The following is a 71,249-nucleotide window of genomic DNA, read 5'->3' as shown; positions in this document are numbered from 1 at the left end:
TAACTTTAGCCCACTTCCCAGTGAACTAAATTCATCTCAGCCTGCAACTTTGTTTTCAAGGGGTAGATCTGGCCTTCAGTTTGTGCAATGCTTGCAAAATCCTTAACAGAATATAATAAAACAGGCCCAGCAAAAGCTCAGAACTGATGCTTTAAAATGTGCAGAGTCTGAATTATCATTTTGCTTTTTAATGCAGCTTTTGCGGAGTGAAACCTGTGTCAGCAAAATGGCCAATGCATGTTCTGCATGTCATAATTACTTATAATCTGCCTTGAAAGGAGAGTGGATGATACATTTGCATTCTATTTTTGAGTGATTAAAACCTCTGTGACTGTGTCTTTGATCCATTTGGGATCTGTTATATGTCTTGCAACCACACAGGAGGAAGTATGCATCTCCCCAGTAATGACATGGTAAAGAATTAATCTCCAAGATAATGCTGAGCTGAAAAGAAGTGCCAAAAAAAATCCTTTAACTCTTATTATTTGATCCACAATAAGATATGTTATAACCATGCACTCAGCTGTTTAATCTAAGGACAGGATCATTTTTTGCACTGTGTGCCTGCAGGTGGTGAAAGGTGGGCATGAAGTTTTGCCACCTCCCCCTGCATGGAGTAAGCACAGGACGCAATCATTGCAAGCAGGAACACAGGTAGGGGAAACCTTCTTATCTTCCCTAGCACAGAGCCCTGTTTGCAGGTGGTTGTCCCAGTGAGTCTAAGATTCAAGGATACCTGTGTAGCATCTGCTCAGCGACAGGATCAATGACCAGTTAGAGGAGCACACACTGTTCACAGCTGTGTGCATTGTGTTTGAGCAGGCCTGGATGTGCTGCAAGGTAGTTGCAGGTCTTTTCTCCCACGGAACTAGTTTTCCTGCTCCGCTTCTGCCATGTTATATGCATTACTCCAGGCTTTGAAACAAGCTAGTTAGTTTAACTGTTAGCTAAGCAGAAACTCAAAGCATTTGAAGGCTTCTTTGCAGCAGTTCTGCAGCGCTGAGTGGCAAGTGCACCAGCAAGTGATTAACTTAAGGCCCTGCTACCCTCTCTGAGCGTGTCTCCTGTTCCAGTGTGTCCGGCAGTCAACACTGATTGCTCCAGCATCACAGGGAAGTACTTCTGAGCAGCTGGATACTGTTGAACTGAGACTACCTCATGCCAGTATCAATAGGGGAACTAGTGCAGGACTGTTGCAGTCAGAAAGGCTTACTGATAGGACACTGGTACGTGCGGTGTGGTGTAAGAGTGGCAGTGGAGCTATTTGATGCTGTACCTCAGCAGTCTGTGCTCACAAGATGCAGTCTGGAGAGGGTGAGAGCAAAGGTGGCCTTTAGTTTCCAGGCTGCCTTTCTGCAGAAGCTTACTGGTGCAGGCTGTATGGTATGATAGATATTCTTATACACTTGTATTCAGTTTTAAGCTATTAAATCTCCCGTTACCATGCTAAGTTTTCTGATATCACGTTTCACTTATTTTTTATCTTTCTTTTGATAGCAATGCTCATTTTTCTGGTTAAATTTGTGCCCCATGAAAGTGATCTATACTGTTGCCTTTCCTTTGCACTGCTGAGCATGCTAAATACATCTTAGGCATTCGTGACAGATGCTATCTGCCCCATTTTCAAGAACTTGCAGAAACTCCACAACCTCCTCTGGCAACCTATTCCTGCATTGCTCAAAAAGATCCTAATGCCTTGTGGTTAGAAACTGCGCACAGTACAGTAATCCTGGTGAATCCTGAAGGATTATTTGAGATGCCTTACAAACTATACCTCTGTTTATTTAATAATATGACATTTGCCTTTCTCATGGTCTGATGCTGCTGACTGATCCTCTGGCAAGCCCTCTGTCCTCCAATCCTTGTTTGCAAAACTGTTTCCTAGTCCACTGTAACCTATCTTCTATTCATGTAATGGATTATTTCAGTCTACATGCAGAACTTCAGGCTTCTCTCTATCAAATAGCATCCTGATTTTTCATACCATGGCTTTAATTTGTTCACATCTATTTGAGTTCAGAGACTGTTTTCTAATGTACTTCACAGATCTACTGCTCCTTATGTCAGGTATAGATTTAATAAGCATAAATTTTCATCTAAGTGACTGGTGGAAATAATACCAGATTCTAAATATACTAAGGTCAAGTCCAGGTGTATGACAAATGCTTTCTTTTATCTGGCCCCCAGATTTTTCCCTTGTGATAAATCCATATAGGTTGTTAACCTTTCTTCTGTTTTCTTGTAGATGACCATGAATAGTTTGGTAATTTGTTCATATATATATATATATTTTTTTTTTTTTTTCTGGGAATTAAATTTAAACAGAAAACCTGTAATTCCATACTTTCTGTTTTCCCATGTGTGCAGACCAGCACCATGTTTCCCCTCGTATCCATCCATTCGCTTTGAGTTATTTAGAAATGACTGCTAGTGGGTTGTAAATTGTGTTCGCAGCAGTGTGAAAATGACAGATGAAATTTTGTAGTTTCAAGTAACTTGAAAATATTTAAGATCAAAATTTTAAGCTGAAAATTTTTTCTCTGTTGATGTCATTAATTGCAATAGTATTTTTTGTTAGTGAAAGCTGATGCAAAAGGCATTAAATGCTTTGGTCTTCTTAGTCAAACTGTCCGTGATGATTCTGACCCTCTGCTGAACAGCAGAATAGGCCTTTCCTTCCTGTCATCAGTGCCCTCATGGTTTCTTGTTTCACCTGATGGACCTTGCTTATTGCATATTAATTTGTTTCTTGACTCTAAATATTGCTCCTACATGCTTGAATTACATACTTATTCTTGTCCATATAATCTGCAGAGCGAGTTGTTAAATGTCACTGCTTGTGTTTACTCCTGCAAGTGGCAGCTGTGGACCTTACAGCCTCTGAGCCCTGTAGACATTGCTGGCTGCTGCTGTGGTGAGAGCTTCACCTGTCAATGTCACAGAATCTTAATCTTGACAGCTTTTCTGCTGATCCTAATTGTAACATAAGTTTGTTTGTGTGGTTTTCTTTTTCTTTTTTTTTTTTTTTTGGTCAATCTGTAAACTTTGGCTATGCTGGTGTTACCATGTAGTGGAATGGAATCGCTTACTGGTTTTACAGATATTACTGGTTTTATGTTTTAGACCATACCAATACCATTAGGTATTGGAAATACCACTGAAATCTGCAGCACGTCTAAGGTAAGTTAATTGCAACAAACTTAAAATGCCTCTGCTATACATCTGTGACATGATTCAAAACACAGCCCCTGTCTCTCAAAGTGAAAGTGGCATTTAGTCACCTAAATAATTTGGGGATCTGGACCCTGGATATATTGTGGAAGTGAATGGACACAGTATGCTAAAATGTTGATATGATTTCCCTTTGCTTTTTGCAGTAGCGCACTCACCAAACCTCATAGTACCAGCAATGTTTTTGGCAAACTGTACTATTAATGCAAATTAAATTAGGCTGCGTGACATTAAGCCACTTGGGATTTTTCCAGGGCATCAATTTAGCAACATGTGCTTTCAACCACTATATGTTCTGTTCCCTTGGAAACTAAAAAAATACAATAAATTAAACATAAACTGCAGCTTTTTGTGTGTGTGTGCAGAAGTCAGAGCTCATCTTCTTTTTGAAAATCAAGGGTTTGCCCGTAATTTCAAGCATTATGTTTGTATTTTTCTGATTGACAACGAGCAGCATCAGGAGTCTGCAAACTATTCCCCGTCTGCCTTTGTGGCCTTTCTTCAAGGATTGTCACAATTTGCTTGTCTCTCCCATTTCTGCTGTCTTGTACTGACTCTCTGTACTGCTCCGGGCTGAACAGGCTTTGTCCACCTTTCTGTCCCTCAAAGCCTTATGTAGTTCTGCTAAGGAGAAAAATGTGTTTAGAACTCAGTCTCAAGGGAAGCTAGGTTTTATCTATTAGAGATTTGAGCTCTGTGGCCACACAGCTCTGGCAAGCCTAAATTTCTGTAAAAACAGGCACTTGGATCCAGATGGAGCCCAGCTGTGTTAGTCTGGTAGTAAGTCATCCAAGGTAGTGAGCGCTTGGCCAAGCTCATCCGCTCAGGTGCAGCATTGGACTAATGCTGCCAGACTGCATTTGGACACAGTATAGCTACATGTTAGCTCATGTGGATGTCTCGAGTACTCGCAGTTTTGGCATCGATGGGAGAATATTTGTCCATGTTTTTCGGCCTAGTGCTAGTCCAGCATGTGGATGAGACAGAACTGGGTCATGGAAGTCCAAAATTGTGGCCCTTAACCCATCCATTCAGATGGTTACTCAACTTAGTTGGTGCCTTGGTTTTTGAAATTCTCTAGTCATCCTCTGATCACGTCTGTAGCTCTCTTCAACACCCTTTTCATCACAGAACAGCATGACACATACCTCTAGCCTGCTGCTATACAGGAATCCAGAAACTAGGAAATCTGAGTTTCCCCAGGGATTCAATAGATTCACTCGTATTAGAATGGACAAGGAAAATTAAAACGAAACACTAAAAGGCTTTTTCCCGTAAAAGTTGAGAAGAACTGAAATAAACAGGCAAAAAGAGAAAAGAAGCTGTTATAGGGACACTGTGAAAATTCATGTTTGGGTTTGGTGGCTAGCAGCAGCAGCACTTATGGCATGGCTGCACTTATGTGGTGTGAGTATCTCTGAGGTAAATACAAAGAAAAACAAGCTAATCAAAAAAGAAAAATATCCTGGAGAAAGGGAAGAGATCAAGGAGAAAGAACTGTTAAAGCCTGTGATTGTCTCATTATTCTTGTCATTTCTACGTCTTTTTTTTTCTTTTTTTTTTATTGTGCTTCAATTCTTCAAGCCTTCTGCAAGTCTTCAGTGAAATGTAAGTTTTAAATAGTTGCAAATAAATGGAACTCTGTTACCATTCTCCAACACAAAACAACTCAAAACCTACAAGATCATATAAAAACCATCCAAATTTAGATTTTTTAAAAATGCCATATTTTTTAAAATAATTTTATTACAGTGGGGGAGATGGTGGGCTGTCCCATGAGCTCTGACTCCTTTATTCATAAAAAAGGAGTGAAAAAAAATTGCCTCACAAATAGCAGCTCTCATGATAATGGAAACTTGTGCACACAAACATGCACACATATCTGCGGTTGTGAGAATGTGAAGCAGGGATAACAAAAGGGACTGAGAGGAGAAGAAATGGAGGAGTTTCTTTTAACAGGCTTTTATGGAAATCTTATTTAATCTCATGCTTAATTCTAAATTAGGGGTGATTTGGCTTCTTAAAGCAATGAAACCTCCAAAAATCTTTCCAGAACGTAGATGGCAAAAGCAAAACACATGGGTACCACCCCTCAACGTCCTGCTCTTTGTTTAGGGCCAGCTATTTTCTTTTGGGAAAACTGACAGGTAATTTGTAACAATAAGTGTGTGTTATCTTAGAAGGTGGCTTTGTTTCATATTTTGTTTTAGTAGTTAATACCACTGTAGCGCTTTTTAAGAGTCTCTGTAAATTTACTTTTAGGAACATATTCTTATTAATCAAAATCATCTGCTGGACCTAGAGACTGTTTTCTTTGCAGAATTGCTTTTGGAAGCCTAACCAGTGTAATTCCAGGGATGATTTTGGCCCCAGTGCTTTAGAACCTGGGCCTGCAGAGGGACTTTATATAGCTCTTTGGGAAGAAGAACTTATACTGCCAATACATAATCCTCTGCCAGAATTAAGACTCCAATTTTGCAAATCACCTCTATATTTAAGCTTCTACTTAACTTTCAGCATGTGCACACTGACACGAATGCTAAATTCTTTCTGTGTTAAGGTCCCCAGAACATTGTGTTTCCTCAGGACAGAGAAGGACAGAAAGTCTCTAACTATATGACCAACAGAAATGAGGTGGGAGTAGACAGCTACCTGGGGAGCACACCCTGTGTGCCATGTGGCCCCATCTTGTATGTATTTCTTCATCCCCAGGTAGAGAGAGAGTAATGAAAAGGGTGGTGCAACAAGAGGAGGATGTCATCTAGAGGACTAGAAGAGTTCTGTGAAGGTGCTGTGGTAGGCAAGGAATGGGCTAGTGCTGGTTGCAAAGTAGGTTCAAAGGCTCATTTTCCCACAGAAGAAAGTAAATACAAAGCCTTTGATGTTACAAATTTTAGTATACATTTTCTGCCGTTCCTCCACTTTCTCTGCAACAAGAAATGAGCACAGGTATTAGTGATTGCTGGTGTTTTGACACTATCTATTGACTTTGCACCGAGAAGCATTTCATTCTGTTAAGAACTCTATGTCCAAGGAAAAGTCCAGACCTGTTCATAATGCAGGGAAGATCTGGAGGGACAAAGTCCCTTTAGCTGGGTGACCATTGCACAGGGACATCGCAGAGTTAGGACAGAACCTCTCTTAGCACATCTGTTGTCTCTGTGCTTGAATGGGAAAATAATGACTTTAGACAGAAAGGAAGGTTGAGCTTTTCAAAACAACATATGGGACTGCCATTTTAAAAAGTTTTTCTGAAATCCCAGAAGAAACTACATCTTGGAGGACAGAATAGAAATTTTGTTAGGGAGTAGTAAAAAAAAAAAAATAAAAAAAAAAATGAGTAGAACTAAAGTAACCAGAAAAAAAAAATACTTTTAGGTTAAAACCCTAAACCAAACTGTTAATTTGAAATGGAGATATTTCAGTGTGGAAGAGCAAATATAAGAGCAATAAATTCTATAAATATTTTACCCTGTACACCATGCTGTCAAATAAAAACAGAAAAATGAAGGACATTTTCTGGTTCCAACTGCTGACTCCACTTCTTTTGGAATCAAACAAAAATATAATTTGTTGATACATAACAGGCCATGTGTGATATCAGTAGGATTTTAAAGGTTTTAAAGTTTTTTGTTGTTGTTTTTTTTTGAGAGAGAGAAAAGTGGAAGTAAAAGAAGCAAATCAAGTTCAGTGTTAAATCTTGTTAAAGATTTAACATTTAAAATGAAGAAAATGAGAAAATTGAAGGACTGTAAAAAGTGCAATTTCCTGGGCACAAAGAAAGGTATAATGTAGGCAGAAAGGAGGTAAATCAGAGAGATCATAGTTCAAATGTTGTTCTAGCAAAGGCTCTAAAATAAGAGGAAAAAAAGGCATGTCTGTCCAACAGGAAATTCTCATATGTTGAAACTTACTCCCATTCTGGACTCATATGGAAAGATGATTTTTTTTCTATTTTTATTTTTTTGTGGGAAAAAAAGTTTTTTTTCTGAAACAATGTGTTGTGAGTGACTCCAATGTCTCAAAATCCAGACAAAAAACAAAACAGTTTTTTAAACTCTATTGAGTTTCAGTATGTGAAACCTCATTTATCTGAATACTTGCTGTTTGCTAATAACTTAATAACAAATCTAGCCTTTTCAGGTACCTGAATGATGCATAAATTTACTTCAGGGTCTTTGGAATGAAAATGTAAACTTTGCATTACTTTCAGCAGTTTTTGGCTTTGCCTAAGCACTACATAGGCAACTGCCCAGAGTAGCACACTTGCAGGAACTGCACAATGGTCCATCTTCTTGCTTTGCATAAATAACAACCACAAGACAAGCCAGCTATTGCTGGGGTGAGTATGAGAGAGGCAGGTGTATAGATGGGGCTAGGGCATTCCGTCTGGAAAGCAAAAGCAATCTCATCTGCTTGGCAGGAAGAATAGCAAGTGTCTTCTTCATGCCACAGGGAAGTTCAAATTTGCCTACACTACTAGTTCAGATAATGTAGGTACTCTTCATGTAAGTGTCAGGGATGGATTCAACTTTGGTGTCTACCATGTGTGTCTGCTGTTGTGGCTGGATGCATAATTTCCCATTGTGGAGAACAGCTGGAGATCTTACTCTGCTGACTAAAAGTAGGAGTCTGAGAGAGGAATTGCCCCCTGATGGCCATTGACTGGGGTGACTAGATATCCAGTGACTGTAAGGGAAGCCTGGACAGTTTACCTAACCTAAACACCTTGTTGTGCTTTAGCCCCAGCAGGCAGCTCAGTGCCACATGGCTGCTCACTCACTGTACCCAGGTAGGATGGGTGAGAGAATGGGAAAGGTAAAAGTGTGAGAACTCAGGGGTTGAGACAAGGCCAGCTTACCAGGTAAAGCAAAGGCCGTGCGTTCAGGCAGAGCAAACCAAGGAACCCACTCGCTGCTTCCCATCAGCAGGAGGTGTTCAGCCCCTCCCAGGACAGCAGGGCTCATCGCCTGTAATGGTTTCTTGGGCAGACAAACGCCATCACTCCGAACGTCCCCCCTTCCTCCTTTGTTACCCCAGCTTTTATTGCTGAGCACGGCACCACACGGTGTGGGACACCCCTTTGGCCAGCCCGGGCCAGCTGTCCTGGCCCTGTCCCCTCCCAGCTCCTGGTGCACCCCCAGCCCCTCGCCAGCAGGGCAGCACGAGGAGCTGAAACATCCTGGGCTCTGTGCAACCATTGCTCAGCAACAACCAAAAACACTAATACGTTACCACCATTGGTTTAATTAAAAATCCAAACCACAGCATTGTGTAAGTCTCTATGAAAAATATTAACCCTATCCCAGCCAAAACCATCACACACCTGCTCAATATATACTAATGATTTGATGAGATAAATTTTAACCAGGATGCCCTTTGAATGATTACATCATATGTAAGCTTTAGAACTCCATAATGTAAAAATAGTAAACGTTTCTTTGGTTTTCCCTAGGGCTACCCATCAAACATTATAGACTATAGTTTCAAAAGTTTATGATTTCTTGAAAAAAACACACGCGCACACAAAAAAATAAAAAAAATAAAATAAAAAAATGTGAATTTGTACACTTCATCCTCATCTAAAACCTCATATACATGTGTTCATGAACGGATCTCATCTCAAGACAGTATGTAGGAATTTGAGAGTGACCTTCTGAGTCTGAGCAGAATGTAACAACAGTTTGATAATATTATATTTATCCTTGAAGCTTGCCCTAGTTGCCATCTGTTTGTTTTTCTTTATACCATTCTGAATGTACCTGTTGACAATGTGTCACTCTCCACAATATCGCTTGTTTAACAAGGGATGTCCCTCTGTGTTCTAATCCACAATGGATATAAATTATCATTTTTTTTTTATAGAATTACACGCATTTTGGAGAAACAAAATAACTCAGTTTTGCTTCTTTAGCAGTGAATTTTCTGTCTATGTTATAAGATATTCCCTGCATAACTGTCATGCTAAACTAATGCTAAGTCTGGAAGAGCTGCCATATCTACAGAGCTTTTGGTGGAAGCACAATTGTAATTTTCAATTGTCTCATTTAATGAACAAGTAGCAACATCTTGCTGCCCAGATTTAGATCTCCTGTGAGCAACATCTGGTGTTCTTTAGCAATCTATTGTAGAGGCCATTATTCAATCTTTTATATGTTAATGACTTTGAATGCCTTCATTTTTCTGAAACCACAAAGCTATACATTTTTGCCTGATGACATTGCTATTTGCAGTATTGCTACTAATCCTGCCATAGCTACTAGAGTAATGTGATATAACAGTGTTGAAATGAATTATCAGAAACCGAGTGCATGTAAAACCAACTGTACAGAAATCATCTTCTTTCCAATCCAACTTTAACACAGCAGCTTTCTCTGAGGGAAGATCCAGACCATTTGTTTTTTAACAAATGGCTCTGAAATAGGAGTTGAAAGCCATTTAAATCTGTATTGTGCACTACACATGACAATATTGCATAAAGAATAAAAGCTTATTGTTTTGACACCATGGCTATCTCATTTCAAATGGCTTGCATACTGAATATCTGACAGCTTTCACTGGATACAACTGGTCAGATTCATGCAGGGAATAATTCCACGGTTGATCAATGTTTGTCACACTTTGTTGCAGAATACCAGGGGGTTCCTGTATTTTAAAAGTATGCCTGTTGTTGTTTTATGTTTTTTTTTTTAATGAAATTTTTTGTTGTTTTATGAATGCATTTCAAATCTAATATTGGAATACAAGAAATCTGTTTTTTGGCCATTTCAGAATGTGTTACACTAAAATTGCAATGTTTGCAGAGAAATGCATGACAGGATGAGAGTATATACAATGATTATTTTAAGCTACTGTCTGTGAGATCTTATGGGGGTTTACTGCTGTGTTCTGCAGTCTGTCCACTATTTTCCATCCTGTGCCTCATTCTAAACTGAGCAGCCTCCAGGGCACAGTGTGGACTACTACGTTGTGTTGTCACCTAAGGCGCTGACAGGATTAAGAAAAATGTGGAAAATGTGTGACAGAGCTTTTCATTTGTAATGTACATCAGACATGAGTATGTCTCAGTCAAGCTGTTCAATATTTAAATGTGTAATTAAATATAATCACTACCCATATTAGGGCTGAGAGTTTATGAATATGTGCTCTTTTTAGAGGAAATACTTACTGACCTTTGTACTTTTTCTCATCAGTCACTTTTTGTTCTTCTAGTTATTCATGCTGCAGTAGTAATGGGACAGGCCAACTGGCTAAAATAAATTCTTTCCTCTTTGGATCCAAAACATTATTTTCCTCTAAAATGAGTCTTTCAGGTTCTAGGTTTTACCTGCTCATACCAGATAATATGTTATCACAGATGAAGGTGAGGATCACTGAAGGAGTAAGGGAAGGACTGTCAGTGAGAAAATGAGAGCTGATTACATTCATGTTGAGCATATTTGTTTGGGTCTATGTTCAGAGTGTGCAAAATCGATTTGACCTCAGCCACAATCTTTTCTGTTATGGGTTTTGTGCAGGTTTTTTTGTGTTTTTCTCTTTGGAGAATAAAAGCACCTCACAGAATAAGATGCGAACAAATTTGATGGGAAGGCTGCGTTTTCTTTCACCGTTGTCTTATTAATTGGGAAAGTAGATACTCCCCATCAATTTCAAGTGATCAGATCTATCAGTGACAAAACAATGATCCTGTCAATGAGACTTTTTTTTTTTTTTTTAATAATACCCCACTTAATCATATTTCTGTGAAAGACAGTGTTGAAAAAAGTAACTAGGAAACACCAGCCTGGATCAGGGCAGATAACGATGGATGGCCTGTACGTAGAGGAGATGAGAAAAATTTTGGCTCCTATTTGTATCAGACAGCATATTACAAACTTAAATCTGAATGTAGGGTGATGCCACTCACTCAAATAAAAATGAGAGTGAGCAGGAACTGGTGACATAATATGTTCAGCTGTAACTGGTTCCACTAGCTATCCTAAACCAAGACCTGTCAATAAGAGAATTGCAGTGAGTAATGAACAAGGGGGTAATGACTGCAGCTAGAAAAGGGGGGTCAAAAATTCTCCCAAGAATTTTTCTCTGCTGGATGTATGTAACTATTTTTTTCTCGTATCGGTTGTCAAAGACCTCTCACTGGAGTAGGATAAAGGTAATGCAACATCATAATTGGAGACTACACTGAGAAATCTGTTGTGTCAACAGCAGAGAGAAAACTGAAAAGCTGAGGTGAAATGTCTTGCCCAATCCATTCAGTATGTCAGTAACAGCTATGGGAACAGGACCTTGACTTCATGCCCTCCATCAATCCACTGTCTGCTGGACTGTGCTACAGCAGCATTGGACGAACTTAACTGGCACTGTTACGTCTTAGATTAGCAGCAAAATTCAAATTGCATTCTCACCTGACAGGTCGCCTTTTAAAACTGAGCACAAGGCCACCAAAAACAATAACAATAACAACAAATAATAATAAGAATATACCACACAGATTTTAAGATTTTGACTGCATTACAAACCAACACATCTGGCAAAGCATAATCGTGATCAGCATGCTACTGGTTCAACCAGTGATATTTGGAAACTCAAAAACAGGAGGAAAAAAAAGAAAAAAAGACTGCTGCTGAATTGTCAGTGGAAGGAGGGTGACATCTGGTGGTATTGCTCTTTGCACTTTCCTTCACAATGTGCCTCAAAGTATCTTGGCAAAAGCAAGGCACCATTTTCTTTTGCGTTTTTAATGCATGCCCTTTTTGACAGCTTAAATACTTCATGTAGTGTCAGCTTTTCACCAAACACACTGCCCTCTGAATTTTTCACATGCAATTGCCTTATTTGTTGTTGTACTGAAATACAAAAGCTGTCATAAAGGAGTGATTCTGTAGTCTGCAAGTAATGCTGTATCATAAAAGACTTTGTAGATGTTGTGGTAATGGCTTAGACTTCTCTCTCTCAATTCATGGCTTAAGTTCATGAGAAATTCACATCAGAACTGGAGTTGCTGTCTTCAGTTACCTAATGGAGGACTTAGAGAAAATGGAGCCAGCCTTTTTCTTGGTGGTGTTGTTATTGTCAGTGGAGGAGAAGAAGGAGGAGGACCAGAGTAAAAGGCGGAGGGGCAATAGGCACAAGATGGAACTCAGGAAATTCTGACTTGATATGAGAAAAAAAAATTGCCACGAGGATGGACAAACACTGTATCGGAGATCCAAAACAGCCCTACAATCTACATCCCTGGAGGTATCCAAGTATTGACTGGACACAACCCTGAGCAGCCTAATCTAAGTGGCCCTACTTTGAGTAAGGTTGGCCTGTGGTCCCCTCCAGCGTGTTTGCCTCTACAATGCAGGAAAACGACCCTTCCAGAAGTCAGGAAATCAGCGTTTAAGGTATCTGCAGAAAGAAAATAGAAAACCTGTAACTATATGTCGTTATTCTCCTCTTTAGAAATACTGTCGTAGCAACTGTTTGACTGTGCATCAGTCACGAGTTGTTAGCCAGGTCATGTACTTATCTCACAGTTGTCCTCTAGACTGACTTCCAGCTGACCTTCATATACACCAAAAGTTAAGCCCAGTTAGGGAAGACGGTCTAAGTAATTTCATTAGTCAGCACTTGAGAATCCAATAATAAGTGTTCCTCTACTGTTTAGAAAAAGGTGCAATTACTTTTTTATTACTAAATACACCTCTCCAGGCCCTTAAGCTATTCAGACTAAAGGAATGATGCTTCAAGTGTGGAACATTTTGTCCGAGAAGGACCTGTGCTTGTGCATTTTTTCATCGTTTAAAAAGTCAGGCATATCAAATTGAGATAGTAACTGAATTTGGGGCTGCATTTGGAAATCAATATGGTGACCAGTATTTCCTTCCTTCTATGGTGGGGTTTTGCTTGTTTGTTTTGTCCTGGTGTTCCCATCAAATTCTAGGTACTGGTTTTGTTACACTTTTGAATACTATAGCTATAGAGATAAAAAGAAAGGCCAATTTAATGTCTCGGTCTCCAAGCTGGCTTGACACAAGTCATATCCAGCCGAGGAACCAGCTTTTTGCACAGTCATGGGTCTGGTGTGTGGATTTACCATGTGAAGCATTGTAGCCCACATCCCAGGGCTGGACCAGCTCAGTATGTGCAAAGAGCAGACCCATGACTTTCTTGAACTCTTCATCCCTGTGCTGCCTTCCTTCAGGGCTTCCTGTGGGCTGTATAGTCTTCATTGAGCACACTGTATCATTCAGATCTGAAGATCTGCTTCCCTTGGCTTGTAATAACTTCAAATTAAGTTTCAAGTTATGCTGCAAGGCCCACTTTTCGCCTACTGAGGAAAACATGTCTTTTGTGCAGCCAGAGAACATTAGAGGATACATGATTTATATGGTTTATTAGAAGCAGAGTCTTTAGGTTTTGATGGCCATTGGAAAGTCTGTGTGCTTTCTACTGGCACTTTTCACCTTTGAAGGATTAGAATTGGTTTTTCACCATCTAAAATTACTATTTATTTATTTATTTATTTATTTATTAAGCAGCAGAGAAATACTTGAATTTACAATTGAGAAAAAAAAGCAAAAAAAAAAAACAACAAATAAACAAAAAAGGGCTTCTTTGACAGCAGAAGGAAAGAGAATGTGGAATGTCTTCCATTCTTCACTTTTCACCTTCACAACACCTTTTAAGACAAACTTAAACACTCACCACTTGTTAATACCGTACTATAAAAACATTTATATACATTAGCTTTCATCTGTAACACTTGTGCTCTTCATCCAGTTCTTCACATTCATACTGAGATGAGTCTACTCAACAGTCTTCCCCATAGCTCAATCTTTGGAACAATGGAGCTGACCCCACTAATTTCCTCATAAAAGCGTACATCTTATTATTCTCTGTAACTATCTGAAAGGTAGTTGTGGGGAGCTGGGAGTCAGCCTCTTCTCACAGATAAATGGTGACAGGACTAGAGGGAATGGCCAAAGAGCCAGGTGAGGTTCAGGTTAGAAATTAGGAGACATTTTTTCTCAGAAAGAGCAGTCAGGCATTGGAATGGGTTGCCCAGGGAGATGGTGGAGTCATCGTCCCTGGGGGTGTTTAAGGAAGGGTTGGACGTGGTACTTAGGGACATGTTTTAGTGGGTGATATCAGCAGTACGGTGATGGTTGGATCAGATTATCCTGGAGCTCTTTTACAACCTCAATGATTGTATGATTCTTTGATTCTGTGATCTTTCAGCAGCTGCATATTGTAATTGAGTGAATGACAAGACTTTTAATGCGAATGTTTGAATTGTCACTTACCAATTGCTTCAGAACACAAGTAGCTCTCCTTGCTTTTCAAAATGACAGTATAATATTTCCTCCAGTCAATCAGCCCCTGTTTCATTTTAAAGGTGAGTCTCTAATTTTACAAGTAGATTTTTTCATTCAATACCACGTTATCTCAAAGAGTAAGTGCTAAAATTAGCTGAAGCTCCTGCATTTTCTGATGAAACAAAAGAATCCTTACAAAAACATTTCTTGTGTGCACACAGTGGCCCAGAAGGGCATATATGGGATGCCCACTATCTGGATATTCCTCCAAATGCATGAGAAATCGCGGTATGATGTATTGTTTGTAATTTACATAGTGTTTCAGTGCTAATGTAGCAAAGTGACTGAGAAATCTATTTTTCACAAACATTTTCTGGCTTTTTTTGCTAATGGGCAAGCTTAGTGAAGTTAGGCTTTGTCAAGGCACATTTTCAAGGTAAGTTTTTTAAGCTTTTTATCTTTACAAACCTGTGAAGCCAGAGTGGTCTTGAAAGCCACCGCTGTTCTCACTGCCCTGCAGTAACAGTATCTAGAGCCACAGGAGATTGAATTGGACTGTGCATCTTTCACTTCAATGCTCCTTGCTTTCAAACGATGCAGGGGGCTTTCATTACACTCACATGAGAACTAGAAAGTAGTTCACCTTTGAGGTATCTTTTTTTTTTTTTTTTAACAATTTTTTCTCAGTTAAGTGGAAATTGTGATCAGAAACACATTTATTTATTTTATTTATTTATTTATTTATTTTCTTTACTTTGCCTAAGGTGAAGAGTGTGAGAGTGATCTTTGATGTACACATGAACATAGCCAATTCTAGACCAAAAGGCATTCGTTTGAGAAACTGCTTTAAAATAGCAGTTGAAACATAATACAAACTTAATTCAGATCGGTGCTGCTTGGGCTACTATAGAGTTGCAGAAGCACTTTCATTTTGAAGGATGTGTAATTAAGAGTTCAGCCTACACATGCATTTTACATTCCTTTGAAAATATTTGCATATTTGCTCAAAGTCCCAGTCTGGTCTCATGGAAGGTTCTCCTGTCCACAGCGAGGGGTTCGAACTAGATGATCTTTAAGGTCACATCCAACACAAACCATTCTACAATTCTATGAAGTACTATAAGATGCATGTTTTTGTTAGGGGATGGTAGTCAGGAAAGATGACAACAGCTTTTCCCTACTGCATGTATATTCGGAATGCGTTAAGCAATATAAAGATGCTATGGATTTATCAGTGTAGGATAACTTTGATATATCAGAGAGGTTCTCTCAGTAAAGAAAGAAAATAGATCCTTTTTTGAACTGTCAGTTGCTTATTAGAACAGAGACATCTACGGTTGGGGACATATTATGAACAAAAACGTAATACGGAGCTGTCAGCCAAGCAAGTCAGCATCTGTCACCGCAACGTCTATTCGACCCTTTTGTCCAAGCCCTTGCAGTTCCAAAATCAAGAAGGGTAGTAAATGTACACCAAGCAACTGAAGTTGGCCTGTGACAAGAACATCAGTAGGCAGCTCGGGGATTTTTAGTGTAGGTTAAAGCATAGCACTGGTTCTTGACACCTCTTCTCTACTGCTATCGTCGGTAACAGCATGCAGGAATCATTAAAAGCCTTTGAATAGCCTTACAGGAAGTAAAAACAACCCTTTACACTTTTACCTGTTTCATCACTTACATCTTGATGGAGGTAATGCAGTCCCTAGTGTGAAAGAAGGGGCAGCATTTGGTCACATGCAATGGAAATGCAAAACCGGAGGCAATGCAAGAAATGGCTGCTAAGATGATCAGGGAAATGGAGACTTCTCTGCGTGAGAGAAGCTTGTTCAGACTCTCTAACTGAGAGGTGATATGGCTGGTCTCCATCAATATTTTAGAAGGCAAACATTGGAAAGGAAAAAAAAGCTAATTAAACTGAAGAACAATGCTGGCATGAAGACAAACAGGTATAAACTGACCGTTAATATATTCAAGCATGAAATGAGAAGAACATTTCTAACCACCAAAGGAAAAAAGTTCTGAAACAGGAGATGCGGCAGCAAAATGTCTAAGAACTGTAATGGTGATTTTACAGAAGCTTCTGTCTGAGTTTGTATGTCTGTCTGTCAATCCATTGCAAGGAAGCAGATTAAATAGCTTTATCTTGGCTAAATTTGGCTAGTGTCCTTTATTGATCGAGGAGAAAAAGCTTCCAGATGCATCTGGAGCTTGTAGAATGGGGAAAAGGAGGGAAGTTGCTCCCTAAATTGTCCGTCATCTAAATCGAAGCTTTTGTCCCTTGAGCTTGAAGCATGCTTCCCAAGGGACGACTCAAATTCCATGTATATACCTAGAGAAAAAAAAAAAAAAATAAGTCTGGAATTGCTGAGGAGAAGTTATGCATATGACAAGCAGAAGACTTTAAAATCTTCTAGCTCACATCATGTCTCTCCCATTTTAATTAGATCACATCTCATCCCTTCTGGTGAAGAGGGTGGCTGGATTCAAAATCAAACAAGTGATCCCCTTAAATGCCCAACACATAACCGGGATGAAACTTAACATTTAAGCCTCTCTTTTATAAGCACCATGTCAGTTATAACCAAAGCACAGCTTTTGACTACCTATGCATTAATGTAGTTGAGAATCTCAGCCCCAAACATTGCTTTTCACAGAATCATAAAATGGTCTGGGTTGGAAGGGACCTTAAAGATAACCTAATTCCAACCTCCCTGCTATAGTCTGGGCCATCTCCTGCTAGAGAAGGTCACCCAAAGCCCCATCCAGACTGGCCTTGAACACTTCCAGGTGTAGGGCATCCACAGCTTCTCGGGGCAGCCTGTTCCAGTGCCTCATCATCCTCTGAGTAAAGAAGTTCCCCCCAAAACCTAATCTAAATCTACCCTCTTTTAGTAGATCTTTTTCAATCTTTGTCACGTATTCCAAAAATTATGCCAAGTAGAACTTCTGACCAGCAATTCAGCAGAAAGCTAGGTTGAAGTTTAGGAAAGGGAGTAGATTATCTATACTATATAGTGTTTCTTCTACCCTAATTGCACTCATAAGTACCCACCTACCCCTAGGCAATCTACATGTTAACAATACTGGGGAATAAAAAGGACAGCAGCCAGGTAAACTTTTATGAGATAGCTCAGGTTAACGAATGTGTAGTTTAAAAACAAACAAAAAAACAAAGTAGAAGGATGGAGAAACAGAATGCATGTTGTCTTTGGCCATGCCCAAAGAGTTGTGGGGAATGCAGTTAAATCTAGCTGGAGGCCAATCACAAGTGGTGTTCCGCAGGGCTCAGTCCTGGGGCCAGTGTAGCGGAGTTATATGGACAGGTTTTGGTAGTGGGGACCAGAGCTGTGGATGCTCCAGCCCTGGAGGTGCTCAAGGCCAAGTCTGGTGAGGCCCTGGGGAACGTGACAGGCTGCAGGTGTCCCTGCCCACAACAAGGGGTTGGAACTGGGGAGGTCTCTGAGCTCCCTTCTATGCCCTGCGCCGAATCCCTGACACGGTTCTCTACAGGGATCTGGATGGGCTGGACTGATGGCCCGAGCCCAAGTGTATGAGGTTCAACAAGGCCAGGTGCCAGGTCCTGCACTTGGGGCACAATGACCCCATGCAATGCTATGGGCTGGGGGAAGGGAGAATGGAAACCTGCCCAGCGGAAAGGGACTTGGGGGTATTGGTTGATGGTTGGCTGAGTATGAACCAGCAGTGTGCTCAGGTGGCCAAGAAGGCCAACAGCATCCTGACCTGGACCTGAAATAGTGTGGCCAGCAGCACTAGGGATGTGATTTTCCCCCCATACTCAGCTGTGCTGAGACCACAGCTCAAGTGCTGTGTTCAGTTTTTTTAGAATGGCACCGAAGCTGGTAAAGAGTCTAGAGAACAAGTCTTACGGGGAGCGGCTGAGGGAGCTGGGGTTGTTCACCCTGGAGAAATGTAGGATCAGGGGAGGCCTATCTCACAACTACCTCAAAGGAGATTGTAGCAGGATGGGGGTCTGTCTCATCTCCAAAGCAACAGGCAATAGGACAAGAGAGAACGTCCTCAAGTTGCAACAGGGGAGGTTTAGCTTGGGCATTAGGAAAAATGTCTTCACTGGAAGTGTTGAGATGCATTGAGAAAGGCTGGAGGAAAAGCCCAGGGAAGTGCTCGATCCAACCTCCCTGGAGCTACGGGTAAGACACGTACACGCGGTGCCTACGCACACTGTTCTGGGGCGGGCGGGGCAGCGGCCGGCTGGCGGGCGGGGCGAAGCCCAGAAGTCGGCCCGCCGCCGCTCCTCCCGCAGCGCCTCCTGGGAGCTGTAGTTCCCGTCCCGGGAAGCCCGAGGGAAGGCCGCGGCGCATGCGCAGACCCTGCGCCGTCCTACCGGGAGGACCCCGGCGCGCCTCCCGGGAAGGCCGCTCCCTTCGCTTCCCGGCAGCCCTTTGCTGGGGAGCGCGCCGATTGGAGGGCTGCCCCGGTCACGTGGCGCCCGGCGCCCAACCGAGGCGCGCGGCCCCCGCCCCGCGCCCTTGCCCTGCCCCGCGGCGCTGCGAGATGGCGGCGCCCGGCGGCTGCCGGCTGCTGCGGCTCGGCCGGCGCTGGTTCTCGCAGGAGCCCGCCGTGCCGCCGCCGCCCGGGCCGCTCTACCCGCCCGTGGTGGCCTCGCACACGGCCAGGAGCAAGGCGGCCCGGCGGCGGCGCCTGGAGCACTTCCACCGGCAGGTGCACGAGGCGGCCTCGATCGAGGAGAAGCTGCGGCTGTACGGGAAGCTGCAGCGGCCCAAGTACACGGTGCACCCGCAGACCTTCGCCCTCAACGCCGACCGCTGGTACCGGAGCTTCACCAGGACCGTCTTCGTGCCGGGGCTGCCCCCGCCGGCGGAGGCCGCGGAGGAGCCGGGGCCCGCGGCGGGAGCGGCGCCGGACGCGGACCTGGACCTGGGCGCGCTGCGCTCGCTCGCGTGCGACGCGCTGCTGCAGGAGAGCTTCTACCAGAACAAGCGGCGGCCGTTCCTCTACCGCGACCAGGATCACACGCCCGGCCCCTTCCTCACGCAGCTCGTCTCCTCCCTCGCCGCCTCCCTGTGCGGCCGCAACCCGCTGCTGGCGGCCTCGTCTCTTGGTGCGGAGCGGGGGCGGGCGAGGGCGAGGGAACTGAGGAGCGGCTGAGGGCACTGGGGTTGTTTAGTGTGGGGAAGGGGAGGCTCAGGGGAGACCTTATTGCTCTCTACAGCTCCTTGAAAGGAAGTCGTGGGTAGCTGGGGGTCGGTCTCTTCTCTCAGATAATTAGCGATAGGACTTGAGGGAACGGCCTCAAGTTGTGCCAGGGGAGGTTCGGGTTGGAAACGAGGAGACATTTCTTCTCAGAAAGAGTAGTCAGGCCCTGGAAGGGGTTGACCAGGGAAGCGGTGGAGTTACCGTTCCTCGGGGTGTGTAGGGAAAGGTTGGACGTGGTGCTTAGGGGCATGGTTTAGTGGGTGACATTGGTAGTAGGGTGATGGTTGGACCAGATGATCTGAAGGTCTTTTCCAACCCTAATGATTCTAGGATTCTACAGGCACGCTGGGCGGTGGGCTCTGTCTGTGAGTGTGCTTGGTGTCGCTGCCTGTTGTCCATCAGCAGGGACGCTGTTTCACGTCATTGCTGCTGGCATGTATAAGTGGGTTGTGGTTCTCCCATTTTGCTGCAGCTACAGAGCAGAATTGGGGTGGTTGAAAATGCAGACGGGTGATGTCTATACGCCTCTCCCTCTCTGTTCTGTTTCAGACCTAAATCCTGAGGTTAACTACTACTGGCATCACGGTGAGGAGGTTGTTGTGCACGGACATCGAAAAGGTAGAGTCGATCCTGTGCGGTTTCAGATAGATGATAAGCCGCACCTCCAGCTGCGCGTACCAAAGCAACTTCCAGAGGTGTGGATATTTTCAACAGCAACTTACTAATGTGTATTTTAACTTCAGCTTCTGACTGCTGCTGGAGCTGTGCTGTGGCATGTGTTGCTGGTGGTGATAGTATTATGTGGAGGACCCGCTTAATCAGTTGTATAATGAGTGCATTGGTGTGTTTCTCAAATGATAACGCTCTTATACCTTGCCGTGTTAAGTGCTTTTCAGACAGTGGGATGGTGTTCTGAACTTCAGCGTGATCGTTCTTGTGCTTTAGGTATGCGTTGTTGCCCTTAGGTGCCTGGGGCTGTTAACTTCTTTTGTGCTTGTACGAATAAGTGGAATCAAGAGTGAGAAATGTGATGGGCAAGGTCCTCTTCTCAGAATTTAAGGTGATGAGAGAAATGGAGATGAAAGGACTGGAATGGGAGAGAGCATACGTAGTTTGAATGTGAGCTCTGTTACCCGCTAAAGGCTCTTGTTTTCTTGAACGCTGAGTTTTCTGGGAGCTGATTGAATATCCTTACCTTTTTCTTCTAGTTTTGCAGAATGCTACCTGTGTAGCAACTGTAAGGGTCTCCATTGCCCCATTTCTACTGCACAATGAAACCCACGCTCTGCTTTCTGTTGATGCTGAGCATTTCTTGTGAAAGTGGTTGTACAGTGTTTAGGTTATTAGGGTCAGATGCTCAAAATCTTGAAGCAAGTGTCTGGGCAATAAAAGCCAAAACTGGGGCAGAAAGACAATTTGAACACAAGCTCTGTTGCCTGCTAATAGCGCTTAAGGTGCATGGGCACCTCTTGTATTTTTTGAATTATGTAGTGCCCCTTAACACATAACATAGCACACCAGCAAGAGGGAGAGTGAGCTCAGCCTGGTGGTTCCGGTTAGTTTGCTGTTAGAAATGTTGCTGATCATCTTAGCACCATTTCATGCAATGTTGTTTATAATTTGCAGAAAACTCAGACATCATTATAACAAGCATGTACTAGCAGTTGTTGTGAGACAGGAGGTTCTCTTGCAAAAATAGTGTTCATTGATTTCAGTAAGTAAATTATGTATATGGGGTACGTAAGGAAAACTTGTATTTTCCGGTGTCTAGTCAAGAAATGGGATATGACGTGAAGCCAGATGTCAGAAGCACGACTTATGGGGTGGCTGTTCTTTCTTCTGCTTTCTTCAAGATTGTGCCGCTGGAGTCAGACCTTGGAGATGTTCCCGTTATTGATCACAAACCGTCCAAACTGCCGCTGTTCAAAAAGCAGTATGAAAACAAGGTATTTATAGGTAAGAGTTTCCAGTCATGAAATGTTAACTACTTTTTGAAAGGAAAAAAAGCAACCCCTGACCTTTCACCTTCTCTCAGCAGAGAGAGCGTTTATATTTATTTTCTTCTAATTATTATATAGAGCGTGTGAATCTCAACAAAGATTCTATGTCACTTATGTAGTGGGGAGTAGCATCCTCTTGAGCATATATTGCTCTGTCTCAGGATTGATCTGAAGGAGTGGAATTGAACAGAAACTTGGTAGAAAAGCCGGACTTGAGCTGATGCATATCCTTCAGAGACATTTGAGTATGTTATCTTTTGGACTCGGCAAGCCCTCCGTTCTCACAGAGAAATGGATGGCTCTGCACTTACGAGGCCCTACGGTAGAGGTCTTAACTTTGATCTGCTTGGAGCTTGACAGTAAAATCTTGTTTGTGTGCATCATAAAGAACGTTGTGTGACACTGCCTCCTCATTTTGTTTTCTTTTGGGGTGGTCACAGGGTCAAAGGTAGCAGACCCGTGCTGTTATGGCCACACGCAGTTTCACCTGATTCCTGATAAACTCAAAAGGGAGAGGTTTGAAATAGCGAATCTTGAGGATCAGATTGAAGTTGTTTATCGAGCTAATGGTGTCGCAAGTCTCTTTGCCTGGACAGCAGCTCAAGCAATGTATCAAGGTAAGACTGTTGTCCATAGGTTGGTGCCTGGTATGCCGCGCCAATAAGCACTCAGTTGGAATCCACATAAAGGTCTTTTAGTTAAATTAGATATATAACTCTGCAGAGTCAGGTGCTTGGCGATCTTTCGCAAAGCAAGCACACCTCTGACTCGAATCACCGTAATTTATACGCAGCAAACTTGTGAAAACTATCTCCTTGGCTACATTTGATTGGCTATTACTTATCTTATTATAGCTATAGCTTAACTTTTCTCTACTGAGCTTGCGCATTACAGAGGAACAGCGGGGGTGGAACACCAAATCCCACATTACCACACATCATCATTTTGATGGGTGTGATTTTTAATATGTAAATGACCCTTAATGAGCAAAAGGCTACTATTGGTCATCCTGGAGCTGTTTTTCTCCTTGTTTTTAACCTTTTATCCCTTATCTTCCTTGCTTCTGCTACCTGTCTCTTACTTTCAGCTAAAAGACTATACAAGCTACAGGCCTCCCTATTTTCTTCAAGGTTTTTTTAATTTTTTTCCCAGCTTTGGGACTACAAGACATTCAGTCTGTAAAAGTCGTCCTGTCCTCATGATGAACACCTGCTCTAATATTCTCTGACCTTTTCTCTCATGCAGTCATTTTTTGTGCTTTTTCTTCTGAAGGCCGTCCTTTAAGCAGGTCCGTAAAGATTTAATTGAACCAGTGAAAGAAGCAGAGCTTATTCAAGGGAGTTATTTAAAACTTTGCCTTTGAGTGCTTTCAATCCGGGAGAATTAATTATGCAGAAACATACTTCCTTGTGTAATACCGCCCAAACCTCAGTCCTGCAGTTGGCTGTTCCCTGCAGTTGGCTGCTCCTCAGTCGTTAGATAGAAAGGCGTTAGGTGTAATTTTAGGAATTTTATGAGATGACTAAGTGGCTCAGTGTCTTCTTTCAGCTCTGTGAATTCAAGGAAGCTACAGTGAGAGGAAAAGTAAAATGTCAGCAGCCTTACTTCAGGATCGCATGCCTGTTTGTGTAAAAATCCTAGAAGGTGTGGGTGGGTGGTTAGATCACATCAGTGCCGATAAGAATTGAGGCCTGTGTAACTCGGGTTGTTTCTTTATTTTGCAGGATTCTGGAATGAAGCAGATGTGACGCGTCCTTTTGTATCACAGGCAGTAGTGACTGATGGAAAATACTTTGCTTTCTTTTGTTTCCAGCTGAACACTTTAGCGTTAACTGTAGAAACTGTTAAAAATAACCCTCGGAAGAATATCTGTTGGGGAACAGACAGTAAGCCATTATACGATGTTGTCGAAGAGGGTAGTGTGAAGGGCTTTAATGATGAAGTTCTGCTTCAGTTGGTTCGTTTTCTGTTAAACAGACCAAAAGAGCTGTAAATCATTAAACTAAAATTCCTGTTCCCATGCCTGAACTTCATTGTAGCTCTGTGGAGTACGGGCTTGGAATATGCCTTGCTCTTAGTCAACTATGTCTAGCAAACACAATACACGTATTTCATGACCTTTGTCCATATTTCTTAACTTGAACTGTATTATACTGTACACTGAAAAAATAAATGTCTGGAATACCTTTGCCCCTTGTATACTTACTATGAAAAGCATATTGTTCCTCATTCAGAGTCGTGTGGATGGTTTCTACCAGGAGCTCTCTTGGTTGCACAGCAACACATTACGAGTTGGAAACTGTACAGTGGAAAAACTGCTAATTTTCTGCTTGAAAAAAATGAATTCTTCATTGCTCTTATGTTTTTAAGAGAAATTGAGCTCAGAAGAGGAAGCGATTTTTTAGTGGCAAAGGGTTGGCACTTCTGCTTCATATCCAGTGAACTGTGTAGGCATTTATTGAGCAGTAGTACAAGCACAATAAAACTTGCTTGCAGGTCAAGATTCTCTTATGAACATGCATGCACATTTTAGTGCTTGTCACCTCAGGAACTGCAGAGGGCACTCTCAAATGATTTTGCAGTGTGCATGCCTTCCCTTAGCATGGGACCTTGATTTCAGCTGTGCACATCTTGAGGGTGTGTGTCACTGCTGCTGTCTGGATGTCTTCGGGCTATTTCCAGTAAAGCATAGCTGAGCTAAAGACATGACTGGGATCCCTGATAACAAGATCCACAGTGTCAGGACTGCTTAGGAATACTTAACAAGGTATCTGGCTTTCAGATAGTGAAATGCATATTTTCTGTAGTTCTGTATGCTGCCACTGACCTCTTATTTTTTAGTGTTATTGTTAAAAATGATTGCGTCCAGCTTGCATTTGTAGAGAGAGTACTGCGTCACATGTGACTTGGCTTGAAGTACTTGTCTGCGCGTCCTTCAGACGCGTAGGGATCCTACTTCATGTTGTGAACTGGCTTGCAGATTATTTTTCTAATGAGAGACTAGTTTTAGAGAGTTACGTAATCGATGCTTTGCTCTTTTGGGGAAAAAACAGGGCTTCCGCTTTCTTCACCAGTTAAAGGTAATCTAGAAGTATGCGCCCAGCTGTGGCACTGACCGGGTACCTCAGTACAGGTTTCTTTTTGATGGAAGTAATATACTCTTTTTTGTTTAGCAAAGCTTGAGTATTTCTAATTCTGATCATTGCTTATCCTCGGATTAAAATCCTGCCTGTTCCAAGCGGGAACAGAAGATAAACTACTGAGTAGGCATGTTGGTTTTAAAGAGTGAACTATGACCTTGCTTGGAAGTGAGTGACTGGTAGCATTTGTTTTCTGGTGTGATGAAGGGGTGATTTAAAAAATGAATGGAAGAACACTCTTTTAAAAGACACTTGCATATTGTGACCTGGCAGACAATCATCACAGATGGGTCTGGTATGTTTTTTCACCTTCAGCTTGAAACTGTGTATGTTGCATTGTAAGTAATGTCTGCAGACACCTGATGTAAAATCAAAGAAAATCCTGCTCCCACGGGAAGCAAATTAATTTTTTTTCTGGGATTCAGCCTTTGTCTATCCTGAGGGTCCAGCTGTGGTAGAACAAGTTCACAGAAGGGTGATTTTCCTTTGTGCAGCTTTACTAGTGACTGAAATAGTGGTGTAGATGCATAGCCTGGTAGAAGAACCCAGTTTTGGAGTGAGAGAGGAAGGCAAGACAGCAGGAGGTGGCTATTTTGTAATTGCAAAGTACCAAGTGCAGCTTTCTGCAGGTGTCTCAAAAGGCAAGGAGATCCCCTGGAAAAGCAGTGGGTGGCACTGTTTTCCCTTCTAGAGATTAAAAGGTGTGATGGGTTTTGTTCTGCTTCTTTGTACTGACTGGCAAAGTTGAGGCCTCATAATGCATGCAATTTTCTGCAGCCATCTTTCATCTTGTACTCATCTGTTCAGGGTGCTTAATGCTTCAGTACAATGATAAAGTGAAAAGCTCTTTTAAGGTTGTATAACTACTAAGTGTTTAAAAGCAGGAAACACAGAAGCTGCAGCATTCCTGTTCTTGAGCTTAGTTCAGCAGAAACTTTGTGATGTTACTGCTTTGTCCCGTGGGAGCAGCATTCTTTAGCATTCTGTTCTGTTGATTTTGCTTTTTAACACAAAACTACAAGCTTGGATCCTTTTTCCTGTTATTACTGAGAGGGCCCAGAAAACCCAGCTGATAAATACATGTCTGAAAGGCTGGTGCCATCGCAGGAATTTTGCTTTTTTGAACATGGGACAGTTTACTTGGCAGCTGGCTTGATAGCTGCAGATGGGTCCCACCTGTCTCAAATGGGGAAATGGATCCTAGCCCAGGAGCTGGCAGGGCTTGTTGAGAGGTCTTCCTACTAGGCACATAGGAGGATGGGGATGAAACGAGGCTTGCTAGAGATGAGCCAGGGGGAGCAATGCCAGTGTTGGGGGTGCAGGCAAAGGCTCAACTGAAGTGCTTCTATGCTTATGCAAACAGCATGAGGCAACAAACAGGAGGAGCTGGAAGCCATTGTGTGGCAAGCAAACTATGACCTAGTCGCCAGCACTGAAACATGGTGGGACCACTCCCATGACTGGAGTGCTGCAATGGATGGCTACAAGCTGTTCAGGAGGGACAGGCAACTAAGGAGGTGTGGTGGTGTAGCTCTCTATATTAGAGAGTATTTCGATGTTGTAGAGTTTGTGGCTGGGAATGATAAGATAGAGTCCCTGCGGATAAGGATCAGGCTGTTGGCCAACAAGGCAGACATCCTGGTGAGGCCCTGATGCAGACCACGAAACCAGGATGGAGAGACGGATGAAGCGTTCTATAAGCAGCTGGCAGAAGTCACTCAATTGTCAGCACTTGTTCTCATGGGGGACTTTAACTTCCTGGACATATGCTGGAAGTACAGCCCCGAGGAAGCAGTCTTGGAGGTTCCTGGAGCATGTGGAAGAGAGCTTCCTGACTCAGCTGGTTAGTGAGCCTACCAGAGGGGGTGCCCTGCTAGGCCTGCTGTTCACAAACAGAGAAGGACTGGTGGGAGATGTGGTGGTAGGGAGCTGTCTTGGGCAGAGTGACCACAAAATGGTAGAGTTCTCTATTCTTTGTGAAGCCACAAAGTTGCTGACCCCCCTGGGTCAGTAAAACTGCTACCTTGGACTTGCAGAGGGCAGACTTTGAACTGTTCAGGACACTGGCAGGGAGGGTCCCTTGGGAGCCAGCCCTGGAGGGCAGAGGGGCCCAGGATGGCTGGAGCTCCTCAAGAAGGAAGTCTTAAAGGTGCAGGAGCAGGCTGTCTCTGTGTGCCGTAAGTCTAGCTGGTGGGGAAGAAGGCCGGTGTGGCTGAACAGGGAACTTTTGATGTGTGTCTGGGACAAAAAGAGAGTTTATGTCCAGTGGAAGAAGGGACAGGCAACCTGGGGAGCGTGCAAGGAATTTCCTAGCGTATGCAGGGGACAGATCAGAAAGGCTAAAGCCCAGCATGAGCTCAACCTGGCTACAGTGGTAAAAAACAACAAAATATGTTTTTACAGATATGTTAACAATAAGGGGAGGTTGAAGAAGAATCTCCATCCTTTATTGTATGTGGTGGTGAAACATGACTACTGAGGACAAGGAAAAGGCCAAGATTCACAATGCCTTCTTTACATCCGTCTTTAATAGTCAGACCAGTTATCCTCGGGGTACTCAGCCTCCCGTCCTGGAAGTCTGGGACGGGGAGCAGAACAAATCCCCCAGGTGGAAACAGAGACCTTCTACTCCACCAGGACTGCCATAAGCCAATGGGGCCAGATGGGATCCACACGGGAGTGATGAGGGAGCTGGTGGATATGATTGCCAATATGTTTTCCACCGTCTATCAGCAGTCATAGTCAACTGGAGAGGTCCCAGATGACTGGAAATTTGCTAATGTGACGCCCATCTACAAGAAGGGTTGTAAGGAAGATTCAGGGAACTACAGGCCTGTCAGCCTGACCGTGAAGCCAGGGAAGGTGATAGGATAGGTCATCTATTCTATGGGACGAGGTTCAACATGGGTAAGGCCTGGGTCCTTTGCTTTGGTCATAGCAACCCCCTGGAATAGTCCAATGGCATCCTGGCTTGTGTCAGGAATTGTGCAGCCAGCAGGACCAGGGAGGTGATTGTCCCCCTGTACTCTGCTCTGGTGAGGCTGCACCTTGAGTATTGTGTTCAGTTTTAGGCCCCTCACTACAGGAAAGATATCGAGACCCTGGAACACCTCCAGAGAAGGGCTACAAAGAGGGTGAAGGGTCTGGAACAGAAGTCATGTGAGGAGCAGCTGAGAGAACTGGGGTTGTTTAGTCTGGGGAAGAGGAGGCTCAGGGGAGACCTTATTGTTCTCTACAGCTATCTGAAAGGAAGTTGTAGGGTGCTGGGGGTCAGCCTTTTCTTGCAGATAACTAGTGACAGGACAAGAGAGAATGTCCTCAAGTTGAGCCAGAGGAGGCTTAGGTTGGAAATTAGGAGAAATTTCTCCTTAGAAACAGTGGTTAGGCATTGGAATGGGTTGCCCAGGGAGGTGGTGGAGTCACCATACCTGAGGGTACTTAGGAAAGGTTGGATGTGGTCTTTACAGAGATGGTTAAGTGGGTTATATTGATTGTAGGGGGATGGTTGGACCTTATGATCTTGAAGGTCTTTTCCAACCTTAATGATTCTGGATTCATTTACATTCAGGCCTACTGGAGCAGATCACATCATTAACATTTATCACTAATTTCAAGGTTAATGTAGCCATCATAATTGGAGACTACACTGAGGAATCTAATCTGTCAACGGCAGAGGGAAAACTGAAAAGCTGAAGTGAAATGTCTTGCCCAATCCATACAGTATGTCAGTAACAGATATGGGAATAAGACCTTGACTTCATGCCCTCCATCAATCAACTGTCTGGTGGACTGTGCTACAGCAGTATTGGATGAACTTAACTGATGATATTTCATCTTAGATTAGCAGCAAAACCCAAATTGCATTCTCACCTGAGAGTGAGCCTTTTAAAACTGAGCACAAGGCTCCTCCTTCTCCTCCTCCTCCCCCTCCTCCTCTTACTACCAGCACCACTGCCACCACCACCACCACACAATTTTTAATTGGATTACAAACCAACACATCTGGCAAAGCATAATCGTGATCAGCATGTTACTTGTTCAACCAGTGATATTTGGAAACTCAAAAACAGTAGGAAAAAAAAGAAAAAAAGACTGCTGCTGAATTGTCAGTGGAAGGAGGGTGACATCTGGTGGTATTGCTCTTTGCACTTTCCTTCACAATGTGCCTCAAAGTATCTTGGCAAAAGCAGGGCACCATTTTCTTTTGCGTTTTTAATGCATGCCCTTTTTGACAGCTTAAATACTTCATGTAGTGTCAGCTTTTCACCAAACACACTGCCCTCTGAATTTTTCACATGCAATTGCCTTATTTGTTGTTGTACTGAAATACAAAAGCTGTCATAAAGGAGTGATTCTGTAGTCTGCAAGTAATGCTGTATCATAAAAGACTTTGTAGATGTTGTGGTAATGGCTTAGACTTCTCTCTCTCAATTCATGGCTTAAGTTCATGAGAAATTCACATCAGAACTGGAGTTGCTGTCTTCAGTTACCTAATGGAGGGCTTAGAGAAAATGGAGCCAGCCTTTTTCTTGGTGGTGTTGTTATTGTCATTGGAGGAGAAGGAGGAGGAGGACCAGAGTAAAAGGCGGAGGGACAATAGACACAAGATGGAACTCAGGAAATTCTGACTTGATATGAGAAAAAAAAAATTGCCACGAGGATGAACAAACACTGTATCGGAGATCCAAAACAGCCCTACAATCTACATCCCTGGAGGTATCCAAGTATTGACTGGACACAACCCTGAGCAGCCTAATCTAAGTGGCCCTACTTTGAGTAAGGTTGGCCTGTGGTCCCCTCCAGCGTGTTTGCCTCTACAATGCAGGAAAACGACCCTTCCAGAAGTCAGGAAATCAGCGTTTAAGGTATCTGCAGAAAGAAAATAGAAAACCTGTAACTATATGTCGTTATTCTCCTCTTTAGAAATACTGTCGTAGCAACTGTTTGACTGTGCATCAGTCATGAGTTGTTAGCCAGGTCATGTACTTATCTCACAGTTGTCCTCTAGACTGACTTCCAGCTGACCTTCATATACACCAAAAGTTAAGTCCAGTTAGGGAAGACGGTCTAAGTAATTTCATTAGTCAGCACTTGAGAATCCAATAATAAGTGTTCCTCTACTGTTTAGAAAAAGGTGCAATTACTTTTTTATTACTAAATACACCTCTCCAGGCCCTTAAGCTATTCAGACTAAAGGAATGATGCTTCAAGTGTGGAACATTTTGTCCGAGAAGGACCTGTGCTTGTGCATTTTTTCATCGTTTAAAAAGTCAGGCATATCAAATTGAGATAGTAACTGAATTTGGGGCTGCATTTGGAAATCAATATGGTGACCAGTATTTCCTTCCTTCTATGGTGGGGTTTTGCTTGTTTGTTTTGTCCTGGTGTTCCCATCAAATTCTAGGTACTGGTTTTGTTACACTTTTGAATACTATAGCTATAGAGATAAAAAGAAAGGCCAATTTAATGTCTCGGTCTCCAAGCTGGCTTGACACAAGTCATATCCAGCCGAGGAACCAGCTTTTTGCACAGTCATGGGTCTGGTGTGTGGATTTACCATGTGAAGCATTGTAGCCCACATCCCAGGGCTGGACCAGCTCAGTATGTGCAAAGAGCAGACCCATGACTTTCTTGAACTCTTCATCCCTGTGCTGCCTTCCTTCAGTTCTTCTCAGGTTGGGAGAAATGGCATATGATGTAGAGGGCTGTATAGTCTTCATTGAGCACACTGTATCATTCAGATCTGAAGATCTGCTTCCCTTGGCTTGTAATAACTTCAAATTAAGTTTCAGGTTATGCTGCAAGGCCCACTTTTCGCCTACTGAGGAAAACATGTCTTTTGTGCAGCCAAAGAACTATTATGGGATATATGGTTTGTAGAGGCAGAGTCTTTAGGTTTTGATGGCCATTGGAAAGTTTGTGTGCTTTCTACCAGCACTTTTCATCTTTGAAGGGCTAGAATTTTTTTTTTCGCCAGCTAAATTTTTTTTTTTTTAATGCAGCAGAGAAATACTTTATCACTAATACTTGTTTGCCAAAAGAATTTTATAGATAATCATGGCACCTGAAGTTAAGTTTCCAAGACTCTAAAAAGCACACAAGCAGTTGCCAATAACTGGACATGTATGCCATTTACACTTGAGAAAAAAAGAAAACAAAACAAATAACAAACAACAAAATGTGCTTCTTTGACAGCAGAAGGAAAGAGAAAGTAAGTGGAGTGTCTGCCATTCCTCACTTTTCAACTTCACTACACCTTTGAAGACAAACATAAATACTTTCCGCTTGTTAATATATTATAAAAACATTTATATATGTTAGCTTTCTTTTGCAACACCTGTGCTCTTCATCCAGTCCTTCACGTTCATACTGAGACGACTGAGTCTACTCAACAGTCTTTCCCATATCTTAGTCATTGGAACAATGGAGCTGACTCTACAAATTTTCTCATAAAAGCATACATCTTTCAGCAGGTCAATATTGTAATTGAGTGAATGACAAAGTCTCTTAATGCAAATGTTTGAATTGTCACTTACCAATTGTTTCACACCAATAGCTCTCCTTGCTTTTCAAAATGACAGTATACTATTTCCTCCAGTCGATCAACCCCTCTTTCTTTTAGGAGATGAATCTCTAATTTCACATGAAGATTTTTTGATTCGATTGCAAGATATCTCAATGGGTAAGTGTTAAAATTAGCTGATGCTTCTGCTTTTTCTGCTGAAACAAAAGAATCCTTACAACAACTTGTCTTGTGTGCACACAGTGGCCCAGAAGTGCGTATATGGGATGCCCACTATCTGTTTTTCCCCCAAATGCATGAGAAATGTATGAGGTACTGTTTGTAATTGCTACAATAACACTGAAACACTATATAAAAGTGACTGAGAAATCTACTTTTCACAAAGGATTTCTGGCTTTTTTGCTAATGGGCAAGCTTAGTGAAGTTAGGCTTTGTCAAGGCATGTCTCCAAGGTAAGCTTTTTGAGCTTTTCATCTTTACAAACCTGTGAAGCCAGAGTGGTCTTGAAAGCCACTGCCATTCTCGCAGCCCTGCAGTAACGGGATCTAGAGCCACAGAAGGTATAATTTGCCTGTCTATCTTTCCAATGCCTACTTGGATGCTCCTTGCTTTGAAATGATGCAGGGCGCTTTCATTACATTCACACAAGAATTAGGAAGTAGTTCACCTTTGAGTTACCTTCTTTTAAATTTTTTTTCTCAGTTAAGTGGAAATTGTGGTCAGAAACACTTTTTTTTTTTTTTTTGATTTTGCCTAAGGTGAGGAGTGGGAGTGTGATCTTTGATGGATACACGAACGTAGCCAATTCTAGACCAAAAGGCATTCGTTTGAGAAACTGCTTTAAAATAGCAGTTGAAACATAATACAAACTTAATTCAGATCGGTGCTGCTTGGACTGCTACAGAGTTGCAGAAGCACTTGCATTTTGAAGGATGTGTAATAAAAAGTTCAGCTTACACGTGCACTTTACATCCCTATAAAAATATTTGCATATTTGCTCAAAGATGCATGTTTTTGTTCGTGGATTGCAGTCAGGAAAGGTGATAACGGCTTTTCCCTACTGCATGTATATACGGAATGGGTTAAGCAATCAAAAGGTGTTACGTTTATCAGTTTAGGATACTTTTTATACATCAGAGAGGTTCTCTCAGTAAAGAAAGAAAATAGATCCTTTTTCAACTGTCAGTTGCTTATTAGAACAGAGACATCTACGGTTGGGTAACATATTATGAACAAAAACTTACTACGGAGCTGTAAGCAAAGCAGGTCAGCATCTGTCACCGCACCGTCAACTGGACACTTTTATCCAAGCCCTTGCAGTTCCAAAATCAGGAAGAACGGTAGCACAATGTACACCAAGCAACTGAAGTTGGCCTGTGACAAGAACATCAGTAGGCAGCTCGGGGATTTTTAGTGTAGGTTAAAGCATAGCACTGGTTCCTGACACCTCTTCTCTACTGGTGTCATCAGTATCGGCGTGCAGGAACCACAGTAAGCCTTTGAATAGCCTTACAGGAAGTAAAAACAATCCTATACACATCCACCTGCTTCATCACTTACATTCTGTTCTGTACTGTACTTTTTGAAGCCTTAAAATACCCTATGCAAAAGTTGTTGACAGTGTTGTACAACTGCAAGGCAGGTAACTCAGATTTGACAACATGCTGAGAAAGGTCTCCAGCTGTGGTAGAAGATCAATAATCTTGATGGAGGTAATGCAGTCCCTAGTGTGAAAGAAGGGGCAGCATTTGGTCACATGCAATGGAAATGCAAAACCGGAGGCAATGCAAGAAATGGCTGCTAAGATGATCAGGGAAATGGAGACTTCTCTGCGTGAGAGAAGCTTGTACAGACTCTCTAACTGAGAGGTGATATGGCTGGTCTCCATCAATATTTTAGAAGGCAAACATTGGAAAGGAAAAAAAGCTAATTAAACTGAAGAACAATGCTGGCATGAAGACAAACAGGTATAAACTGACCGTTAATATATTCAAGCATGAAATGAGAAGAACATTTCTAACCACCAAAGGAAACAAGTTCTGAAACAGGAGATGCGGCAGCAAAATGTCTAAGAACTGTAATGGTGATTTTACAGAAGCTTCTGTCTGAGTTTGTATGTCTGTCTGTCAATCCATTGCAAGGAAGCAGATTAAATAGCTTTATCTTGGCTAAATTTGGCTAGTGTCCTTTATTGATCGAGGAGAAAAAGCTTCCAGATGCATCTGGAGCTTGTAGAATGGGGAAAAGGAGGGAAGTTGCTCCCTAAATTGTCCGTCATCTAAATCGAAGCTTTTGTCCCTTGAGCTTGAAGCATGCTTCCCAAGGGACGACTCAAATTCCATGTATATACCTAGAGAAAAAAAAAAAAAAATAAGTCTGGAATTGCTGAGGAGAAGTTATGCATATGACAAGCAGAAGACTTTAAAATCTTCTAGCTCACATCATGTCTCTCCCATTTTAATTAGATCACATCTCATCCCTTCTGGTGAAGAGGGTGGCTGGATTCAAAATCAAACAAGTGATCCCCTTAAATGCCCAACACATAACCGGGATGAAACTTAACATTTAAGCCTCTCTTTTATAAGCACCATGTCAGTTATAACCAAAGCACAGCTTTTGACTACCTATGCATTAATGTAGTTGAGAATCTCAGCCCCAAACATTGCTTTTCACAGAATCATAAAATGGTCTGGGTTGGAAGGGACCTTAAAGATAACCTAATTCCAACCTCCCTGCTATAGTCTGGGCCATCTCCTGCTAGAGAAGGTCACCCAAAGCCCCATCCAGACTGGCCTTGAACACTTCCAGGTGTAGGGCATCCACAGCTTCTCGGGGCAGCCTGTTCCAGTGCCTCATCATCCTCTGAGTAAAGAAGTTCCCCCCAAAACCTAATCTAAATCTACCCTCTTTTAGTAGATCTTTTTCAATCTTTGTCACGTATTCCAAAAATTATGCCAAGTAGAACTTCTGACCAGCAATTCAGCAGAAAGCTAGGTTGAAGTTTAGGAAAGGGAGTAGATTATCTATACTATATAGTGTTTCTTCTACCCTAATTGCACTCATAAGTACCCACCTACCCCTAGGCAATCTACATGTTAACAATACTGGGGAATAAAAAGGACAGCAGCCAGGTAAACTTTTATGAGATAGCTCAGGTTAACGAATGTGTAGTTTAAAAACAAACAAAAAAACAAAGTAGAAGGATGGAGAAACAGAATGCATGTTGTCTTTGGCCATGCCCAAAGAGTTGTGGGGAATGCAGTTAAATCTAGCTGGAGGCCAATCACAAGTGGTGTTCCGCAGGGCTCAGTCCTGGGGCCAGTGTAGCGGAGTTATATGGACAGGTTTTGGTAGTGGGGACCAGAGCTGTGGATGCTCCAGCCCTGGAGGTGCTCAAGGCCAAGTCTGGTGAGGCCCTGGGGAACGTGACAGGCTGCAGGTGTCCCTGCCCACAACAAGGGGTTGGAACTGGGGAGGTCTCTGAGCTCCCTTCTATGCCCTGCGCCGAATCCCTGACACGGTTCTCTACAGGGATCTGGATGGGCTGGACTGATGGCCCGAGCCCAAGTGTATGAGGTTCAACAAGGCCAGGTGCCAGGTCCTGCACTTGGGGCACAATGACCCCATGCAATGCTATGGGCTGGGGGAAGGGAGAATGGAAACCTGCCCAGCGGAAAGGGACTTGGGGGTATTGGTTGATGGTTGGCTGAGTATGAACCAGCAGTGTGCTCAGGTGGCCAAGAAGGCCAACAGCATCCTGACCTGGACCTGAAATAGTGTGGCCAGCAGCACTAGGGATGTGATTTTCCCCCCATACTCAGCTGTGCTGAGACCACAGCTCAAGTGCTGTGTTCAGTTTTTTTAGAATGGCACCGAAGCTGGTAAAGAGTCTAGAGAACAAGTCTTACGGGGAGCGGCTGAGGGAGCTGGGGTTGTTCACCCTGGAGAAATGTAGGATCAGGGGAGGCCTATCTCACAACTACCTCAAAGGAGATTGTAGCAGGATGGGGGTCTGTCTCATCTCCAAAGCAACAGGCAATAGGACAAGAGAGAACGTCCTCAAGTTGCAACAGGGGAGGTTTAGCTTGGGCATTAGGAAAAATGTCTTCACTGGAAGTGTTGAGATGCATTGGGAAAGGCTGGAGGAAAAGCCCAGGGAAGTGCTCGATCCAACCTCCCTGGAGCTGCGGGTAAGACACGTACACGCGGTGCCTACGCACACTGTTCTGGGGCGGGCGGGGCAGCGGCCGGCTGGCGGGCGGGGCGAAGCCCAGAAGTCGGCCCGCCGCCGCTCCTCCCGCAGCGCCTCCTGGGAGCTGTAGTTCCCGTCCCGGGAAGCCCGAGGGAAGGCCGCGGCGCATGCGCAGACCCTGCGCCGTCCTACCGGGAGGACCCCGGCGCGCCTCCCGGGAAGGCCGCTCCCTTCGCTTCCCGGCAGCCCTTTGCTGGGGAGCGCGCCGATTGGAGGGCTGCCCCGGTCACGTGGCGCCCGGCGCCCAACCGAGGCGCGCGGCCCCCGCCCCGCGCCCTTGCCCTGCCCCGCGGCGCTGCGAGATGGCGGCGCCCGGCGGCTGCCGGCTGCTGCGGCTCGGCCGGCGCTGGTTCTCGCAGGAGCCCGCCGTGCCGCCGCCGCCCGGGCCGCTCTACCCGCCCGTGGTGGCCTCGCACACGGCCAGGAGCAAGGCGGCCCGGCGGCGGCGCCTGGAGCACTTCCACCGGCAGGTGCACGAGGCGGCCTCGATCGAGGAGAAGCTGCGGCTGTACGGGAAGCTGCAGCGGCCCAAGTACACGGTGCACCCGCAGACCTTCGCCCTCAACGCCGACCGCTGGTACCGGAGCTTCACCAGGACCGTCTTCGTGCCGGGGCTGCCCCCGCCGGCGGAGGCCGCGGAGGAGCCGGGGCCCGCGGCGGGAGCGGCGCCGGACGCGGACCTGGACCTGGGCGCGCTGCGCTCGCTCGCGTGCGACGCGCTGCTGCAGGAGAGCTTCTACCAGAACAAGCGGCGGCCGTTCCTCTACCGCGACCAGGATCACACGCCCGGCCCCTTCCTCACGCAGCTCGTCTCCTCCCTCGCCGCCTCCCTGTGCGGCCGCAACCCGCTGCTGGCGGCCTCGTCTCTTGGTGCGGAGCGGGGGCGGGCGAGGGCGAGGGAACTGAGGAGCGGCTGAGGGCACTGGGGTTGTTTAGTGTGGGGAAGGGGAGGCTCAGGGGAGACCTTATTGCTCTCTACAGCTCCTTGAAAGGAAGTCGTGGGTAGCTGGGGGTCGGTCTCTTCTCTCAGATAATTAGCGATAGGACTTGAGGGAACGGCCTCAAGTTGTGCCAGGGGAGGTTCGGGTTGGAAACGAGGAGACATTTCTTCTCAGAAAGAGTAGTCAGGCCCTGGAAGGGGTTGACCAGGGAAGCGGTGGAGTTACCGTTCCTCGGGGTGTGTAGGGAAAGGTTGGACGTGGTGCTTAGGGGCATGGTTTAGTGGGTGACATTGGTAGTAGGGTGATGGTTGGACCAGATGATCTGAAGGTCTTTTCCAACCCTAATGATTCTAGGATTCTACAGGCACGCTGGGCGGTGGGCTCTGTCTGTGAGTGTGCTTGGTGTCGCTGCCTGTTGTCCATCAGCAGGGACGCTGTTTCACGTCATTGCTGCTGGCATGTATAAGTGGGTTGTGGTTCTCCCATTTTGCTGCAGCTACAGAGCAGAATTGGGGTGGTTGAAAATGCAGACGGGTGATGTCTATACGCCTCTCCCTCTCTGTTCTGTTTCAGACCTAAATCCTGAGGTTAACTACTACTGGCATCACGGTGAGGAGGTTGTTGTGCACGGACATCGAAAAGGTAGAGTCGATCCTGTGCGGTTTCAGATAGATGATAAGCCGCACCTCCAGCTGCGCGTACCAAAGCAACTTCCAGAGGTGTGGATATTTTCAACAGCAACTTACTAATGTGTATTTTAACTTCAGCTTCTGACTGCTGCTGGAGCTGTGCTGTGGCATGTGTTGCTGGTGGTGATAGTATTATGTGGAGGACCCGCTTAATCAGTTGTATAATGAGTGCATTGGTGTGTTTCTCAAATGATAACGCTCTTATACCTTGCCGTGTTAAGTGCTTTTCAGACAGTGGGATGGTGTTCTGAACTTCAGCGTGATCGTTCTTGTGCTTTAGGTATGCGTTGTTGCCCTTAGGTGCCTGGGGCTGTTAACTTCTTTTGTGCTTGTACGAATAAGTGGAATCAAGAGTGAGAAATGTGATGGGCAAGGTCCTCTTCTCAGAATTTAAGGTGATGAGAGAAATGGAGATGAAAGGACTGGAATGGGAGAGAGCATACGTAGTTTGAATGTGAGCTCTGTTACCCGCTAAAGGCTCTTGTTTTCTTGAACGCTGAGTTTTCTGGGAGCTGATTGAATATCCTTACCTTTTTCTTCTAGTTTTGCAGAATGCTACCTGTGTAGCAACTGTAAGGGTCTCCATTGCCCCATTTCTACTGCACAATGAAACCCACGCTCTGCTTTCTGTTGATGCTGAGCATTTCTTGTGAAAGTGGTTGTACAGTGTTTAGGTTATTAGGGTCAGATGCTCAAAATCTTGAAGCAAGTGTCTGGGCAATAAAAGCCAAAACTGGGGCAGAAAGACAATTTGAACACAAGCTCTGTTGCCTGCTAATAGCGCTTAAGGTGCATGGGCACCTCTTGTATTTTTTGAATTATGTAGTGCCCCTTAACACATAACATAGCACACCAGCAAGAGGGAGAGTGAGCTCAGCCTGGTGGTTCCGGTTAGTTTGCTGTTAGAAATGTTGCTGATCATCTTAGCACCATTTCATGCAATGTTGTTTATAATTTGCAGAAAACTCAGACATCATTATAACAAGCATGTACTAGCAGTTGTTGTGAGACAGGAGGTTCTCTTGCAAAAATAGTGTTCATTGATTTCAGTAAGTAAATTATGTATATGGGGTACGTAAGGAAAACTTGTATTTTCCGGTGTCTAGTCAAGAAATGGGATATGACGTGAAGCCAGATGTCAGAAGCACGACTTATGGGGTGGCTGTTCTTTCTTCTGCTTTCTTCAAGATTGTGCCGCTGGAGTCAGACCTTGGAGATGTTCCCGTTATTGATCACAAACCGTCCAAACTGCCGCTGTTCAAAAAGCAGTATGAAAACAAGGTATTTATAGGTAAGAGTTTCCAGTCATGAAATGTTAACTACTTTTTGAAAGGAAAAAAAGCAACCCCTGACCTTTCACCTTCTCTCAGCAGAGAGAGCGTTTATATTTATTTTCTTCTAATTATTATATAGAGCGTGTGAATCTCAACAAAGATTCTATGTCACTTATGTAGTGGGGAGTAGCATCCTCTTGAGCATATATTGCTCTGTCTCAGGATTGATCTGAAGGAGTGGAATTGAACAGAAACTTGGTAGAAAAGCCGGACTTGAGCTGATGCATATCCTTCAGAGACATTTGAGTATGTTATCTTTTGGACTCGGCAAGCCCTCCGTTCTCACAGAGAAATGGATGGCTCTGCACTTACGAGGCCCTACGGTAGAGGTCTTAACTTTGATCTGCTTGGAGCTTGACAGTAAAATCTTGTTTGTGTGCATCATAAAGAACGTTGTGTGACACTGCCTCCTCATTTTGTTTTCTTTTGGGGTGGTCACAGGGTCAAAGGTAGCAGACCCGTGCTGTTATGGCCACACGCAGTTTCACCTGATTCCTGATAAACTCAAAAGGGAGAGGTTTGAAATAGCGAATCTTGAGGATCAGATTGAAGTTGTTTATCGAGCTAATGGTGTCGCAAGTCTCTTTGCCTGGACAGCAGCTCAAGCAATGTATCAAGGTAAGACTGTTGTCCATAGGTTGGTGCCTGGTATGCCGCGCCAATAAGCACTCAGTTGGAATCCACATAAAGGTCTTTTAGTTAAATTAGATATATAACTCTGCAGAGTCAGGTGCTTGGCGATCTTTCGCAAAGCAAGCACACCTCTGACTCGAATCACCGTAATTTATACGCAGCAAACTTGTGAAAACTATCTCCTTGGCTACATTTGATTGGCTATTACTTATCTTATTATAGCTATAGCTTAACTTTTCTCTACTGAGCTTGCGCATTACAGAGGAACAGCGGGGGTGGAACACCAAATCCCACATTACCACACATCATCATTTTGATGGGTGTGATTTTTAATATGTAAATGACCCTTAATGAGCAAAAGGCTACTATTGGTCATCCTGGAGCTGTTTTTCTCCTTGTTTTTAACCTTTTATCCCTTATCTTCCTTGCTTCTGCTACCTGTCTCTTACTTTCAGCTAAAAGACTATACAAGCTACAGGCCTCCCTATTTTCTTCAAGGTTTTTTTAATTTTTTTCCCAGCTTTGGGACTACAAGACATTCAGTCTGTAAAAGTCGTCCTGTCCTCATGATGAACACCTGCTCTAATATTCTCTGACCTTTTCTCTCATGCAGTCATTTTTTGTGCTTTTTCTTCTGAAGGCCGTCCTTTAAGCAGGTCCGTAAAGATTTAATTGAACCAGTGAAAGAAGCAGAGCTTATTCAAGGGAGTTATTTAAAACTTTGCCTTTGAGTGCTTTCAATCCGGGAGAATTAATTATGCAGAAACATACTTCCTTGTGTAATACCGCCCAAACCTCAGTCCTGCAGTTGGCTGTTCCCTGCAGTTGGCTGCTCCTCAGTCGTTAGATAGAAAGGCGTTAGGTGTAATTTTAGGAATTTTATGAGATGACTAAGTGGCTCAGTGTCTTCTTTCAGCTCTGTGAATTCAAGGAAGCTACAGTGAGAGGAAAAGTAAAATGTCAGCAGCCTTACTTCAGGATCGCATGCCTGTTTGTGTAAAAATCCTAGAAGGTGTGGGTGGGTGGTTAGATCACATCAGTGCCGATAAGAATTGAGGCCTGTGTAACTCGGGTTGTTTCTTTATTTTGCAGGATTCTGGAATGAAGCAGATGTGACGCGTCCTTTTGTATCACAGGCAGTAGTGACTGATGGAAAATACTTTGCTTTCTTTTGTTTCCAGCTGAACACTTTAGCGTTAACTGTAGAAACTGTTAAAAATAACCCTCGGAAGAATATCTGTTGGGGAACAGACAGTAAGCCATTATACGATGTTGTCGAAGAGGGTAGTGTGAAGGGCTTTAATGATGAAGTTCTGCTTCAGTTGGTTCGTTTTCTGTTAAACAGACCAAAAGAGCTGTAAATCATTAAACTAAAATTCCTGTTCCCATGCCTGAACTTCATTGTAGCTCTGTGGAGTACGGGCTTGGAATATGCCTTGCTCTTAGTCAACTATGTCTAGCAAACACAATACACGTATTTCATGACCTTTGTCCATATTTCTTAACTTGAACTGTATTATACTGTACACTGAAAAATAAATGTCTGGAATACCTTTGCCCCTTGTATACTTACTATGAAAAGCATATTGTTCCTCATTCAGAGTCGTGTGGATGGTTTCTACCAGGAGCTCTCTTGGTTGCACAGCAACACATTACGAGTTGGAAACTGTACAGTGGAAAAACTGCTAATTTTCTGCTTGAAAAAAATGAATTCTTCATTGCTCTTATGTTTTTAAGAGAAATTGAGCTCAGAAGAGGAAGCGATTTTTTAGTGGCAAAGGGTTGGCACTTCTGCTTCATATCCAGTGAACTGTGTAGGCATTTATTGAGCAGTAGTACAAGCACAATAAAACTTGCTTGCAGGTCAAGATTCTCTTATGAACATGCATGCACATTTTAGTGCTTGTCACCTCAGGAACTGCAGAGGGCACTCTCAAATGATTTTGCAGTGTGCATGCCTTCCCTTAGCATGGGACCTTGATTTCAGCTGTGCACATCTTGAGGGTGTGTGTCACTGCTGCTGTCTGGATGTCTTCGGGCTATTTCCAGTAAAGCATAGCTGAGCTAAAGACATGACTGGGATCCCTGATAACAAGATCCACAGTGTCAGGACTGCTTAGGAATACTTAACAAGGTATCTGGCTTTCAGATAGTGAAATGCATATTTTCTGTAGTTCTGTATGCTGCCACTGACCTCTTATTTTTTAGTGTTATTGTTAAAAATGATTGCGTCCAGCTTGCATTTGTAGAGAGAGTACTGCGTCACATGTGACTTGGCTTGAAGTACTTGTCTGCGCGTCCTTCAGACGCGTAGGGATCCTACTTCATGTTGTGAACTGGCTTGCAGATTATTTTTCTAATGAGAGACTAGTTTTAGAGAGTTACGTAATCGATGCTTTGCTCTTTTGGGGAAAAAACAGGGCTTCCGCTTTCTTCACCAGTTAAAGGTAATCTAGAAGTATGCGCCCAGCTGTGGCACTGACCGGGTACCTCAGTACAGGTTTCTTTTTGATGGAAGTAATATACTCTTTTTTGTTTAGCAAAGCTTGAGTATTTCTAATTCTGATCATTGCTTATCCTCGGATTAAAATCCTGCCTGTTCCAAGTGGGAACAGAAGATAAACTACTGAGTAGGCATGTTGGTTTTAAAGAGTGAACTATGACCTTGCTTGGAAGTGAGTGACTGGTAGCATTTGTTTTCTGGTGTGATGAAGGGGTGATTTAAAAAATGAATGGAAGAACACTCTTTTAAAAGACACTTGCATATTGTGACCTGGCAGACAATCATCACAGATGGGTCTGGTATGTTTTTTCACCTTCAGCTTGAAACTGTGTATGTTGCATTGTAAGTAATGTCTGCAGACACCTGATGTAAAATCAAAGAAAATCCTGCTCCCACGGGAAGCAAATTAATTTTTTTTCTGGGATTCAGCCTTTGTCTATCCTGAGGGTCCAGCTGTGGTAGAACAAGTTCACAGAAGGGTGATTTTCCTTTGTGCAGCTTTACTAGTGACTGAAATAGTGGTGTAGATGCATAGCCTGGTAGAAGAACCCAGTTTTGGAGTGAGAGAGGAAGGCAAGACAGCAGGAGGTGGCTATTTTGTAATTGCAAAGTACCAAGTGCAGCTTTCTGCAGGTGTCTCAAAAGGCAAGGAGATCCCCTGGAAAAGCAGTGGGTGGCACTGTTTTCCCTTCTAGAGATTAAAAGGTGTGATGGGTTTTGTTCTGCTTCTTTGTACTGACTGGCAAAGTTGAGGCCTCATAATGCATGCAATTTTCTGCAGCCATCTTTCATCTTGTACTCATCTGTTCAGGGTGCTTAATGCTTCAGTACAATGATAAAGTGAAAAGCTCTTTTAAGGTTGTATAACTACTAAGTGTTTAAAAGCAGGAAACACAGAAGCTGCAGCATTCCTGTTCTTGAGCTTAGTTCAGCAGAAACTTTGTGATGTTACTGCTTTGTCCCGTGGGAGCAGCATTCTTTAGCATTCTGTTCTGTTGATTTTGCTTTTTAACACAAAACTACAAGCTTGGATCCTTTTTCCTGTTATTACTGAGAGGGCCCAGAAAACCCAGCTGATAAATACATGTCTGAAAGGCTGGTGCCATCGCAGGAATTTTGCTTTTTTGAACATGGGACAGTTTACTTGGCAGCTGGCTTGATAGCTGCAGATGGGTCCCACCTGTCTCAAAGGGGAAATGGATCCTAGCTCAGGAGCTGGCAGGGCTTGTTGAGAGGTCTTTCTACTAGGCACATAGGAGGATGGGGATGAAACGAGGCTTGCTAGAGATGAGCCAGGGGGAGCAATGCCAGTGTTGGGGGTACAGGCAAAGGCTCAACTGAAGTGCTTCTATGCTTATGCAAACAGCATGAGGCAACAAACAGGAGGAGCTGGAAGCCATTGTGTGGCAAGCAAACTATGACCTAGTCGCCAGCACTGAAACATGGTGGGACCACTCCCATGATTGGAGTGCTGCAATGGATGGCTACAAGCTGTTCAGGAGGGACAGGCAACTAAGGAGGTGTGGTGGTGTAGCTCTCTATATTAGAGAGTATTTCGATGTTGTAGAGTTTGTGGCTGGGAATGATAAGATAGAGTCCCTGCAGATAAGGATCAGGCTGTTGGCCAACAAGGCAGACATCCTGGTGAGGCCCTGATGCAGACCACGAAACCAGGATGAAGAGACGGATGAGGCGTTCTATAAGCAGCTGGCAGAAGTCACTCAATTGTCAGCACTTGTTCTCATGGGGGACTTTAACTTCCTGGACATATGCTGGAAGTACAGCCCCGAGGAAGCAGTCTTGGAGGTTCCTGGAGCATGTGGAAGAGAGCTTCCTGACTCAGCTGGTTAGTGAGCCTACCAGAGGGGGTGCCCTGCTAGGCCTGCTGTTCACAGAGAAGGACTGGTGGGAGATGTGGTGGTAGGGAGCTGTCTTGGGCAGAGTGACCACAAAATGGTAGAGTTCTCTATTCTTCGTGAAGCCACAAAGTTGCTGACCCCCCTGGGTCAGTAAAACTGCTACCTTGGACTTGCAGAGGGCAGACTTTGAACTGTTCAGGACACTGGCAGGGAGGGTCCCTTGGGAGCCAGCCCTGGAGGGCAGAGGGGCCCAGGATGGCTGGAGCTCCTCAAGAAGGAAGTCTTAAAGGTGCAGGAGCAGGCTGTCTCTGTGTGCCGTAAGTCTAGCTGGTGGGGAAGAAGGCCGGTGTGGCTGAACAGGGAACTTTTGATGTGTGTCTGGGACAAAGAGAGTTTATGTCCAGTGGAAGAAGGGACAGGCAACCTGGGGAGGGTGCAAGGAATTTCCTAGCGTGTGCAGGGGACAGATCAGAAAGGCTAAAGCCCAACATGAGCTCAACCTGGCTACAGTGGTAAAAAACAACAAAATATGTTTTTACAGATATGTTAACAATAAGGGGAGGTTGAAGAAGAATCTCCATCCTTTATTGTATGTGGTGGGGAAACATGACTACTGAGGACAAGGAAAAGGCCAAGATTCACAATGCCTTCTTTACATCCGTCTTTAATAGTCAGACCAGTTATCCTCGGGGTACTCAGCCTCCCGTCCTGGAAGTCTGGGACGGGGAGCAGAACAAATCCCCCATGATTCAGGTGGAAACAGTTGACTGGCAAAGTTGAGGCCTCATAATGCATGCAATTTTCTGCAGCCATCTTTCATCTTGTACTCATCTGTTCAGGGTGTTTAATGCTTCCGTACAATGATAAAAGCTCTTTTAAGGTTGTATAACTACTAAGTGTTTAAAAGCAGGAAACACAGAAGCTGCAGCACTCCTGTTCTTGAGCTTTGTTCAGCAGAAGCTTTGTGATGTTACTGCTTTGTCCCGTGGGAGCAGCATTCTTTAGCATTCTGTTCTGTTGATTTCGCTTTTTAACACAAAGAAAGGCAATTCAAAGAAGGTAGGATGGAAATCTGTGAACTTGGATCCTTTTTCCTGTTATTAGTTTATGCTTCAGTCTGTTGGTTCAGATCAAAAGGAAAAATCTAAAAATAGGATTTGGATTTACATAATGAAGCAAGGTGTTTTTTTTTTTGTTTTGTTTAAATACTGAACTATTTCTTCTTTAAACTTGGCAATACCAAATGTTGATAGAAACGAATCCACAATGGATTTGTGAGACTAATAAGGGAGAATAGCAAACTTTTCTCCTTTTGCCGGCTTTGGGAAAAGGAAAGTGTAGGTAGTACTGCATATGAGAATCTAATATGGGCTAAGGTTTTTATCAAGAACATAACAGATATGAGAAGGAGCTTAAACAGGTCTAGGCAGTTTTAATTTGAGATGCGCTTTTCAAGAGGATCCTGAAGGGGAATTTCTGGCAGGGCTGGTGTTTTGTGGCCAATTAGCCACATGAGTTGTTACTGATAGCATTAAGGAACCTCATCCTATTCAGATTCCAGAAACCCTGGACCATGAAACTGTTGGATGATGTTAGCAATCTAAGGCCAGTAATGGTTATTGTGCTGCAGCTGTTCTCTATTACACTGACAGATTAGGTAAAGTTTACCTGGTAAGCATTACAAAATTAATTTTCATAACTGAATTTCTTTGAAAACTTGGCTGTCCTAGAGCTCATCTATAAATAGGCTAAGAATAATTACAAACTGGAAGCATACACTACTGCAATACCTACTAATGCATGTTGTGATGCAAATAAAGAAAGGTCTGTTGTATATTGTGAACCTCAGTACATACTCCTACAGGAACAGGAATTTAAAATTAAAGGGAATGACAGCTTTTATTTATATCTAATTCGAAGTGGAGGAAGGCAATCTTAAGTCTCCCTTGCTATTCAGCCTGATAACTAATCCATTGGCCTTGAAGCTGGAATTTGAAGATGACAGTTTCTGTGAGGTCAACAATTTTTTCCTCAGCTTTTGAAGATTTTTCTGGTCCGGCCAAATTCACTTGGGTATGAAAGGGAGCACTGTCATTCTTGGATGCCACCCTTTTTGGAAAGCCTGTGAGGAATGACTCTGTCTTCCAAGCTTTGTGTGCAACATTTGACTGTACTTGAACCTTACAGTTAGAGGTCTAGAGGTCACCAATGCACTGATCTTCTCTTTGTAGGTGTCATGGATTAACTCATGAGATCTATTTTTGCATCTGTGGAGTTGTCAGGGCATAGTCAATAAGCTGAGTAATATGCTAATAGAAGAAGCCAAGCTGCAGAAGCAGTGAACTGTGAGCCTCATTTCAGAGAAAATGACAATGAATCCCCCAAATGGACTCAATACATATGAAAGATGGAATAGCCATGGTGGCCAATATGGCATATTTCTGAGAGCAAACAACCTGTACTCCCAGGTGCAGCTGCAGAGATGGTAAATAAATATTTCTAATAAATAAATAAATTATACCTTCGCAGAATAAATCAAAGCCTTAACATCCACCATATTTTTTCCCTGCTTTACTTTGACTTAGGATCAGATGAAAGTGTAAATTCATAAATAAAATCTGGAGGGCTTTGGGCTCTGGTTGATAAGTTTCTGTGGCACGTTGTGAATATGATAAACTTTTAGTGAGTCAGGGAAGACCGACAAAAACAACAACAAAAACACTGCAGGCTTAAAGAGCTCTAAGTGAACCAGAAATCATACTTCAGGATCATGAAACCTTCGGACTTACTGATGAGTGGTTATGCCATTTATAACGAGTACCAGATACCCTAAGAAGAGCTTATTTACAATCTTTCTAAACCTCTTTGAAAAAGGCAAAGAGGTAGAAGGACACTTGACAGGCTTTTTTGTTTATCTATTTATTTGTTTTTATTTATTTATTTCACTTATTTATTAAAATCTCTGTAGGACTAAGTGCTATTTAACCTCTGCTGTTGGAAAGATAGTTCCTCTTCCAGACAGGACAGGCAGCTTTATATTATCTGCTCAGCTGTGTTTACCTGTAACTATTTGCAATTATTTCTTAATCTTTCCTCTCCCCCCTTTTTTTTTTTAATTTTATTTATTTTTATTGGGTTCTGCCTAATTTGATGTTTGTATCTTTAGCTGAAATGTTGAGTTACTGTTCAGTATTTCTTCTTGGTCTTTTAATAACTGTTTAAAATCCAGTTTACTGACCTACATTTTATCCTGCTACAGAATCTTCTCTGTATCTCCTGTCTCATTCCTACTAAGCTATGCTTGATTTCATTTGTGGGTTAAATCTTTTCTTGTATAGCAAGAAGAGCTGATGCCTTCTATAAAGGAAATCTTGCTTCAATTTTCTTCCTCTTTATTTAATATTCCTTTAACCTATAATAAATTAAGTACAATTCATTGCTCCCAAGGGACATACATGATCATTTTCACTGGTAGCTTCTAAGACAAGAGCGTCTGTGTTGCAAATATGCATGCTTTTGTCAGTCATGTATCCCAGAGCAGGTTTAAATTTCAGCCTCTGAAGGCTCCATTTCTGTTTTTAGCAGAAATTTCTCTGGGTAATTGGAGGTGATCAGGAGTTGGAGTTTTAAAAAACAAGTTCTGGGATTGTTTACCCTGGAGGAGAGAAGGCTCAGGAGGCATCTTATCAATGGGTATAAATAACTGATGGGGAAGAGGGAGGATTCATAGAATCGGTAAGGTTGGAAAAGACCTTCAAGATCATCTGGCCCAACCATCATCCTACTACCCACGTCACTCACTAAACCATGTCCCTAAGCACCAGCTCCAAGCTTTACTTGAACACCCCTAGGGATGGTGACTCCACCACCTCCCTGGGCAACCCATTCCAATGCCTGACTACTTTCTAAGAAGAAATGTCTTCTCATTTCCAACCTGAACCTCCCCTGGCACAACTTGAGGCCATTTCTTATAGTCCTATCACTAGTTACCTGTGAGAAGAAGCTGAGCCCCAGCTCCCCACACCTTCCTTTCAGGGAGTTGTAGAGAACAATAAGGTCTCCCCTGTGCCTCCTCTTCCCGACTAAACAACCCCAGTTCCCTCAGCTGCTCACAGGACTTGTGTTCTCAGCCCTTCACCCTCTTCATAGCCCTTCTCTGGACACGCTCCAGGGCCACGACATCCTTGTACTGAGGGGCCCAAAACTGAACACAGTACTCGAGGTGCGGCCTCACCAGAGCAGAGTACAGGGGGACAATCACCTCCCTGGTCCTGCTGGCTACGCTATTCCTGATCCAAGCAAGGATGCTGTTGGCCTTCTTGGCCATGTGGGCACACTGCTGGGTCATGTTCAAGTGAGCATCACCAACACTACCAGAGCCTTTTCCTCTGCACAACTTTCCAGCCACTCTCCCCCAAGCCTGTAGTGCTTCATGGAGTTGTTGTGGCCAAAGTGCAGGACCCAGCTCTTAGCTGTGTTGAACCTCATCCCACTGGCCTCTGCCCATTGATCCAACCTGTCCAGGTCCCTCTGCAGGGTCTTCCTACCCTCCAGCACATCAACACTTTCCCCCAACTTGGTATCTGCAAACATATTGAGTGTGCACTCAACTCCCCATCCAAGTCATCAGTAAAGACATTAAAGAGGATGGGCCCCAACACTGACCCCTGGGGAACACCACTGGTGACCAGTTGCCAGGTGGATTTTACTGTGTTCACCACCACTCTCTGGGCCCAGCCATCCAGCCTGTTTGTAACCCAGCAAAGCATGTACCTGTCCAAGCCGTGGGCTGCCACCTTCTCCCGGAGAATACTGGGGGAGACCGTGTCAAAGGCCTTGCTGAAGTCTAGGTGACTACATCATCAACCTTTCCCTCATCCACCAGGTGGGTCACCTGGTCACAGAAGATGAGGTTGGTCAGGCAGGACTTGCCTTTCATGAACCCATGCTGACTGGGCCTGATCCCCCAGCTTTCCTGTATATGCTGTGTGATTGCATTCACGATGACCTGTTCCATCACCTTTCGTGGCACTGAGGCCAGGCTGACAGTCCTGGAGTTCCCTGAATCCTCCTTACAACCCTTCTTATAGATGGGCGTCACATTAGCAAATCTCCAGTTATCTGCGATCTCTCCGGATGACCATGACCTCTGATAGATGATGGAAAGAGCTCAGCAGTCACATCCACCAATTCCCTCAGCACCCTCGGGTGGATCCCATCTGGCCCCAAGGACTTGTGACAGTCCTGGTGGAGAAGCAGGTCTCTCTTTTCATTTGAACTGTGGGGGGTTTATTCTGCTCCTTGTCTCAGAATTCCAGGTTGGGAGGATGAGTACCCCAAAGATAAGTGGTCTGACTATTAAAGACAGATGCAAAGAAGGCATTAAGAACCTCAGCCTTTTTCTTATCCTCAGTAGCCATGTTCCCCCCTGCGTCGAGTAAAGAATGGAGATTCTCCTTGATCCTCCTCTTGCCATTAATATATTTATAAAAACATTTTTTGTTATCCTTAACCACAGTGGCCAGGTTGAGCTCATGTTGGGCTTTAGCCTTTCTGATCTGTCCCCTGCATACGCTAGGAAATTCCTTGCACGCTCCCCAGGTTGCCTGTCCCTTCTTCCACTGGACATAAACTCTCTTTTTGTCCCAGACACACATCAAAAGTTCCCTGTTCAGCCACACCGGTCTTCTTCCCCACCAGCTAGACTTACGGCACACAAAGACAGCCTGCTCCTGCACCTTTAAGACTTCCTTCTTGAGGAGCTCCAGCCATCCTGGGCCCCTCTGCCCTCCAGGGCTGGCTCCCAAGGGACCCTCCCTGCCAGTGTCCTGAACAGTTCAAAGTCTGCCCTCTGCAAGTCCAAGGTAGCAGTTTTACTGACCCAGGAGGGTCAGTAACTTTGTGGCTTCACAAAGAATAGAGAACTCTACCATTTTGTGGTCACTCTGCCCAAGACAGCTCCCTACCACCACATCTCCCACCAGTCCTTCTCTGTTTGTGAACAGCAGGCCTAGCAGGGCACCCCCTCTGGTAGGCTCACTAACCAGCTGAGTCAGGAAGCTCTCTTCCACATGTTCCAGGAACCTCCAAGACTGCTTCCTCGGGGCTGTACTTCCAGCTGTATTTCCAGCATATGTCCAGGAAGTTAAAGTCCCCCATGAGAACAACTGCTGATGATTGAGCGACTTCTGCCAGCTGCTTGTAGAATGCCTTATCCATTTCTTCATCCTGGTTTGGTGGTCTGTATCAGGGCCTCAATAGGATGTCTGCCTTGTTGGCCAACAGCCTGATCCTTATCCACAGGTACTCTATCTTATCATTCCCAGCCACAAACTCTACAACATTGAAACACTCTCTAATATAGAGTTACATCACCGCACCTCCTTAGTTGCCTGTCCCTCCTGAACAGCTTGTAGCCATCCATTGCAGCACTCCAGTCATGGGAGTGGTCCCACCATGTTTCAGTGTTGGCGACTAGGTCATAGTTTGCTTGCCACACAATGGCTTCCAGCTCCTCCTGTTTGTTGCCCATGCTGTGTACATTGGTTTTAGCAGCACTTCAGTTACGTCATTGCCCTCACCCCCAACACTAGCACTGCTCCCTCAGACTCATCTCTATCAAGTCTCATTTCCCCCCCAGTCCCCCTTCATACCTTGTTTAAAGCCCTCTCAATGAGCTCCAGCAGCTCCTGGGCTAGAATCTGTTTCCTCCTTTGGGACAGGTGGGACCCAATCGGCAGTATTTAGGCCAGGTGCTGAGTAAACCTCCCTGTGATCAAAAAGCCCAGAATTCCTGCGATGGCAATAGCCTCTCAGCCATGTATTAATCAGCCGGACCATCCAGGTCTGCTCAATATTCCTCCCTAACACTAAAGAGGTAGAGGAAAATACCACATGTGCACCCACTCCATCCAGTAACCTCCCCAGTACCCTGAAGTTCCTTTTGATAGCCTTCAGGCTTCTCTCAGCAATTTCATCACTACCAGCCTGAACTATCACTAAGGGGTAGTAATTGGAGGGGCGAACAAGGTCAGGAACTTTCCTGGTAATGTTCCTGACCCAGGCCCCAGGTAGGCAGCAGACTTCTCATATGGGTAGGATCAGGCTGACATATGGGGCCCTCCATTCACCTCAGAAGGGAGTCACCTACAATAATTACCCTTCTTTCCTTCTTGGTGGAAGCAGTCTTGAGGTGTGGAGTCAACTTCCTTGCCCTAATCAGCCTCCTGTTTGGACTTTCCCCCACATCCTCAACACCCTGTCCCTCGAGCTCCAGGGCCTCAAACCTATTGCGTAAGGGCACCTGGAGAGGCAAGGCAGGTAGGCAGGAGGCCTGCCTGCGATGCTGAGCAGGGACCTGTTTCCATCCCTCTCCATCTCTCAGGTCCCCTTTGTCTGTCCGACAGTGACAGGGCAGAGGGTCCACCACTATTTGGGGTGTGTTGCCCCGGTGCCTTTCTCTCAGGCATGGCAGGGAGTGACTCCACCAATTTAACTCCTGCTTACACTCCGTGATAATTATTAATCTCTCCATCTCCTCCTTGAGCTCTGCCGCCAGGAAGACTGAGCTTTCAGTGCTATCTAGTGAAAGGACATGAGGAAATGGCCACAGACTGAAATACACGTAATTCTGTATAAAGTTTTTATTATTATTATTACTATAATGATAATTGATCACTGGAACAGGTTGATCCAAGAGTTTCTGACATTGGAGATAACTCAAAATCCGACAATCCAGGACAGACCTGGGCAACCTGCTGTAAGTTGCCCTGCCCAAGGAGGGTGGGTGGATGAGATGCCTTCCAACTTTAACCATCCTTTGATTCCATGAGAATACAATTAGTGATCAGTGCATAAATGAGACATTAAAAATGTGTAGAATGCAATTTATTGCATGAGTTTGGTCACCCTTGCTATATATCTGAATAAACAGTGCAGAAGGTGTATATATATATATATATATATATATATATATATTTTGTTTTCCTCCAAAGGGCTTCTTTTGCAAGCTGTCAGGCTAAATAGGCTTTAAAAATACTGTCTTTGCCATTTCACAGTTTTAGGCACAGTTTTAGGAAGAATGTAGCAGGTGTATTTTGCTTCTGTTGGTGTTTTCACTGGGTTGACATCAGTCATATAGAAGTACATTATTTCTGACCGCGTGCTTTTTCTCTCATTTCTGTTACCTGGGACTACACAGGTAGATTACACGTGCAGAAATTTGGTAAAAATAGAATGACTCAAATTGTTCAAGTATTTTTTTTTAAATCCTTTTAAAAACATTTCTCTAATATGAAGTACATCTCATGCAAACAGTGGATGATTAAAGGAAATAGTAAAGACTGCTAACTAACAAACTTCCATGAAGTGCAATGAATTGAAGGCTAAAACTGATTAGTTTTATTGAATGCTTGAACACCATATAGCAGTATCTTTGATCTGCTCTGCTATAAGTAAAGCTATTTTTGTGTATGTGTATGTGTGTCTGTATGTGTATGTATTTGTATGCATTAGCAAAATGATGGAAGGATCCTTGTTGATCAATGGCCAGGATCAGCTGGAGTGGATATTTATAACTGTTTCTTCTGAAGAATTATAGGAATCTACAGGAGCCTTCAACTACCTTTTAAAAGACTTGATACTGTTTCATGTTACCTAGATTATTTGTAAAACAATTTTGTAAGTAATTCTAGGTTAATCTCAACTTTTATCCAACTCCCACAGTTTCTGATTTTCCTACTTATGAAAGAGCTAAAGTACCCAACTCAAATGCATCTGAGCTTTGAAAGTGAACTCCAGCTATGTGTTGAATGATCATGAGTTATTGAAGTCATGGCACAGACAGCAGGCAAGACAATAGGAGGAAGAATCAGAAAATATGTGCAGTAGATAGTGTATTAGCATCAGAAAAGACTGTTGGCTTCAATGTTCTTTTAAAAAATATATTTAAATCTGTTATGAAAAAAATAAAAGGGAATACCCTTGGTGAATTTCACAACACTGCTAAGATTGAATAGAAAAGTAGGGTAGTCTAGGTCAAATTTAGTCATTTTCCAGTTATGCAACCAAATATTGGGAATCTAACTTAAACATCCCATTGGGATTCTGACTGGAGATATTGCTTATGATATTTGCAGAGTGGATATCTTGGCAGGTTTGATTTATTTTCATTATTGGAAAAAGCAAAAGAGGATCAGTTTCTTTAATAAAATAAGAAGCAATGATGAGGTAGTGTTAAGAATTTGATTGTCTGATCACTTTTCATGGAAACATATATTAAGAACAGACTTGAGGAGCTGCTCCACAGGTGTGAGTCATACGATTAAGGAATAAACCATATGCAGAGATTCCATAGAATCATAAAATTTTATGGGTTGGAAAGGACCTCTCAGATCATCAAGTCCAACTGTTAACCTAGCATGGCCAAGTCTACCACTAAAATCTGGGCCTGGATGTCCTCTCTTCTGGCCATCCATGTTTGTGCATTAACTCAGAAAAGACAAATTTCACTCGATATAGAGCTGCAAAGTTTCAGCAGAAGAGAAGTCTTTTATTTTATATATTCCTTTACATATTCCTATTTTTATATATTCCTTTTCTGGCAGATGCTGATAGTGAAGTTAAGGTTCTATGTTGAATTGTTTATCTACTTCATTACAAAACAGACTTGCCTCTGAGCTCAGCCTCCTGTGTGGACTTTCCCCCACATCCTCAACACCCTGTCCCTTGAACTCCAGGGCCTCAAACCTATTGTGTAAGGGCACCTGAGGAGGCAACGTGGGTAGGCAGGAGGCTTGCCTGTGATGCCAAGCAGGGACCTTGCAGTATACCTAAAAGGATAGTAATTCTTTACACTAGAGCTCTGACATGCCAAACTGTCTTGTCGCTCCTGGAAGTCAACAGTAGGCAGTGGTGACTCAGCCTTTGTTGTCTGTAGATGTATGTAGGTGCTTTGTTCTGTATATAAGCATAGGTATTGAATTCAAGCTTTTCCTGAATACTCCTGATAACTACCACAGTAGGATGCCCTTCTTGATAGAGGTATGTAGGGTTTTACCTGTGTGAATAATATCTAACTATAATCCATCTGCTGTTAAGAAGCTCATGTCAAATTTTGTTTTTGTTTTAATAGGGCAGATATACCCAAACAAACTCTTTGGGAAATCCTGTGTAAATACACAGGCAGACCCTGCCATGAAAAGTTTCTCAAGTTGATAAGGAAATCAAAGAAGGATGGAGGAGAAGTGAGTGGTGTAATGACTGTTTAGATAAATTATCCGAGAGCGTAAAGAGAAACTGAGATTCTCTCCTTGGTAGGGGAATAAGATTTAAGGGTGTAACTGGGTCTACACACAGGATTTTCACTATTAGTTGACTTTATATACTTTTGAAAGTAATAAGCCATAATTTAATGTTTTTTCTTCATAGCATGTTATTCTTGATGAACATAATTTTGGACTGGATGTTTTAGAAAAAATATATACGTACTTGGAGCAAGATAGGTTTTCATTAGGATTTTTGAAGCATCTAAACAGGTTAGATGCTTAAATCCCGTTAATTATAATGGAATTTGAATCTAGGTCCCTAAGGTGCATGAATATTTTGATGATTTTTCTAAAAGTGCTCACCCACCTTTAAAAAAAGTTCAGGAAGATTTCATTAAAATATAAATCTACTAAATGAAGCAGACTTGCTCTTGAAAGTACAAAAATTCTGAAGAATGGTGCTTTTCATTCTTGTAAGCATAGTATTATGTTGACCATGAGTTGAATTAGCACATGGCTGGAATGCCATTGAGAAGACCAAACAAAATCAACATAATGTCAGTGTGTTTGGACATTTGCCCTCTCTGGAGACATACCTACTGGGCTTTTCTGAAAATGTCATATGTGCACAAAGAATTATGGCTTAAATAAATCAACTGTATTTTTGTTGCAAACCATTGCAATACCCTGAATCTGTGGATGACAAGAAACAATTGGGACTGAAGTTTAAATGTTGTGTGATATTGCCATTTTATCATCTGCATTAAAAGATATCAAGGAAAGGGCAGGTGGACTGAAACACCTCACTAAGTAGCAGTTGAGCCAAACAATGTAAGGAAACAATTGGGAAAGCAGAAGTCTTTTTATCTCCTAAAAGAAACTGACCTAAGTAGAGTAAAAGTGAATTGTGAATCTTCAAACTATAAACAGATATGTCTTCACAGGAGAGGATAGATTATGGTATAAAAATGATGACTTTGCAAATAGTTGCTGAAGGGGTTAAGTTCACAGAATCACAGAATCACAGAATCATCTAGGTTGGAAGAGACCTCCAAGATCATCTAGTCCAACCTCTGACCTAACACTAATAAGTCCTCCACTAAACCATATCACTAAGCTCTAAATCTAAACGTCTTTTAAAGACCTCCAGGGATGGTGACTCAACCACTTCCCTGGGCAGCCCATTCCAATGCCTAACAACCCTTTCGGTAAAGAAGTTCTTCCTAATATCCAACCTAAACCTCCCCTGGCATGACTTTAGCCCATTCCCCCTCATCCTGTCACCAGGCACGTGGGAGAATAGACCAACCCCCACCTCACTACAGCCTCCTTTAAGGTACCTGTAGAGTGCTATAAGGTCGCCCCTGAGCCTCCTCTTCTCCAGGCTGAACAATCCCAGCTCCCTCAGCTTCTCCTTGTAAGAATTGTTCTCCAGACTCCTCACCAGCTTTGTTGTGCTTCTCTAGACTCACTCGAGTACCTCGATGTCCTTCTTGTAGCGAGGGGCCCAAAACTGAACACAGTACTCGAGGTGCGGCCTCACCAGAGCCGAGTACAGGGGGACAATCACTTCCCTAGCCCTGCTGGCCACACTGTTTCTTATGTAAACCGGGATGCTGTTGGCCTTCTTGGCCACCTGAGCACACTGCTGGCTCATATTCAGCCGACTATTAACCAATACTCCCAGGTCCTTCTCTGCCAGGCAGCTTTCTAACCACTCATCTCCCAGCCTGTAGTGCTGCTTGGGGTTGTTGTGCCCCAGGCGCAGGACCCGGCACTTGGCCTTCTTGAACCTCATACAGTTGGCCTCAGCCAACTGTCCAGCCTATCCAGATCCTCTTGCAGAGCCTTCCTATCCTTGAGCAGATCGACACATGCACCTAACTTGGTGTTGTCTGCAAACTTACTGAGGGTGCACTCGAACCTCTCATCCAGATCATCGATAAAGATATTAAAGAGAACTGGCCCTAGTACTGAGCCCTGGGGGACTTCACTAGTGACCGGCCTCCAACTGGATTTAACTGCATTCAACATGACTTTTTGGGCCCGGCTACCCAGCCAGTTTCTAACCCAATGAAGCATACGCCAGTCCAAGCCAAGGGCTGCCAGTTTCTTGAGGAGAATGCTGTGGGAAACGGTGTCAAAAGCCTTACTGAAGTCAAGGTAGACCACATCAACAGCCTTTCCCTCATCCACCAAGCGTGTCACTTTGTCATAGAAAGAGATCAGGTACGTCAAGCAGGACCTACCTTTCATAAACCCATGCTGACTGCGCCTGATCGCCTGCTTGCCCTGCAAGTGCCGCATGATGACACTCAAGATAATCTGCTCCATGAGCTTCCCTGGCACTGAGGTCAAACTAACAGGCCTATAGTTTCCCGGGTCAACCTTCCGGCCCTTCTTGTAGATGGGCATCACGTTTGGTAGCCGCCAGTCGACTGGGACCTCCCCCAATAGCCAGGACTGCTGATAAATGGTGGAGAATGGCTTGGCCAGCTCTTCCGCCACTTCTCGCAGCACCTTCAGGTGGATCCCATCAGGCCCCATCGACTTGTGTACATCTAAGTGCTGTAGCAGGTCGCCGACCATTTCCTTGTGGATTGTGAGGGCCACATCCTGCTCCCCATCCCCTTCCACCAGCCCCGGGTACTGGGTATCTAGGGAACAACTGGTCTTGCCGCTAAAGACTGAGGCAAAGAAGGCATTAAGCACCTCAGCCTTTTCCTCATCTCTTGTCACTAAGTTTCCCCCCGCATCCAGTAAAGGATGGAGATTCTCCTTAGTCCTCCTTTTCATGTTAATGTATTTTAAAAACATTTTCTGTTGTCTTTAACAGCAGTAGCCAGACTGAGCTCCAGATGAGCTTTGGCCTTTCTAATTATGTCCCTACACATCCTTACAACATCCTTATAATTCTTCTGAGTGGCCTGCCCTCGTTTCCAAAGGTCATAAACCCTCTTTTTTTTCCTAAGCTCTAGCCACAACTTTCTGTTCAGCCAGGCCAGTCTTCTTTCACGCTGGCTCATCTTTGGGCACGTGGGGACAGACCACTCCGGAGCTTTTAAGATTTCCTTCTTGAGGAGTGCCCAGCCTTCCTGTACTCCTCTGCCCTTCAGGACTTCCTCCCAAGGGACTCTGCCAACCAGTGTCCTGAACTGCTCAAAGACTGCCCTCCGGAAGTCTAAGACAGCAGTTTTACTGGTCCCCCTCCTGACTTCGCCAAAAATAGAGAACTCTACCATTTCCTGGTGTAGCTCCATTGGTTAGTTGGAAATATATTAAACTAATATTAACAATGAATATATTTATTTGATACTAACAATGAATTACCATGATGAAGCACCTCTGGACTTGCAATTAAGATCCTACTGACACAAACTAGGGAGAAGACTGAATGAAAGAGAGGCCTGCTAACAGGTATATGTCCAGATAAAAGCAAGTGCTGGAGCATTTGGGTGCTGTGAGTAGGGCGGTGGGCATGGGTGGTGAGCCTGTAGTATCATGGTAAAGGACTGGGAGGAAGAAAAAGTTTATTCCTAATTTTGCTGGAGCTTTCCAGCCTTCTGTAGCCTTACTGTCTGTCATCAGTCATCCACTGAGATCACATTCCTGTCTTCTCCCAAACTTCTGGGCAAGCACTTGTATGTGGCTCTGAATTGTGCATCCAGAGTTTCACGTTGAGTATAAAAAGCAGGGCAGCATCCTCCTTTGTGAATCCCAATAGAAGCTGGGTCACTGCTGACAGCTTAGTCTCGTAAATACTGCAGGGAACTCTTATGTCTACCATGCTTTTAAGGTACTTCCTCAACTGAAATTTTAGGTGTCTAGATATTGTTGCTAAGGAAGACTTTGGAAATAGTTAATGGAGAGCAGAATTACCTTGCCCAATGGTGGCACTTTGAATAAAGTATAGTGGTCGTATGTAGTAGCTTCATCTCTTTTGAAGTCAGTGGAGGAACAGATCCCCAGGAGGAAACACTTAGTCCTGCTAACAGTTAGTATAACAAAGTCTCTGCTACTGCAGATTCAAAGGTAGTAGTGATACTGAGGAGTCTCCCTCTTTCTTTTGGTGGCTGTAGCTTTGATTCTTTCCTACATGTCTTAGCTTGTTAAAGTGTTCAATGACATTTAAGATATGATAGCAAATGGAATAGGTGGTTTATATATCCTTCCAAACTAGATACCCAACTCACTGCTCCTTGAAAATGAGATTTGACTTGGTGGTCAAGGTGACTTCCCCTTTTCTGTATTCTTCAGAACATCAAACACTGTAATATGCAGATAACATAACAATTATTTTTAAAAACCTTTAATAGTATCTGACTGGAAAGGTATTTTTTGTCTTCATCTCAGACAGTAGGAGGAATAGTTGAGTGGACTTAAGTCACTTTTTTTTGTTGGTTTTTTTTTTTTTTTTGGTTATTACAACTTCATGCCTGTGTACTTTCTTTCAGCTTCATGACTGGGTACTTTCTTTGACATTTCATTTTTTCTCTTGGCAGACTTTAGCAATATTTGGAGGAACAGGAATGTGGCATTATAATAAACTGAAAGCTTTGTATCGTGTTTTGGGAGGAGACTACTGAATTTCATTAGGGAAAGTAAAGGGAGTTTTTAGGTACTTTCAATACTTCAAAATAAATGTGCTTAGTTCCTGTCTACAGAAATAAGCATTTAATTTTGAACCAGTCTTGAGGTAGGTGGTTTTAAAACATCATTTAATGTTACAATTATTGTTTCCTAGGGAGGACAGAATACTTGTTATGATATATAATGTGGTTGTCAGACAGGATGAGGGATGGAGTGAGAGCATGAACAAATGGAGTACAGTACTGGAGCTGAATTCTAGGGGGATGCTATGTTGAAATCAATGATGGAAGATTTAAAAGAGCATGACAATACTTCCGTGGAGCTTTTACAGATGAATTTTAATGATTTGCTAAAACTTCATAATCACTTCCCCTGGTGTCACTTAGAGTTAACTTCAAAGCTTGCTTCCTGTTGTTTAAATCTGATGTTGATTCTTCATTGTGATGCACGGAAAAGAAATGATGACTTTTAAATTCAGGTGCTGCCCTTTATACTGTGTAAGGATTTGAATGGAAGAAGTGTTTGTGGCATGATTTTCAGATGCATATATAATTGAAGCAGTGCCCTTCCTTGAGCAAGAGTGATTTTCCTTCAAATAAGCACTGTCTCATTTCTCTGGCTTTGGGGGAAAAGAAAATCAAGCCTAAAGTGGAGTAGGGAAATGCTTATTTTAGAGTACCACAAAATGAAGCAAGGAGCTGGTTTGCAGATGGAGCTTAACTTTGTGTTCTTTACTTCACTGTCACTTGCTTTTTATTGGGAAGCTGTTCTGAAAAGCTTCAGCTGCAGTTAATAGAATGCAAATTGTAGTCCCAGTTACACTGGTATAAATTTGGAGTGACTCTGTTGAAGCTTTTGCTAAAGTAGCAATTGTAATACACTGGCTTCTGCATTACTGTATATGAATGTATAAAGCCTAATAGTTATTGACTTCTGCTAGTGGAAAAAATTCTGGGAGTGAGCAAGCGCACTCTGTGTCCAGAAATGCCAATGAAGACAAGACAATTTTTATACATAGTAGAAGTGTGGAAGTGTGTAGTAAAACTGAAAATATAGAACAGAAATAAGAACATTAAACAAAATAGTAAGAAGTGGAAAAATAAACAATGTAGGATAAAATGTTGGGGAAAGTGCAGAACCATGTAATTCCATACTTGACCATACTTAATATAACCAACAACCCACCTACAGAAAAAAAAAATCTCATTTTTTAAATATATTAAAGCTATATATGGTTTTAAAATGTTACTGGGGGAGGTGACTAGTAGCACCACAACTGGACAGGTAATTCAGGCTCAAATGACTTCTCGGTTCCTTCATGAAAAAATAACTGCTAAAACAGTATCTCATCAAACTTGCAAGTGGCAACTCTATTCACAGTTTTATGTATTTTCAGATGAGATTGTTTGGAGGCAAGGATCTGGCCTGTGTTTATGACTGAGTGATGGCTGCTGGTTACAGTGGTACAGAGAATAAAATATTAATTTAATATTCATGTTTGTTTATGTCTACTAAAAAACAGAAGGTGTCAATGCTTTGTGTTTACAAAAACAAAAACAAAGAGGAGAAACCTAAAGAAAAGAATAATAAACCAGTTTTAACCATCAAGAGAGTGAAATTTTCTGGTTCCATTTTTCTTGAACGTAAACACTTCATGACAGATCATGTTAATAAGGAAAGGTTAAAATAAGAACTGAATGGAGTAAAACTTTGAAGTTAGCCCTTGCAGGAGGTGTTGAACTAGAAAAGCTCAACATGAGCCAGCAATGTGCTGTTGCAGCCCAGAAAGCTGTCTGTATCCTGAGCTGCATCAAAAGAAGTTTGGCCAGCAGGTTGAGGGAAGTGATTCTCCCCCTCTGCTCTCATGAGACCCCACCTGGAGTCCTGTGTTCAGCTCTATAGCCCACCACACAATAGATGTAGCTATTAGAATGAGTCCAGAGGAGGGCCACGAGGATGACCAGAGGGCTGGAGCACCTCTCCTATGGAGACAGACTGAGAGAGTTGGTGTTCAGGCTGGAGAAAAGAAGGCTCTGGGGAGACCTTAGAGTGGCCTTATACCTAACAGGGGCCTAAAAGAAAGCTGGAGAAAGACTTTTTACAAGGGCATGTACAGATAAGACAAGGAGTAATGGCTTTAAACTAAAAGAATGTAGATTTAGATTAGACATTAGGAACAAGTTCTTTACTCAAAAGTAAGGCACTGGAATAGGCTGCCCAGAGAAACTGTGGTTGTCCCATCCCTGGAAGTACTCAAGGCCAAGCTGGATGAGGCTTTGGGCAACCCTGGTCTACTGGGAGGTGCCCCTGCCCATGGCAGGGGGTTTGGGACTGGATGATCCTTAAACTCCCCTACCAACCCAAGCTGTTGTATGATACTATGATACTATGACTAGTTGACCGCCAGAGGTCGCTTCTGATCGAAACCCTTCCATACTTCTGTAAAGGTAGGAGACAGAAAGTAGTGCTACATTTCTACTCTCACTCGTGAGAAGACCACTGTCGTTACTTCTCAGCCAACACAGTTTGAAATAAATATCATTTTTTGATATCTACTACTACTTAGTTATAAACTTATATTGTAGGTACATTGTGGTTTCCTAGATGATTTATTTAAAAACATGTCTGCTCTAGGATGTTTAAGATATATATAAGTTATGCAGAGCTATAAGGTGTTGACTGAATTTAGGGAAAATATGTTTTTATTAATATTTGGGCCTGAATGCTTAGATAATTGCAAATTTGCTTGCTGAATTATTGAAAATTTGTAACAGAGGCTGACCTATTCAATATGTGCTTGGGGTAAACAGTTGTTCCTATTAAAAAAAAGTTTTAGTCACCCACTTAGGAAAGAAAACTAATCTAGTCTGATTTAGACAGTCAGTCACGCAAGGGGCACACAGGCAACACAGTCCGAAATATACATTCTGAAGACAGCCCACTGAAATCATTTGGAATCAGCTTTCAGATGTTTCATAAGTAAAACCAAGGTTTTATTTCACTAAATAAATGCTTCACAATGCATAATGCACCCAGCTGTAGCTGTAAATGCCATTTTCTCGATTGCTTAACTATTCCTTCTTTTGACCAAGGTTTATAGTGGTGTGAAATGAAGCTTAACTTTGCAAATATGTAATATATAGTAAAATTATCCCCTTTTGTGAAATTAGAGGGAATAAGCTTCTGATGGGTGTTTATGTACTGTAGTAAGAGATTATAAAAGATTAAAAGGAAATTTTAATGAGGTGAAAAGCAGCCCTTGCAGCTTCTAACCCTCATGATTATAGGAGCAGAAGCTGGAGGATTTAGGAAGGTTTAGCAAGATGAGGCTGGTGGGGAGATTATGACCTGTGATTGAAACCCGTTGCTTGTCTAACTCATGTTTCCTTAGATAATGCATTTAGGAGCCTAGTTGCTTCAAGAACAATGAGGGTGAGATGGGCAGAAGAAATATAGTCTTTAAGTAGTTTGAAGGCCTATTTAGTAAACCGAGTCAAACCAAACACAGAAGAACACAGCATTTAAATATATGTAAGTGCATTTAAATATAAGGCACGTTATAGACTTGTGCAACTGCATTTATATCTGTAACAAAAAAATCACAGAGCAGTAGCATAATACAATGCTTGGAATTATAACCTGAACTCTTCATCATGTTATAAGCATGTTTTTTTGAAAGGAAATACACTTAGTCTGTAATATGTTTGTAACTAGTAGTATAAATTATTCAAAGGAAATATTTGGTTTAGGCCACTATTTTTTTTAGAATGTATTCCAGAGTATTGAAAGTATTTGAAGAATCCAAATGAGCAGTTTTCATGACTACTGATGAAGCAAAGGTAAAACACAAACAAACAAAAAAACCTATTATTTCCATGTTATAATTTGTATAAATTTGCTTGGAACACAAAGGGTGAATAGGGAGCAAAATTATCTTCCTCTCCTCTCCTCTCCTCTCCTCTCCTCTCCTCTCCTCTCCTCTCCTCTCCTCTCCTCTCCTCTCCTCTCCTCTCCTCTCCTCTCCTCTCCTCTCCTCTCCTCTCCTCTCCTCTCCTCTCCTCTCCTCTCCTCTCCTCTCCTCTCCTCTCCTCTCCTCTCCTCTCCTCTCCTCTCCTCTCCTCTCCTCTCCTCTCCTCTCCTCTCCTCTCCTCTCCTCTCCTCTCCTCGAGTCTCCTCTCCTCGAGTCTCCTCTCCTCTCCTCGAGTCTCCTCTCCTCGAGTCTCCTCGAGTCTCCTCTCCTCGAGTCTCCTCGAGTCTCCTCTCCTCTCCTCGAGTCTCCTCTCCTCTCCTCGAGTCTCCTCTCCTCTCCTCTCCTCTCCTCTCCTCTCCTCTCCTCTCCTCTCCTCTCCTCTCCTCTCCTCTCCTCTCCTCTCCTCTCCTCTCCTCTCCTCTCCTCTCCTCTCCTCTCCTCTCCTCTCCTCTCCTCTCCTCTCCTCTCCTCTCCTCTCCTCTCCTCTCCTCTCCTCTCCTCTCCTCTCCTCTCCTCTCCTCTCCTCTCCTCTCCTCTCCTCTCCTCTCCTCTCCTCTCCTCTCCTCTCCTCTCCTCGAGTCTCCTCGAGTCTCCTCTCCTCTCCTCGAGTCTCCTCTCCTCTCCTCGAGTCTCCTCTCCTCGAGTCTCCTCTCCTCTCCTCGAGTCTCCTCGAGTCTCCTCTCCTCTCCTCGAGTCTCCTCTCCTCGAGTCTCCTCTCCTCGAGTCTCCTCTCCTCTCCTCTCCTCTCCTCTCCTCTCCTCTCCTCTCCTCTCCTCTCCTCTCCTCTCCTCTCCTCTCCTCTCCTCTCCTCTCCTCTCCTCTCCTCTCCTCTCCTCTCCTCTCCTCTCCTCTCCTCTCCTCTCCTCTCCTCTCCTCTCCTCTCCTCTCCTCTCCTCTCCTCTCCTCTCCTCTCCTCTCCTCTCCTCTCCTCTCCTCTCCTCTCCTCTCCTCTCCTCTCCTCTCCTCTCCTCTCCTCTCCTCTCCTCTCCTCGAGTCTCCTCTCCTCGAGTCTCCTCTCCTCGAGTCTCCTTTCCTCTCCTCTCCTCGAGTCTCCTCTCCTCGAGTCTCCTCTCCGAGTCTCCTCTCCTCGAGTCTCCTCTCCTCGAGTCTCCTCTCCTCTCCTCGAGTCTCCTCTCCTCGAGTCTCCTCTCCTCTCCTCGAGTCTCCTCTCCTCTCCTCGAGTCTCCTCTCCTCGAGTCTCCTCTCCTCTCCTCTCCTCTCCTCTCCTCTCCTCTCCTCTCCTCTCCTCTCCTCTCCTCGAGTCTCCTCGAGTCTCCTCTCCTCTCCTCTCCTCTCCTCTCCTCTCCTCTCCTCTCCTCTCCTCTCCTCTCCTCTCCTCTCCTCTCCTCTCCTCTCCTCTCCTCTCCTCTCCTCTCCTCTCCTCTCCTCTCCTCTCCTCTCCTCTCCTCTCCTCTCCTCTCCTCTCCTCTCCTCTCCTCTCCTCTCCTCTCCTCTCCTCTCCTCTCCTCTCCTCTCCTCTCCTCTCCTCTCCTCTCCTCTCCTCTCCTCTCCTCTCCTCTCCTCTCCTCTCCTCTCCTCTCCTCTCCTCTCCTCTCCTCTCCTCTCCTCTCCTCTCCTCTCCTCTCCTCTCCTCTCCTCTCCTCTCCTCTCCTCTCCTCTCCTCTCCTCTCCTCTCCTCTCCTCTCCTCTCCTCTCCTCTCCTCTCCTCTCCTCTCCTCTCCTCTCCTCTCCTCTCCTCTCCTCTCCTCTCCTCTCCTCTCCTCTCCTCTCCTCTCCTCTCCTCTCCTCTCCTCTCCTCTCCTCTCCTCTCCTCTCCTCTCCTCTCCTCTCCTCTCCTCTCCTCTCCTCTCCTCTCCTCTCCTCTCCTCTCCTCTCCTCTCCTCTCCTCTCCTCTCCTCTCCTCTCCTCTCCTCTCCTCTCCTCTCCTCTCCTCTCCTCTCCTCTCCTCTCCTCTCCTCTCCTCTCCTCTCCTCTCCTCTCCTCTCCTCTCCTCTCCTCTCCTCTCCTGAGTCTCCTGAGTCTCCTGAGTCTCCTCTCCTGAGTCTCCTGAGTCTCCTCGAGTCTCCTCGAGTCTCCTCGAGTCTCCTCGAGTCTCCTCTCCTCGAGTCTCCTCTCCTCTCCTCGAGTCTCCTCGAGTCTCCTCGAGTCTCCTCGAGTCTCCTCGAGTCTCCTCGAGTCTCCGCGAGTTGAGTCTCCTCGAGTCTCCTCGAGTTGAGTCTCCTCGAGTCTCCTCGAGTTGAGTCTCCTCGAGTCTCCTCGAGTCTCCTCTCCCTGAGTCTCCTCTCCTCGAGTCTCCTCTCCTCAAGTCTCCTCGAGTCTCCTCGAGTCTCCTCGAGTCTCCTCTCCTCGAGTCTCCTCTCCTCGAGTCTCATCTCCTCTCCGAAATATTTTTTATGATATCATGCACTTTTTTCGTATAATTGCAGATGTTTTATGAACAGGAACAGGTTGCCCAAAGAAGTTGTGGATGCCTCATCCCTGGAAGTGTTCAAGGCCAGGTTCGAAGGGGCTTTGAGCAACCTGGTCTGGTGGGAGGTGTCTCTGCCATAGGTTGGAATTGGATGATCTTTAAGATCCCTTCTAACTCAAACCATTCTACAATTGTAGACTGAAAAAAAAAAAAGTCTAAAATGACTTTTATAAGCTTCTCTAGATTCTCAAGGTAGATATGGAGTTAGATGTCTTTAGATTCCTAATTCATTAGGTATAAGCCATTAGAATTCTTAATTTGCAATTAATTGATAATAATCGTAAATCATGAGCATATGCAATTCAAGTAGTACAAAGCTATCTAAGGACTATTGTTGTCTGTGCAGGTGACCTGAAAACTGTATGTACTGGGTCTGGCTGGGATGTTAACTTTCCCTGCAGCAGCCCATACAGTGCTGTGCTCTGCACTTGTAGCTAGAACAGCAGTGGTATCACACCAGTGTTGTGTCTGCTGCTGAGCAGTGCTGGCACAGCATCAGGACTCTCTCTAACCATCCTAGGGGGTGGATAAAAAAGTGAGAAAGGAACATAACCAGGGCAGCTGGCCTAAACCAACCAAAGGGATATTCCATGCTATATGATGTCACACTCAGCAATAAAAGGTGGAAAAAGGAAGAAGAGGGGAGGGGTGGGCTCTCATTGAGAGAGAAATTGTAATTTCTTTCCTCTGCACTTCCACATGGCCTTTACATTTTTTTTTTCCCTTTCCCCTTCCCTTTTCCCCTTTCCCTTTTTTCCCTTTAGTTAAATTGTTTAATTAATAATAATCTTTCCTTAATAATTATTTTTTCCCTTTAATTATCCTTATCTCAACCCATGAGTTGTTCTTTCCTTTACTTCTTCCCCACCTCTTCTAAGGAGGGGGAGTGAGAGAGTGGTTGTGGCGTTCAGCTGCCTAGCATGGTAAAACCACCACACAGTACCAGAGCACTTAAAGTCTCAGAGCCCTCCCTCAACAGTTCTCAGATGAGGCATTCCCTAGTCTGTCATGCATGTGAAGAGATAGAATAAAGTAGTAGTGTCCTTCAAAAAAGCACTCTAAAGATTAATTAGACTTTGCATATCTTCACTCATGGCTAAGGTGCTATCCTAGAAAGCAGAGTATAAATGAAATTCCTGCTCATTTACGCTTGCAGAAAGAAGGGTTTTAAACTCCCATTTCCTATAACCTAGAGAGTTTCTTTGTCACAGAAATATGGATTTCGTGTTTTGTTCAGTTAGATCTTAAAACTTGAGAAGAGGAACTTGAATGGTTTGCTTTGGAAAATGAAGTAATGGCAAGAAGCCATCTGGGACAGATATTTAAATAACTGCTCTGGAGTAAATATATCAAATATTGAAATTAAGACAATCTTGACATGGTCCATTAAGGGGTACTAGTCTCCGAGCTGACAGATATTTCTGATGATTTTCCTTCTCATATTTGGGAGGTGGGTAACTAATTTCAGGATTAAACAGACTGATTTATAGCAGAAGATCTTTGAGGCCAGATCTTTTTAAGTAACAACATTCCACACCTTTCCTCATTGTTTTACTTCTGGCTAGCGTAAATGGCTTCAAGTTATCTAGGGTCAGATCCTTGTTTCTACTGAACTTACACTGAATCTTTACATCTGAAAATATCTTTTGAATTGGAATCTTATCGATCAGCTAACGAAATCTCCAGTGTTCCAAATATTACAAAAGCACTGCAAATCTCATTTTTAGAACCCGAGTCAGATATATTGTGTTTCCTGGGACCATCAGTAGTGTAAATTTAAATAATAAATATTGAACTGCCCCTTAAGATGGATTTGCAGACCACTGAAAATACAGTTTTCAAGTCTGCTTTTTACAAGATTGGAAGAGTATAAGTAAATTGGTCAATAGCTTCACGCTGGAGGTAGTCATGGCTCAAGTTAAAATTTCTGCTGAATTTCTCTAGTGAATTTTCTGCTGAATTTCTCTAGTGAATTATTTACCTATAGACTTTTGAAAAGTGTTCTGCCAATGGACTGCGAAAATATTTCATTTTTAGTCATTACAGCTGAAATCTGGTAATCCTACATAAGGAAGTGATAAATAAGTTAGCACTAATGGGAACTGGTTGCAGCAGTATTATTTGACTAAATAATTGCTATAGCCAATTTCATTTGAACTTGAAGCTTCAAAGGGAAATTATATCTCCACGTCTGCTGGATGGAAATGTAGTTAAGGCAGCTTTACTGTCCTAGAGAAATGTCCAGAAGCTTGTCTGATTTTACTCTTTATTAGTTGGTCTAAATGAAGACAAAACTACTCATTACAAACTTGCCTGGCTTGCGTTTTTACACCATTCTAGGTGAAGCAACATTGTGATTATTAAACCGTATCCCTGTATGCAAAATGACTTTTTTTCAGGTAATGTAGATCACATTAATAAATGATATTCTCTACACTTCAGTCCTAGAAGGATCAGCATGAATAAACTTTTAATTCAACTGATTTTTGTTGTGCTGATGGGTTATTAAAAATAGTATTGGAGCTAACCAGTTAAATATTTCATAGAATCATAGAATCATATGGGTTGGAAAAGATCTCTCAGATCTTCAGGTCCAACCATTAACCTAGCACTACCAAGTCTACCACTAAGCCACATCCCAAAGCACCACATCTACACATCTTTTGAGTACTTCCAGGGATGATGACTCAAGCACTTCCCTGGGCAGCCTGTTCCAATATATCACTACCATTTCAGTGAAGATTTTTTTCCTAATATCCAACCTAAACCTCCCTTGGTGTGACTTGATTCCACTTCCTCTTGTCCTGTTGCTTGTTGCCTGGGAGAAGAGACTGAACCCCATTCCATTATAACCTCCTTTGAGTTTGTTGTAGAGAGTGATCAGGTCTCCCCTGAGCCTCCTTTTCTCTAAGCTTAGCAACTCCAGCTCCCTCAGCCAGCCCTCCATAAGACTTGTTCTCTAGGCCCTTCACCAGCTTCATTGCCCTTCTTTGGACACGCTCCAGTAACCTGATCTCCTTCTTGTAAGGAGGGGCCCAAAAGTGAACACAGTATTTGACGTGTGGCCTCCCCAGAGCCAAATATAGGGGGATAATCACTTTCCTAGTGCTGTTTGCCATGCTGTTTCTGATCCAAGCCAGGATGCTGTTGGCCTTCTTGGCCACTGCAGCACACTTCTGGCTTGTATGGCCATCAATCAATACCCCCAGGTCCCATTCCTCTGGTCAGCTTTCCAGCCTCCCTTCCCCCAACACATAGCATTGCATGGGGTCGTTGTGCCCCAAGTGTAGGACCTGGCATTTGGCCTTGTTGAAACTCGTACAGTTGGGCTCAGCCCATTGGTCCAGCCCATTGAGATCCCTCTGAAGAGCTTTTCTGCCCTTGAGCAGATCAACACTCATGCCTAACTTGGTGTCATCTGCAAACTTACTGAGGGGCTCTTGATCTCCTCATCTAGATCACTGAGAAAAATATTTAAGAGGACTGGTCCCAGTACTGAGCCCTGGGGACACCAATGACCATTCTCCAACTCCATTCACCACAGCTCTTTGGACCCAGCCACCCAGCCAGTATTTTACCCAGCAAAGCATATGCCGGTCCAAGCCATGAGCACTCAGTTTCTCCAGAAGAACATTGTGTGAAACAGAGTCAAAATCTTTACTAGGTAGACCACATCCACAGCCCTTTCCTTATCTACTAGGAGGGCCACATTGTCATAGAAGGGGATCAGGTCAGTTAAGCAGGACCTGCCTGAACAACTCCAGTTCCTTCAGGCACTCCTCATAGGGCCTGGAACACAAGTCCTATGAGGAACAGCTGAAGGAACTCAGGTTGTTTAGTCTGGAGAAGAGGAGGCTCAGGGGAGACCTAATTGCTCTCTACAACTACCTGAAAGGAAGGTGTGGGGAGCTGGGGGTCGGCCTCATCGTGCAGATAACTAGTGATAGGACTAGAGGGAATGGCTTCAAGTTGTGCCAGGAGAGGTTCATGTTGGAAATGAGGAGACATTTCTTCTCAGAAAGAGTAATCAGGCATTGGAACGGGTTTCCCCGGGAGGTGGTGGAGTCACCGTCCCTGGGGGTGTTTAAGGAAAGGTTGGACATGGTGCTTAGGGACGTGGTTTAGTCAATGACGTTGGTAGATGGGTAATGGTTGGACCAGATGATCTTGAAGGTCTTTTCCAACCTTAATGATTCTATGATTCTGTGGTAAACACATGCTGACTGGGCCTGATCATCTGTTTGTCCTGTATGTGCTGCATGATGGCACTGAAGATGATATACTCCATAACCTTCCCTGGTACCGAAGACAGACCTACTGGCCTATAGTTCCCCAAGTCCTCCTTACAGCTTTTTGTTGGGGTTTGTATGTTATATTACAGCCAATTCTGTAGTTGCCTAGAAGTTAAAAATATATTTTTCTTTGAGGCTGAGGCCAATGAATTAAGACATTTATATAGAGGGAAATCTTTCCATCTCTGCCTACCAATGTTACAGTATAATGTTTGAGCACTGAAAGGTAGTAAAAATCTTGAGTAAGTGGAGTTCCCTATTCTCATATTCAAGTAACTGATAGTAGAATTTGGCACAGCTCCTTTTAGCTTGTGAATGCTTCAGTTAATGGACATAATTTGCTGTTAAAGGCAATAGGAAATACAATTTGTGGTTCAGTCTGCTCAAGACAAAAATGAGGTTATCTTTGTCAACTTTTCTGCCAGACAGCTACACTTACATTTATATTTACACTTATATAATGGTAGGAGAAATATTCTAGAACAGGTCACTACAGTATTCTGAACAAACTCTGTTTGCAAAGGTAATTGAACTATATGAAGATTCACCTACAGGACTTTCATTTTGTCCCTCTTTATTTTTCTGATTTCTCCATGAGATTAGCTTTGAATTCATAGACTGGATAACAGCGAAATCCTGCTGAAAACATTGTACTGGGTCTCTTGTTTAGACACTTATTACTGATTCCATTGAAACCCTTCCACTGAACCAGATGTACTCCCAGCCTTCTCTGACTTTTTTTTTTGTGAACTTTTATATAATTTCAGAAGTAAATATGACCTGTCTTTTTTAAATTTAAATTTAACTTTTAATTTTTATTTCTCATGTGAAATCACTCTTCAAATTGAGACAATTTTTACATTTACTTGGGACACATTTTTCTTCATAGTATGTGGTTGTTACTGTCTGGGAGAAATGACTGTACTGAAATTTATTTTTAAACAGCTGAAAATGCTAAGATGTCAATTTAACCTTTCATGACATTAATATTGTGTTTTTGTAGATGTTACCATTTCAATTTAGGAAAAGTGCAAGAAGTAAAACTGTTTTGGACAAGTGTTAACTGTATGATAACAAGCTAATTTATAAAACAAGAGCTCTTAGATGAAAATGGGCCACTCAGAGAGACAATTTTACATTTTGGAAAGTAAGATGTAGTTGTTAATTAGTGTATAGTGTCCAAAATAATCTACAGCCAGGTATTGAACTGCCTAAAGTAGTTTGGATCATTTTGATCACATCAACAGGAGAAAAGGAAAACAAAAGGAAAATGGAGTATTAATTTTTGTTTTTCTTAGAGTGCTGGAAAAGTGGTTAGTGGCTTAGAGTGGTGGAAAAGTCACAAAAATTCATCCTTTCTGGCCTTAGCCCTGTAGCTCAGAAGGTAGGGAGGCAAAAGAAGCTGAAATCATGATTAGTATTTGGATTCATCTTAAGTGCTCTTACTCTTCATAGAATCATTAAGGTTGGAAAAGTCCTTCAAGATCCTCTGGTCCAACTGTCCCCCTACCACCAATATTACCTAGTAAACCATGTCCCTAAGTACCATGTCCAACCTTTCCTTAAACACCCCCAGCTCTTGTTACTCTTTCCACATAGTCCTGTAGATAAAGTAAGACTTTATTCTAAATCCATATGTGTGATCATATTCTTGCTTTTGGCTCTTTAGAAATGCCAAGAATAAGGCCAAATGAAGATCTTCCTCATATCCAGGGAAGAAAACAAACAAACAAACAAAAAAAACACACTCAATTCGTGCTTCAGCTCAGCCATTTAACTCTATCTGAACTACTCCTCCACAACTCTTCCCCATTGACTCACTTTCATAAAAGTGCTGTGAGCACATACACTGTAATCTGGTAATCACTTCATTTCATTCTTTTCCTCTAACGTTGTTTACAGTAGTTACAGTTTATAGATAACCCCATGCAGCATAAAAAGAATCTAAAGAAGTTATTTGTTCAGCTCTTGTTATGCAATTGTTCATGATGCTGGATATTATGAGTGCAGGAACATATTAGTTGCAGGAATTTGGTGTCCTACAGCAAAACTGGAGTCAGCCACTGTACAAAGGTGCAAAGGTGAATAAGATTACTA

General features: G+C 43.4%; 2 protein-coding genes across 2 annotated transcripts; both read left to right on the top strand.

The window, feature by feature from the left end:
• Positions 1-19,032: 19,032 nt before the first annotated feature.
• LOC310889784 (large ribosomal subunit protein mL65-like) lies at positions 19,033-23,919 on the top strand. The gene is made up of 5 exons (XM_083817816.1): positions 19,033-19,635; positions 20,280-20,425; positions 21,584-21,686; positions 22,171-22,347; positions 23,455-23,919. The coding sequence occupies exons 1-5, from the start codon at positions 19,068-19,070 to the stop codon at positions 23,721-23,723; spliced, it is 1,263 nt and encodes a 420-aa protein (XP_083673942.1). The 5' UTR covers positions 19,033-19,067; the 3' UTR covers positions 23,724-23,919.
• An 11,986-nt stretch (positions 23,920-35,905) lies between these two features.
• LOC310889783 (large ribosomal subunit protein mL65-like) lies at positions 35,906-40,798 on the top strand. The gene is made up of 5 exons (XM_083817815.1): positions 35,906-36,515; positions 37,160-37,305; positions 38,464-38,566; positions 39,051-39,227; positions 40,335-40,798. The coding sequence occupies exons 1-5, from the start codon at positions 35,948-35,950 to the stop codon at positions 40,601-40,603; spliced, it is 1,263 nt and encodes a 420-aa protein (XP_083673941.1). The 5' UTR covers positions 35,906-35,947; the 3' UTR covers positions 40,604-40,798.
• Positions 40,799-71,249: the final 30,451 nt, after the last annotated feature.

This window comes from Anser anser (genome assembly GCF_964211835.1).
Source record: "Anser anser genome assembly, chromosome: Z".
NCBI classification, from domain to species: domain Eukaryota; kingdom Metazoa; phylum Chordata; class Aves; order Anseriformes; family Anatidae; genus Anser; species Anser anser.
Note: the sequence above shows the minus strand (reverse complement) of the source record. Positions and strands in the feature narration are given on the sequence as shown.

Excerpts from the sequence above, each read along its gene's own strand:
- LOC310889784 (XM_083817816.1), top strand. The coding sequence starts at position 19,068 with ATGGCGGCGCCCGGCGGCTGCCGGCTGCTGCGGCTCGGCCGGCGCTGG. Across the intron at positions 21,687-22,170 it reads TGAAAACAAGGTATTTATAG|GGTCAAAGGTAGCAGACCCG; the intron begins GTAAGAGTTTCC and ends GGGTGGTCACAG. Across the intron at positions 22,348-23,454 it reads AGCTCAAGCAATGTATCAAG|GATTCTGGAATGAAGCAGAT; the intron begins GTAAGACTGTTG and ends TTTATTTTGCAG.
- LOC310889783 (XM_083817815.1), top strand. The coding sequence starts at position 35,948 with ATGGCGGCGCCCGGCGGCTGCCGGCTGCTGCGGCTCGGCCGGCGCTGG. Across the intron at positions 37,306-38,463 it reads TACCAAAGCAACTTCCAGAG|ATTGTGCCGCTGGAGTCAGA; the intron begins GTGTGGATATTT and ends GCTTTCTTCAAG. Across the intron at positions 39,228-40,334 it reads AGCTCAAGCAATGTATCAAG|GATTCTGGAATGAAGCAGAT; the intron begins GTAAGACTGTTG and ends TTTATTTTGCAG.